This window comes from Eumetopias jubatus, unplaced genomic scaffold, assembly GCF_037043125.1.
Source record: "Eumetopias jubatus isolate StellerSeaLion01/CBP00866 unplaced genomic scaffold, mEumJub1_p1.0 scaffold_16, whole genome shotgun sequence".
In the NCBI taxonomy this organism is placed as follows: domain Eukaryota; kingdom Metazoa; phylum Chordata; class Mammalia; order Carnivora; family Otariidae; genus Eumetopias; species Eumetopias jubatus.
The window spans coordinates 84,614,651-84,686,093 of NW_028274822.1; the positions used below are offsets into that span (position 1 = coordinate 84,614,651).

General features: G+C 43.5%; 2 protein-coding genes across 3 annotated transcripts; one reads left to right on the forward strand and one right to left on the reverse strand.

The window, feature by feature from the left end:
• Window positions 1-229: 229 nt before the first annotated feature.
• Window positions 230-34,436, reverse strand: ACAD10 (acyl-CoA dehydrogenase family member 10). The gene is given in 13 exon segments (XM_028116510.2): window positions 230-775; window positions 778-926; window positions 7,086-7,259; window positions 8,752-8,903; window positions 9,951-10,101; window positions 14,982-15,163; window positions 16,761-16,829; window positions 20,618-20,759; window positions 21,959-22,118; window positions 22,834-22,992; window positions 27,061-27,255; window positions 29,602-29,750; window positions 33,701-34,436. Coding segments are annotated over 13 exon segments (2,010 nt in total). The 5' UTR covers window positions 33,888-34,436; the 3' UTR covers window positions 230-634.
• Window positions 34,437-38,566: 4,130 nt separating this feature from the next.
• Window positions 38,567-68,400, forward strand: BRAP (BRCA1 associated protein). Of its 2 annotated transcripts, XM_028116561.2 has the most exons (13): window positions 38,567-38,805; window positions 41,000-41,161; window positions 41,869-42,067; window positions 42,616-42,672; window positions 43,353-43,542; window positions 48,767-48,880; window positions 50,555-50,703; window positions 54,808-54,883; window positions 55,348-55,486; window positions 55,857-55,966; window positions 58,309-58,398; window positions 63,322-63,425; window positions 65,985-68,400. In XM_028116561.2, exons 1-13 carry the CDS (start codon window positions 38,724-38,726, stop codon window positions 66,346-66,348), a joined length of 1,836 nt encoding a protein of 611 aa, XP_027972362.1. In that variant the 5' UTR covers window positions 38,567-38,723; the 3' UTR covers window positions 66,349-68,400. The 2 variants fall into 2 exon arrangements, with proteins under 2 accessions (XP_027972362.1, XP_027972363.1); XM_028116562.2 differs by lacking the exon at window positions 42,616-42,672 and having other exon boundaries at window positions 38,568-38,805.
• The last annotated feature ends 3,043 nt before the right edge of the window (window positions 68,401-71,443 follow it).

A 71,443-nucleotide genomic window follows, 5' to 3' on the forward strand; every position in this document is an offset into this window, starting at 1 on the left:
ATGCCATTTTATTAAAAAGCAGGTGGTGGCTGCATCATAGGCAAAATGTGTGCGCCTCCTGAGGATCTCAAATAACTTAACTCACACAAGCCAAGACTCCTCCTGACAAAGAACAGAAGGAATTTCCATTATCAGCTAACGTGGTGTCCCTGTCTGTCAACAGTTGGCAGTGGGCTCTAGCCCTCTGGCTTTGACATTACGGATTCTTCAAAGAGAGACTTTATGAACCGATGCGTTTTATTTCACACACTTCAAATTTACATAACACAAATATGCATAAAATAATGAGCCCACGTGTCCCAGGGGCATGAACCACAGACGTGGCGGGTCCTCGGCCGGGGCTGAATTACCTGGCAAGGACACGGTCTCACAGAAAGAGCCATGAAGTGAAAACTGAGGCATCTTAGAGCTGGCTCTTCCCGATGATGATGGAAAGCAAAGATAATTCACCTCAGCCCTCCCATCTCTTCCCTGCCTCTGAGGGGAACAGATGTGTCCAGTCAGTGCACTGAGGTTCTGCCGTGTTGATGACATCTTACCACCTCTCTGTTGAGGTGTTCCATCGGCAGGGAAGGGGTGCCTCCCCCACTGAGGCTTGGTGAGTCCATAGCTCTGACTCAGCGGGCTGCTGCAGTCACAGGTACAGCCCCCTGAGCGGTGGGGAAAGGCCCTCTGGACAGATAACCAGAGCTCCCTTTGAGGCCTGAGCTGGGGAAGAGTCTGTGAAGATGATGTAACTGCTCGTGCCGGGGGTGCTCAGCAGGGGCTGTGACCAGCCTGAGTGTGGTAGGACCTCACTAGTGGTTTTGTGACTGGCATCTCTTTGAAAACCCGGAACCCTTCTTTGACTGCAAAATCCCAGGCCAGGTTAGACATATATTCAGTCAGCTTTGTATTTTGTTCAGCGGCTGCCAAGCTTGCTTGCCCTAAGCAGAAACAAAGAAAAACAGTGATTACTCCCCAGCGACCCTTCACAATAATGCTATTAGCAGCGACTAGCATTTGCTAAGCACTTGCCATGTTCCAGACTCAGTGCTAAGTGCTCTGCGTGTATGATTATAGCTCACTGAATTCCTGAAGCATGATGATGGTTTTATTTCCCACTTTACGGACAAGGATCTGGGTCTTAGAGCGGAGGCATGCCCACGCTTCTGGGAGCCAGGAATCAAGCTCAGCTGGACTGCTCCCTGCTCCTTCCCTCTAAAGAAACTAATGAAATCAGGAAGACCCCCGGTCGCTTCTGCTGTCACCAGTGGGCTATTCAGAGTCCTGCACTACCCTAAACTGTCCCTGATGCAAAACTGTTACAGGGTCACTGGGGACCAGATTAGTGGCTGGTCTCTGGACCCCGCTCTGCACAGATCACTGCTCTCTTCTTTTTTAAATACGTGCATCAAGACAATTTTTGAGAAGGATTTTTTTAATGTAAAAATTTTTTAAGATTTATTTATTTCAGAGAAAAAGAGCAAGTGTGCGCATATTCTAGCACATGCATGCGTGCAAGGAGAGGGGAGACAGAGGGAGAGGGGAAGCAGACTCCCCGCTGAGCAGGGAGTCCACACGGGGCTCCCTCCCACAACCCTGAGATCATGACCTGAGCTGAAACCAAGAGTCGGGCACCTAACCGACTGAGCCACCTAGGCGCCCCTTAATGTACATTTTTTAAAAATTGAGGTATAGTGTATATACACCCTCTTTATAAAAGTGTACAATTCTGAGTTTTGTCAGGTAACCAGCACTGTCATCAAGATACAGAATATGCCCATCATCCCCAAATTTCCATGGTGTCCCTTTGTACTCAATCCTTTGCCCCAGCCCCTGGCAACACTAATCTCTTTTTTTTTTTAAATATTTTTTCTGAATCTCTATTTCTGTAGTTGGTCTTTCCTGGAATGTCACAGAAGTATATACATCATAGGGTGCGTAGTCTTTCAGTGCAGCTTTTGGCATTCGGTGGACCGCATCTGGCATCCAACCATGAGTGTGTGCATTGAGTCCTTATCATGAGCTTCTTTACAACCAGCTCTCCTAGGTTATTTTTAGCCTTTCCACATTCTAAATACTTTTTAAAAAAGATTTTGTTTATTTATTTGACAGAGAGACAGTGAGAAAGGGAACATAAGCAGGGGCAGTGGGAGAGGGAGAAGCAAGCTTCACGCCGAGCAGGGAGCCCGATGCAGGCTTGATCCCAGGACCCCGATGCGGGGGGCTTGATCCCAGGACCCTGGGATCATGACCTGAGCCCAAGGCAGACGCTTAACGACTGAGCCATCCAGGCGCCCCACCTTCCCACATTATAAAGAGACTGTGTTTTCCTCGTTCTCTTTGTATCAATAAATGGATCTTTGCAGAGGCCTGCTTTTCTCCTGGCCCCTGCTGTGGTCAGTTTCCCACGAGAGCCATTTTCACGCAGGTTTGGTGTTAAAGATACTATGCTATTCCTTACAAATGAGGAACCAGATCCATCTGCTACATAGCAGGGAATGCAGGCCACTGGACAAGTCTTTACTCAGCACCTGCTCCGTGCTAGGTATGGAGCTGGGGCCCAGGGATGGGGGGGGCAGTCGGGAACCAGACAGCCCCCTTCCTGGAGGCACACGCGCAGTGAGGATGGAGGACAAGAGGAGCATGAAGCCACTCGCGTGGCACACAGGATCTCGAAACTGTCAAGTGGTGTCTTGATAGCCAATCGGGGACAATCCAATGCAGTTTATGGGTGTAGAGATTCCAGAATGGATAATTCAGAATCCACTCAGCCTATTCCAAGGCACGGGAGCAGGATCCAGTGAGAACACAGTGGTCCCCTAGAAAATGTCTACAGATAGTCAGGCCTGTTTGGCACCTCATGCACCCAGCAGCCCTCTGCTTAATTAAATATTTCTGGTTAGCTTTCATTGCAAAGCCGTAACACAAATTAGGAAAGGGTGGTTAGAGTTAAAGCTGCCTAGGGGAAGGGAAAATATGGTTTCCAAGAATTCCTGCTTATTGAGACCTCTATTATCAGATCAGGGAGGGTTAAACTGGAAATCCTCTGGATGCTGATTTTTCTCTGGACACTGTTTTGCTCACAACTTTGTATTTTGCTAGTATCACCCAGCACAGTACCTGGCTTAGTAGAGGTTCAGATACTTGTGAATGAATGATCAATTCCCCAACTGCAAATGCCTTTCTCGTTAGAATATGGGAACCTGGCTGAGGTCCACATGCTGCCACCAGGCTTGGGGTGTTGACGACCTCAAAGCTAAGACGTTCCTGCAGTACTAGCAAACCTACTGCTGGGCTTCATTTTATTCACATTTCATTTTGGAGAATTTCAAAGATACACACAAATGGAGCAAAGAGTATAATGAATCTGCAAGTGTCTATCACTGAGCTTCAACCATCATTAGAGCCTGGCCAATCTTGTTTCATTCTCTGTCATCCCCACCCTCACTGCCCTGGGTTTTTCTGAAGTAAATCCCAAACATTGCATCATTCCATCTATGAATACTTCATTTATGTCTAATAACAGACTTAAAAACACACAATACCATCATCATGCTTAAAAAAGTTAACTATGCCTCCTTGAAGGGCGCCTGCGTGGCTCAGTCGTTAAGCGTCTGCCTTTGGCTCAGGTCATGATCCCAGGGTCCTGGGATCGAGCCCCGCGTCGGGCTCCCTCTCCCACTCCCCCTGCTTGTGTTCCCTCTCTCGCTGTGTCTCTCTCTGTCAAATAAATAAACAAAATCTTAAAAAAAAAAAAAAACTATGCCTCCTTGATGTCATCAACTGTCTAGTTAGAATTCAAATTTCACTATCTCATAAAAAAATTTTTTTAAAGATTTTATTTATTTGACAGAGAGCAAGAGAGCACAAGCAGGGGGAACAGTAGACACTTAACCATCTGAGCCACCCAGGCGCCTCTCATAAAAAAATTTTTATAATTTGTTTTTTCAAATAGGGATCTAAAGATTCAAATGCTATAATGGCTGACGTGTCTTTTAAATCCACCCCCTTTTTAAAGATTTTATTTATTTATTTATTTATTTATTTATTTAACGGGGGGGGGGGGGGGGAGAGAGAGAGAGAGAGAGCGCACCAGAAAGGAGGAAGGAGGAGCAGAGGGCGAGGGAGAGGAAGAAAGAGAATCTGAGGCAGACTTCCCCCTGAGCATGGAGCCCTTTGCGCGGTACTTGGTACTAGATCTCACGACCCTGAGATCATGACCTGAGCTGAAACCAAGAGTCAGATGCTGGACACTCAACCGACTGAGCCACCCAGGTGCCCCTTAAGTCCCTTTTGATCTGTAGATTCCATTTTCATCTTTTCTCTTCCCCCTTGACGTTCATTTGTTGAAGAATCTGTGAAGTGTCCCCAAATTTGGACTTGGTGAGAGGCTGTGCCCCAGGGGTCCTATTTAACATGCTCCTCTGAACCCTGTTTCCTGTGAGGTGGTAGTTAGCACTACAGACTCGGTCAGATCCAGGTCTGACTTTTGGGAGAAGCACCAGGAGGCACATAATGTCTGGCCGTCTCTCTCTTGCTGATGTTAGCACCATTGATGCTTATTTTCCAGATCCATTAATGTATTAGGGGTGGAAATTTGGTGATCTGTTAATTCTGTGATTTCGTCTGGGATGCTTTCCTAGAGAGAAGCTTTCTCTCATCAGTTACTTGGTTAGCCTGACCTAGAACTTGTATACGAAAGGCAGGATAAATCCTTCATTTTTTTTTTCCCTTTATTTGTCAATTTTTAGAATAATGGGTTGGTTTTCTGGTGTCTTCCAAAGCCACCAATGAGATTTTGACTCTGTTTTAGTGTTGTTCTTTACTCATGGATGTAAACACACTTGATGGGTTCCCATCCATTTCAGCTTCATCCTTACTGGTGCTCAATGTATCCTGTCATTAGCAAGTGGGGGCCTATTCAGGCTGGCTCCTGGGTGCTGTAGATATGACCCCAGTTGTCTTCAACAGCTCCCTCACTTACTGGTATGACAGGGTGCTCCAGGCTCACCTGTAGACATCCTGCCCTTGAGCTGAACACAGCTACTTCTCTAAGCAGTCCCAGTTCCTTTTGGTGGGAATGGAATTTAGAGATTATGACATGGGGAAAACTGGGAGTATATAATGCTACTAGGATAGCCACCATTTTTAGGACTTTCTGGCAGGTTGTATGTGCTTTCTTTCTGCCCGTCTTCCTTTCCACATAGGAAGCAAACTGTAATCTGCCTTCTATCTTCTTAACTGATTTAGGAGAGAGATTATTTCATTTGCTATAAGACCTAGAATTAAAACCAATAAGATTGTGCCATACTGTCATATATATACACATATACATATACGTATATACATGTAAAGACTCTATAGGTGATATGTTCTTTTATATATACATATCCAACTCAACTGTTAGCACTTAACTTTTCTCCCCAGAAGTTCAGATGAACAAGATATAATGTAGAACTAACTCCAGCTAGTTAAATAAAGCATTTTCCCATGTATGGAGAAGCACCATCTAAGAAAACACATAATCTTTTTTCTCCTTCAGCAATCCTCTTACTGGGCAATTTGGCAACATCTACAAAATTTTAAAATGCACATACTTTAACTTAGCAATTCAAATTCTGGGAATTTATCCTTCAGGTATATTCACACGTGTGAAAAGGATGTTCACCAACCACCATTTGTGATTGCAAAAATGTGCAAACAATCCAAAAATACATCAGTAGGAGAATGGGTTAAATAAATTAGGCTACATTCATACAATGGAACGTACTATAGAAATCAAAAAGAATGATGTATATCTGCACATACTCATGTGGAAAGGTATCTATGAAATATTGTTAAGTGCAAAAAGAAAAGCAAGGAATGTATCTTATGTTGTTGTAAAGTATATATATGATAATCATATATATGTGTATATCCTATACATACACACAGCATATCCTACACGCACATTCACACACGGCATATCCTACACGCGCACGCACACACGGCATATCCTACATGTACACATACACAAATATTTCATAGGAATTCTTAAGCATAAAAAATTTTAAAATCAAGGTACAAAAAATGCATGTAGGCTGATCACATTTTTGTAAAACTTAGAGCGAGAGACGCCTGGGTGCCTCAGTTGGTTAAGTGTCTGCCTTTGGCTCAGGTCATGATCCCACGGTCCTGAGATGGAGCCCAGCATCAGGCTCCTTGCTCTGCGGGGAGCCTGCTTCTCCCTCTACCTCTCCTGCTCCCCCTGCTGTGCTCTCTCCCTGGCAATAAATAAATAAATAAATAAATAAATAAATAAATAAATAAAATCTTAAAAAAAACCCTTAGAGATAAGATAGATGTACAGAAAAAAATGGGGAGCCCATTAAGGGTGATATTTATCTTTGAGAAATGATACTGAGAAGAAAGGAAAATAATTTTGTATTCTTATGATTTAATTCTTATCATGTAGGTTTTTACTTTAATTTTTTTGTATGTTATGTTAATACTTTTTAAAAAGTTTGGGCATGTGGGTGGCTCCGTTGGTTGAGCTTCCGACTTGTGATTTAGGTTCAGGTCATGATCTCATGGGTCGGAGCTCGAGCCTCAAGTCGGGCTCTGTGCTCAGTGGAGAGTCTGCTTGAGATTCTCTCTCCCTCTGCCCTTCCCTCCACTTGCACATGCTCGCTTGCTCTCTCTCTAATGAATAAATAACTTTTTTTTAAAAGATTTTATTTATTTATTTGAGAGAGAGAGAATGAGAGATAGAAAGCACGAGAGGGAAGAGGGTCAGAGGGAGAAGCAGACTCCCTGCTGAGCAGGGAGCCTGATGTGGGACTCGATCCCGGGACTCCAGGATCATGACCTGAGCCGAAGGCAGTCGCTTAACCAACTGAGCCACCCAGGCGCCCTGAATAAATAACTCTTAAAAAATAATTTTTAAAAGTTTAAATGTTTTAAAGAATATATATATATATATGCCATTAATGACAGATGGTTGAATTAACTGAATCTTGTAGAATTCTGGCAAACTGGTCCCTCCAAAGCCTCTGTGGCCACAGGGGATTCCTAGGGGGAGAAGCTGTGTGGCTGTGACTCCAACCCTGAGGCAGCATTACCTGGGAGTGAGCGCTTGTAGACTCCTTGCAGGGTTGCAGCCATGCGGAAAAAGGAGAAAGCCATGTAAAAGTTCCAGTTCTCAGGGGGAGGGATCTCCGAGTGATGGCAGTACATCATGAAATACTCCTCTGCGGTAGGGATGCCCAGCTGAGTGAAATCACAGTCACGCAAACCTGAGGCGACAGACAGAGCCATCTCTGGGCGGGCAGTCAGTGACCCCCCCACCCCCCTGTGGCCGCAGGGATCTAAATTATGAAAATCATTTCCTCCCTTGGCAGTGAGCTTCACAGCTAGTTCACAGGCTCAACTCCTTATTTCAGCAGCTCTTCTGCCCTCACAAGGCTGGGATCCCGGCTTGAAGCTATTCACAAATTGGCCCTCAAAAGTTTCAGACTAAATTGGCAGTAAAGGCAGGCAGCCTGGGTGGCTCCGTTGGCTAAGCGTCTGCCTTAGGCTCAGGTCATGATCCCAGCATCCTGGGACTGAGTCCTGCATGGGCTCCCTGCTCAGCAGAGCATCTGCTTCTCCCTCTCCCTCTGCCCCTCCCCCCTCGCTCATGCTCTCTTGCTCTCTCTCTCGCTCTCATGAATAAATAAAATCTTTAAAAAAAATAAATTGGCAGTAAAGGAAGGAATAAGAGGCCTCCACTTCCATCTGGACCATAGTTCAGGGTGGATGCATATTATTTTCCATCAGCCATTTGATAAAAAATGGTACTGAAAGAAAAATCCTGATCCTGGGGCACCTGGATGGCTCAGTTGGTTAAGCATCCAACTCTTGATCTCAGCTCAGGTCTTGACCTCAGGGTTGTGAGTTCAAGACCCACACTGGGCTCCATGCTGGGCATGGAGCCTACTTAAAAAAAAAAAAGATCCTGCCAAATTATGAAAAAATAATTACAACAAATAAACAGTTTTACTGATTTGCTTCATTTGTAACCTTCTCATGGCCTAAAGAAGCATGTAACACATTTTGTTCCCAGGACTTTGTCCAGGAGTATACCTTATAATATAGGCGAAGTTATTCCTACAAAGATGTTCACTGCCTTTTTTGTGAGGGTTGGGGGGAAGTAATATAAAAGAAATCAGAAACAAATTAAATATCCAAATATAATCAAATGTCTTTATAAAAAAGGAATCAAATGTCTTAAGTTAATTCTATTCGATAAAATCCTGTTCCATGATTAAAAATGATGCTGTAGAAAGAATACTTAATGGCATGAAAACATGTCCAAAATACATAATTGAGAAAAGGCAGGCCATAAAATCATAGAATCGCATTTTCATTTAAACAAACGTATGTATGTATGCAGAAAGATGAAAATGTTGGCAATGGTCATTTCTGGGTCTAGCCATGACTTTAACTTTTCCTTTTGTTATCTGTTGGCTCCAACATTTTAAAATAAACTTGTATTTTTAATTTAGAAAATTAAATAGAAATTAGTTGTGTAAAAACATAAGAGGGGTCTGTGCACACATCCTTCTCACTTAAAATACACCCTACCATCTCCCCGCACTGACAGGAATGCATTCCAAGTACATTTTCCACCCAAACCACCAGGACCTCAGTTTCATATGCCCACACCATCAGCCATCACCTGTGCCTCGGGTGTTTTGAGAATGGAGCTGCCTCATTTCCTCTTCCTTGCCCCTGAGCAGTTCCTACCTCGCAGCAGAGAACCAGGAAAACTGGATGGCAGGTAGTGAGCCAGGCAGCTGAAGGCCACGTCTGCAAGGGGGTCGCCTAAGGTAGAGAGCTCCCAGTCAAGGACAGCAAGCACCTCAGCCTTCTCTGGATGGAACAGCAGGTTGTCCAACCTGAATAAGCCACAGAAGGAATGGAGAGACAGCTCTAAGGAAAACTGAGCACTGGGGTGTGTTCTGTGCTGGGTGTCTTCCATTTGCCCCTCCAAATGCACTCCGCACCCTCTCAGCCCCTCGGTGCCCCTGTCCACGAGCTCCCCTGCCCTCTGGCTCCGGTGGGCTCAGCCGATGAGGACACCAGCAGGAGACGGGGAAGGGGGCAGATGGCTGAGGGACGCTGTATTCCTCTCCCAGGGGCCAGTTTTGGTCAGGTAGCCCTCTCCACATAGCAGTCCTCTCTGGGATCCCTCCTTCCCTGTGATGGGTTTAAAACAGGTCTGCAAGTTCTTGGATACTCCTTCCACAAAAGGAAGAGTCTAAGTCTTTGCTGCTTGAAGCATTTGGCTTCTAACAATTATAACACAGGTGGAAGTGATGCTAAGTGACTCCAGAGCCTCGCTCAGAAAAGGGCATCAGCTCCCAAACAGCGCTGTCTTGAAACATACACCTTTGCAGCCCTGAGCCCCCAGGGAAGCAGTCCAGATACCCAGAAGCTGCTATGCTGGAGACACCATGTGGGGACCACAAAGAGACAGAGAGAGGCCCAAGGAGCCCAGCTGTTCAGTCTTCTCTGCCTCAGGGCCAGGCATGGGAGCAACCCCCTACGAGATCCCAGCGCCCAGCCTGACAGCCACGCCAGCTGAAACAAGTGATCCTTTCCCCAAACTGCAGATTCGTGAGCAGAACAACTTCTGTCGTTGTTTGAAGCCGTGCGATTTGGAAGATTTTTATGTGGTCACAGTAACTGGAGCACCTGTGTGCACTTTCAAACCTGGGGGCAATACGACAGCCCCCAGTCATAACGAATTATCTGGCCCCAAATGTCAACAGGCAAGGTGGAGAGACCCTGCCCTAGAAGGTCATGCACACGTAGATCCTTTGTAAAGGGAGTCCTCCTCAACTGTAAATTGGGCTCAGGCCAGCTGCTTAATTTCCCCTTCAACTGCCCTGGCCATCATTTTTCACATCTAGATATTCACCCCTCCTCATAGTCGTGCCTACCTGAAGTCCCCATGCACCACTGTCGTGTTCTGTCGCCTGGGAAGATGGTGGGGCAGCCATTGGATGAGCCTCTCCATCGCGGGGATGGTGCTGGTTTCTGAGGCTCGATACTGCTGAATCCAGGTTTGTACCTGCCGTGGAATATAGTCCCCTGAGGGAAAGAGAATTGGAACAGGTATGCCACTCTAACATCCTCCAAAGGTTTCAGAAAGTAACCAAAACAGTGAAAGCCCTGATAATGCTCTTCTGATGACCTATGAGTTTCTCACAGAATGCTCCCACCACCGTGGCTGGATCAATGTGATGTGGATGTTGTTCCCAGCCACAAGGCCCAAAAACCTAATCCCTGGCCCTCTCAGACTTCCTACAAGCTTCCTAGGAGCCTTTAAGAAATCCCTTTTTGGGGCGCCTGGGTGGCTCAGTTGGTTAAGTGACTGCCTTCGGCTCAGGTCATGATCCTGGAGTCCTGGGATCGAGTCCCACATCGGGCTCCCGGCTCAGCGGGGAGCCTGCTTCTCCCTCTGACCCTCTCCCCTCTCATGCTGTTTCTCTCTCTCTCTCTCTCTCAAATAAATACATAAAATCTTAAAAAAAAAAAAAAAAGAAATCCCTTTTTGGCTGAACAACAGTGGTTGGCTAAACGCATGGACTCTGGGACCAGACTGCCTGGGTGTGATTCCCAGTTCTGCCATTCTCTATCTTTGTGATCTCTGACAGGTCACTTGACATCTCTGTACCTCGGTTTTTCTTCATCAATGAGATGCTCCTCAGAGAGTTGTTGGGAGGATAAAATTATGTAAAGTCCCTGGAGATGTTCCTGGCATGTAGTAAGTACTACATGAGCATTTGTATCATTATTCAGCTGTTTGCTAAGAAACCCAAGAGATACCACCATTGAGAAACTTTTGAGTTATATCTGGGACTGGACACTGGAAGAAGTTCTGAAGTCAACTCGGCTCAGTCAAGGTCTTCAGGTGATTTAACCTCTCGAGCCTCCCTTGCTGCTTCTGTATGAATATACTGACACCTAAATTCCAAAGGACTGTTGTGAAGGCTAACCAAAATCCATATGTAACAGGCCAAATACTGAGCTGCACAGATGGCAGCTCAATGAATGGTGGCCATATTATTGTCCTGATTATTGTCAACTGGACAATTATTAATTGTCACTGTTAATATAATTAATAAACGTGTCAGCTCCCTGGCTCTAAGCCAAGCCTTCATCCCTCAGCTGAGAGAAAAATGTGTCCCAGAGGCTGAAGGGTTTGAAGACAAGGTTAGAGAGATCAAGCTCCTTCTGTGGAGTTCACTGCACAGCTGGAGCATCTAGACACCTGCCCTTTGCAAGATCTAGTTGGGCCATGAGAAGTGGAGGTCAAAGTCCACAGGAATGTAATCCAAAACAAATCAAGCCTTTAGACATAACTTCTAGTTTTCAGAATTATAGGAAACAGAAGACAGAAGTAAATGAAACCATAGGACATAATCAAGACAAATATATAAACAACTGACTTAGTCTGTTAAAAAATTCATTGAAAAAAACAGGTGGTGGAGGGACTGTTCTAGATTCCTTGATCAGATCCCGATTTAGCAGGGGGAAAAATTCATTTATAAAAGATATAAGAGGAGGGGCACCTGGGTGGCTCAGTCAGTTAAGCATCTGACTCTTGATTTTGGCTCAGGTCATGATCTCAGGATCCTGCGATTAAGCCCCACATCGGGCTCCACGCTCATCGTGGAGTCTACTTGAGATTCTCTCCCTCTGCCCCTCCCCACCACTCTCTCTCACTCTCTCTCTCTAAAATAAATAAATAAATCTTTAAAAAAAAAGATATAATGGGATAACTGATGAAATGGATCTGAATATGGACTGGGTTTTAAATATTCAGGGAAAATTGTAAATTTTCTTGGATGTGATAATGGTATGGGAGAATGTCCTTCTTTTTAGGAAATGCCTACTGAAGTATTTAGGAGTCAAGTGTTAGGGTTAAATATATATTATTGTTAAATACATATATATATTATTATATATTTAAACACATATATATATTTAAAGAGAGAGAAACAGAGGGAGAGGGAAAGAGAGAAGCAAATATGGCAAAAGTTAACCATATAGTAGTGGGCAGATACAGTTATTCATTGTACTATTTCACATTTCTGTAAGTTTGAAAATTATTATAATAATAAGTCAAATCCAAAAACCACAGGAGCTGAGCCAGGGAGCCTGCGTGGCTCAGTTGGTTAAGCGTATGACTCCTGGTTTTGACTTAGGTCATGATCTCAGGGTCGTGGGATTGAGCCTTGCCTAGAGATCCACGGTCAGTGAGGAGTCTGCTTAAGGATTCTCTCTGTCTCCCTCTACCCCTCCCCCAGCTCACATACACATATGCACACTCTCTCTCTCTTTCTGTCAAAGAAATCTTTAAAAAAAAAAAAAACAACCAGGGGCGCCTGGTTGGCTCACTCGTTAAGCGTCTGCCTTTAGCTCAGGTCATGATCTAAGGGTCCTGGGATCAAGCCCCGCATTGGGCTCTCTGCTCCGCCGGAGACCTGCTTCTCCCTCTCCCATTCCCCCTGCTTGTGTTCCCTCTCTTGCTGTGTCTCTCTCTGTCAAATAAATAAATAAAACCTTATAAAAAAAAACCCAACAACCATAGACAGGAGTTGAGCCTTTGTGAAAGGAGCCTTTCAGGAAAATCTATATGGATTTGGGACCTTCCACCCCAAACACACCAACCAGCGCTGCACACATTCCTTTCTCAGGGGAAACAGACACAGCTGCCCCCTGTGTCTCTGGCTCTGTTGGCCACTGGTCTCTATCAGGCCCGCCAAGTCACGGAAACATCCTTCCTCAAGCAGACTGCCCCTCTGGGATACGAAAAGAGGATTATGTGCTCCCTGCAGGTCATTGGTGGTAGAAATGTTCTTTATGGTAACTGGACTGTACCTAAAGGATCTTTGTCAAAAGTCCCTCTTAATTAGAAATCATGTTTGTGTGCAATCTCTCTTTTTTTTTAATAAATGTAAATGTGCACTCTTGAATAGATAATACATTCCCATGGCTTGGAATAAAGTGATAGAAGGATGTACAGTAGTCTTTCTCCCATCCTCTGCCCAGCCACTCAGCTCTTCTTCCCCAGAGGCAACCCATGTGACCAGTTTCTTGGAGATATTCACTTGTGCAAGCAAATATTTAAATGTATCTGAATATGTAAATTTATTTAAATATGCCACCCTTTGCACAAAGGTAGTAGCTATTTATAGCCAATGCCCTGCCCAGCAGCAGGATTCCTGACACCACCAGAGAAATTGCAGGTTTCTTGAAAAGGAAGATCTGATGCCTCTGTAGCTGGATCAGTGAACCTGAAGCATGATGAAGCTGCTGTATGCTGTCAGGCTCAAAACACAGCCAGTGGCCCTTGGGTCACATGAAATTACATCAGATTTCTGCTCTGCCTCTTTGTGCTAAGAGGTCGGTGGAAGGAGCATCAAAACAGTCTACTTTAAAAATAAAAGGCAAAGGATCCACTCAGACAGCACATGGGAGGGACTTCCATAAGCTGTTGTCTCTCCAGGACAGGATGTCACACTGCCCATCACTGCATCTGCCTGAGGCTTCATCTTCATTCAAAGCACTGGGGTAGCCATGGCAGCAAAAGACGGTTTTTTTTAACCCAACGTTTACTATTGAGAAAACGATGACAAAGTAAGGTGACTTGCCCAAGGTCCCTGACAAATTAGCATCCAACTTCTGCTCCAGTGCTCTTTCCATCTTGAAACAATGGCTCAATATGGACAACATGTGTTGTCTTTGCCTACTGGCCTTTTTACTGGTGACTAGGTCTGCCAGATAAAATACAGGATACCCAGTTAAATGTGAATTTCAGATAAACAACAAATTTTTATTTCCAAATGAGGTAGAGGTTACCACTAGAGTTGGTATCTCTAGTCAACAGGTTAGAATATGGGGGGGGATGGCATGGATCTGGCTGTACTTAAAGGGACGGGGAGAACCCCCTCAGTTTGAGCTGGAAAGTCAGCAAGCTTTCTCTGTGGTAGCAAAGTGTTTCAAACTGATTACTTGTGGGGACTCAGCTCATGTGCCTGTGGAGAGGTGGGGCTTTAGGTGACTTGGCAGAAATGGCAGGAAGGTGATGTACACAGGAGACATACTACAGCCTTTGATGTGGTCCTACGGAAAACACGTAGGTTTTGGTTAAAAGCAGAGAAAGAAGAAAACATAGCTGGGGGATTCTTTTTGACTATAGCCAAGAATACATACTGGTCAAAAGTCAAATACTCTTGAACTTTGCAGGGCAGAAAAAGTGAAATTCTTTGGCTCGTGCTAAAGTTTGTGCATGGAGACAGTTGGTGATGGTGGTTTTAAAATAGTGTGTGTCTGTCACATTTATAGACTGCTACACTTCAATACACCTGACAAGAAAGAAAAAGAAAAAAGAAAGAAAGAAAGAAAGAAAGAAAGAAAGAAAGAAAGAAAGAAAGAGAAAGAAAGGAAGAAAGAAAGAGAAAGAAAGAAAAGAAAGAAAGAAAGAAAGAAAGAAAGAAAGAAAGAAAGAAAGAAAGAGAAAGAAAGGAAGAAAGAAACGAACGAACTGACACTAACAATGAGGATGAAGAACTGGAACTCTCAGACAGTAAAAAAACAAGCAGAAACAAACTCTACAAACAAAATACCGTGGCATAATGGCATTTTAAAAGTCTATCCCCTGTTGAAAGAATATTTAGGGAAAGAGTAAAAAACAGAAGATACTGATGCTGAAATGGTCCAGCAAGATCAAAGTTGCAGGGAAGAGAGATTCTGTAGGCCGTGAAGGGACGTATCCAAGGATAATATATCTAGGTAAATGACACCTCCATTAAAATGAAACTGGATTTCCAGGTAGGGGGCTAAGAAGCCCACCTCACATTTAGCAAACACTAGGTGCATTAACACCCTGACATGATGCAAATCCTGAAACGGGCACCAATGAGGAACCCGTCAGCACAAAAGACAAATGACCTCTTGCTCACCATGTTTCCCATAGTCTTCTAGGCCTGCAGCCTTGAGGTCCACACTGTGAATTTTGCACAAGACTCTGTTCATGGCAGTGTATATGGCCCGCCTCTGGCTGGGCTCCAAGCCTGGCAGAGAGGGGTGTCTGTAGATGAGGCCTGGGCAGTATTCCATCACATAGAAAGGAGTGCCAATGACCCTGGGAAGGACACAGACAGGGGGTTTCAGTGGTCCAGCTCATAATATGGCAGGCTGTTAGTCATGGCATTGCTTTTTTTTTTTTTTTTAAGATTATTTATTTTAGAGAACATGTGCACATGAGAGAGAAGGGGGAGGGGCAGAGGGAGAGAGAGAGAGAATCCTCAGGCAGACTCCCCACTGAGTGTGGAGCCCAACGTGGGGCTCAATCCCAGGACCCTGAGATCATGACCTGAGCCAAAAAGAGCCAGCCGCTCAACAGACTGGGCCACTCAGGTGCCCCAGCATTGCTCTATGTGTTTGCTCCAAGTGCTGGGGAAGGAGTTCAGACCCAGAGTGCTGGACATTTCCTTTCCTTCATACATCAGCACAGAGGGTTAGAAGTACCCCATCCCCAAACCATCCACACACACAGCCCTGTCTATACGTTTCTGCCAGCATGTCTCTCTTCTGTTTGCTTCACTCATGGAAGTGACGGGAATGGAGATTAAGTGTGATAATGAAGGAAAGCAGCATGTTGAGAGGGGGACTTCAGAGCCATACAGAACCAGGTTTATTTATTTATTTTTTTCAAAGATTTTATTTTATTATTTATTTGAGAGAGAGAGAATGAGAGATAGAGAGCACGAGAGGGAAGAGGGTCAGAGGGAGAAGCAGACTCCCCACAGAGCAGGGAGCCTGATGTGGGACTCGATCCCGGGACTCAAGGATCATGACCTGAGCTGAAGGCAGTTGCTTAACCAACTGAGCCACCCAGGCGCCCCAGAACCAGGTTTAAATCCCACCTCTGCCCCTTCCTAGCAGTGTGATCATGAGAGACTTACTAACCCTCTCTGGGCTTTGTTGTTTTAATCTGTAGAACTTCAAAGGGTTGTTGTAAGAATTAGGGGAGCAAATATACATGGACTGCCTGGTTCCAATGAGGCTTCAATAAATATCCCTTCTTCTTAGTGATGTTATTTCTATCATTATCTGGTAGTGTGAGTGACACATATACCACCCATAATATTAAGGTGACACAACAAAATGTCATTAATCCATTCTTTAGTCGTTACTAGAAATCAGTTTCCTATTCTAAAAAGTTGTTTTGAAAAGGCTACCATTAAAACTGTTTATCCTGGGTCACCTGGGTGGCTCAGTCGTTAAGCGTCTGTCTTCGGCTCAGGTCATGATCTCAGGGTCCTGGGATTGAGCCCCGCATTGGGCTCCCTGCCCGGCGGGAAGTCTGCTTCTCCCTCTCCCACTCCCCCTGCTTGTGTTCCCTCTCTCGCTGTCTCTCTCTGTCAAATAAATAAAATCTTAAAAAAAAAAAAAAGGACCACAATAAAAAATTAACAAAAACAAGCAACATGAAACTAGATGGATATAAATTTTTTAAAAGATAAAAAAATGTTTTCTACCAATTTTCACAAAAGCAGGCATTTCTTTATCTTTCAGGATAACTTAAAGATCTGTGAACTTCCAGGGGAGGTTGCTATAAAGTCTCTGTTCTCTCTCACCCAAATTTTGTCTTCAACAAACTGGGATTTGAGCTACTATATGGGCTTTTCTCTTCTGTAGTTTGAATATGTAATGAAAGAAATAAATCTGAACATTACCCTGAATCTTCACAGAGGCCAAGAACTCTGGGGACAGGCACTCCAGCATTGCCAAGGGCTTTCATTATCCTGCCGGAACAAAGAGAAATGAGCAACAATGCTGGCTGAATTGATGAGATTTTCTTGAAACTATTTTTCTGAATTAAAATCAGTACACGCAGAAATTAAAACAGAATTCTAAAAAATATTCAACTGACCCCAAAATAGGCAAGAAAAACAAAAAACAGATGGGAAAAACAAAAAACAAGTAGCAAAATTATAGAACTAATTCAAATATCAATAGTTACATTACATTAATTAGACTAAACATTTTAATTGAGATAGAGATTGTCATACTGCATAGAAAAGCAAGACCTAACTATATGCTGTCCACAGGAGACATTCTTTTTTTTTTCTTTTTAAAAATTTTATTTTTTTAATTTGAGAGAGAGCATGTGTGAGAGAGAGCAGGGAAAGGGGCAGAGGGAGAGAGAGAGAGAGAATCCCAAGCAGATTCCGTGCTGAACGTGGAGCCTGACTTGGGGCTCCATCTCATGACCCTGAGATCACGGCCTGAGCATTAATCAAGAGTTAGATGCTTAACTGACTGAGTCACCCAAGGCGCCCCCAAGGAGGAAATTTTTAAATGTTTTAAATAGAAAAATAACTACTCAGTCATATCAACCAGTATTTGGCTCCTGCTTTTGCCTGCCTGGTGTCCCTTTCCTTACTTCATGTTCTGATAATTCCTGGGCTTTCCTTTGGGAAATGGCTCTCTGTAGCTACTGTCAGTCCACATGGTTTGGGTGGGACTGACCCAATCCCTGGTTCCAAGGATGGGCACAAGACCCAGATTCGGCCAGTCTGAACAATGCATCCTCCTGACCCCAGACGATTGTTCACATTGGCCCACTTAGTCAATCTCAGGAGGTATGCTGGAACATTCACTAAGGTTATAGAGGAAAAAGGAGTGGAAAGATGGAGGGAGAGAGAGAATGAATGGGTCCTGATGATATTATTTGGGCCCCTGGATCTAGTCATGCCTGAAAGATTTAAATTATGAAGCCAATACATTTTACCTCTCCTTTTAAAAAACAAAACACTTCAGTCAGTCTACATGGGTTTCTGTCACTTGCAGCTGAAGAACAGTAATATGCTACCCCAACATGGTAAATATTTTGGTGTGTTCCTTTCTAATATTTTTGTTTTGGTACAGAAGTCTTTTCAAAAAAAATAGTTAAGGGGGGAGCCTGGGTGGCTCATTTGGTTGGACGTCTGCCTTTGGCTCAGGTCATGATCCCAGGGTTCTGGGATCGAGTCCCACATCGGGATCCCTGCTCAGCCAGGAGCCTGCTTCTCCCTCTGCCTGCCACTCCCCGTGCTTGTGCTCTGTCTCTCTGTCAAATAAATAAATAAAATCCTAAAAAACAAAACAAAACATAGGGGAGCCTGCTAGATCAGTCGGTGGAGTGTGCAACTTGTGATCTTGGGGTTGTGGATCTGAGTCCCATGTTGGCTGTAGAGAGTACTAAAAGTACTAAAAAAAACACAAAATGTAGTTAGGATAGTACTCTATGTGGTCTGTATCTGTTTTTATTACAATTTTAACATTTTTGTGTTATTTAAGTGTACTTTTGTTGGCTGCAGTAACAGCACAATTAAGGCTGGGCTGTGGAATCCTGCTGCTCAAGGGTATGAGGCCAAACTCTGCCACTCACACGCTAGTTGTGTATCCCGGGGAATGTTGCTTAATGTCTTTAAGCCTCGATTCCCTCGCCAGTAAAATGGGGATCGTAACAGTAACATATCATGAGTTGTTCTGAGAATGCTTTGGGTTTATTACATCCAAAGCATTTATTATAGTGCCTGGCACATACTATACACTCAGCAAATGTCAGCTGTTACTTTCGTTGTTGTTGTTGCAACAAGTAGATATGCTAAGATTTAATCATTTCCTGATTACTGTACCATTACGGTGTTTCCACTTTTTTACTATAAATAACATTGTGGTGGCCGTATGAATGCATAAAGCTGTTTTCCCTTTTGAGAATTTTTTTTAAAGATTATTTATTTATTTGACAGAGAGAGAGACAGCAAGAGAGGGAACACAAGCAGGGAGAGTGGCAGAGGGAGAAGTAGGCTTCCTGCTGAGCAGGGAGCCCGATGCGGGGCTCAATCCCAGGACCCCGGGATCATGACCTGAGCCGAAGGCAGACGCTTAACAACTGAGCCACCCAGGAGCCCAGAGAATTATTTTTTATTTTATTTCTTTAAAAAGATTTTTACTTACTTATTTGAGAGAGAGAGACACAGCGAGAGAGGGAACACAAGCAGGGGGAGTGGGAGAGGGAGAAGCAGGCCTCCTGCTCAGCAGGGAGCCCAATGCAGGGCTCGATCCCAGGACCCCGGGATCATGACCCGAGCCGAAGGCAGACGCCTAATGGCTGAGCCATCCAGGTGCCCCGAGAATTATTTTTTAAACAGAGATTCCTCTAACTGGAATTATTAGATCTAAAAGTGTGACTACTCTGAGGTTTTTAATAAAGTGTGTCATGCTATTTTCCAAAATTCCCCAAATTGTTCAAATTTACATTTGGCATTTTACAAGCAGATACCATATTAGATTTCATCTTCAAATGCACATTTTATTTCTTTACTAAATGGAAATTCTCGGGGCGCCTGGGTGGCTCAGTTGGTTAAGCGACTGCCTTCGGCTCAGATCATGATCCTGGAGTCCCGGGATCGAGTCTCACATCGGGCTCCCTGCTCAGCAGGGAGTCTGCTTCTCCCTCTGACCCTCCTCCCTCTCGTGCTCTCTCTCTCAAATAAATAAATAAAATCTTTAAAAATAAATAAATAAATAAATAAATGGAAATTCTCTGCATTGCTGGATTTTTGGAGTGTCACTGTAGCACTCCAGAATTCCATAATGCCTCTGGGAATGGTCAGAGAGCGTTCACAAGCAGGATGCATAAGAACAGAGTGGGGGGCTTAACACTTTTAGGGTTTTCTTCCTGTAAATACAGACCTGTTCCTGTGTGGGCACAGATAAAAATGCTCGGAAATAGCTACAGGTTTTCTCCTCTGATGACCCCCTAAGGCTTCATAATCATCAGTCACCAGTGCCTACAACACTTGGAGAAGTCAGATTCCAGGAACTAAAAAGTCCAAAGGACAGAGAGTAAATAGTGAGAACAAGAAGGGGCCAAGAGACGACATCACATTTCCCTTACTACTCTGCAACACTCCTTCTGCAGGGGATCCGGGGCTGGAAGGGAGAAGGGAGCAGAGGAAGAGAAAGGCTTCCAGGATGGTAGGCGCCCCCACTGGAGCCCATCCAGTTTTCATCTCACTCTCAAAGAGTTTGGAGCTAGGTTTTTTTCAACCTACTATGTTTAAATTTTCCTATTTGCAAAGGGGTCGGGAGGGGTTGTAATACATTTATTCTTGTACACATTTTATTATGGAAAATTTCAAACATACCTCCATAGAGAGGTTCATATGACAAACCCCCACATGCCCACCGCCCAGTTTCAACAATTATCACCTCATGGCCATACTCGTTTTGGCCTCAGCCCCACGGAATATAAGAGTTAAGATCTTAAAGTCTTTAAGACTCAAGGGTAAGACTAATGAGTATTTCAGAAATGCCTTTTTTCACCCAGAGGTTCCCAAAAAAGGCTGGTTTTCTAGAGGTTTAGGTATAGAAAAGAGAAAACAAACTTCTGAATAAAACTAGGTTACATGTTCTTATTGGAAATAATTTTGGAAATTCACACTTGCAGATTTAAATGTGTCAGGCTCTCTGACAGGGTGCGGACTTGTCAGTTCGGGGCTGAGGGCTGGGGGTTGAGGACGCCCCAGCTCTGAGAAGTTACCTGAACTCCCTCTCCACTGCATGGGTGGATGGAACAAGTGTCCCCGGGGGTTTCCTCCTCAGAACCAGCTGGTGGTTACCGAGCCTGATGTAGTAGGTTGGATTGGACTGCCCATGATCAAACTGAAGGAGTTCCAATGGGCCTGCGAGTTTGAAAACCGAGAAAACAAAAGCAGTTCTGAAGGACAGAGCTGGGCATTCCTGCTTTCTAACGAGTACCACACTTGGGGTGCAGAACATTCTGATTTGGGATGCACCTCCTCCTCAGGCACCACAAGTGACTGAGTGCCAGGCATACCCCCCAGCTCAGGTCCACTACCGTGTGGCAAAGGCCACTCCGTTTCTACCACAGTCATTCTCACTTTGTACAGGTGTGCAATTTTGTCCCTCTTGCCAACTCCTGTTCTGCAAAGAAAAGCTTTTTGGTTCTGTTTATCAGGCAGAAGCACAGTCGTGGCAACTCCTCAGGCAAAACAGAAGGCTTTAAGCCTGAGGATGGAAAGTGCCCCTGTGTGTCCCTCAGCCCATACTTGGCCCAAGGATGCCCGACACTGGCGTGATGGCTGAAAGGAGCTTCTGCAGAGGCCAACAGCCTGAGCCAAAGTGCTTTCCCAAGATGTGCTCTCCCACCCCAGTGGGCTGAAGTCTATGGCTCCCGCCCAGGAACATTCTAATTAACCCTCAGCTTCACAACAAGACTGAACTACGGACATAGGTTTGTCTCACACGGTCAGAGAGCAGACAATGGGAGTCGGCCTGAGTTCGCTGGCCTGCTCCAAAAGGGCCCCTCAACGGTACAAGAGGCCCTAAGAACAATCCAATCTCTGGAGAGCAGAGCTGTGAAGCTTCACACAAAAAGTCTTTTGCAAAGATTTAATGGGTGGAGGCAAGACTTTACCACCAGGTGGAAATGTCTTCAAAAGCCCCCGAGGCAGCTGTTTTTCTGAGGCTGAAATTCAAAGAATGAAAGAGGGACCTTTGAAGAGGTGGAGACAACTTGTCCCATTGTCAACTCAGGCAGCCTAAGTCACCTTCACAAACCAGGCTGTCATCTCAAAACAATTAGACACAGTCCAGCGTCCCTGGGCCCACACCACCGGCTCCAGGTCCCAGGGGATCCCTGCGACACCACACTCTCGGGTGGAAGAGGGGGCGCGTGACCTTTTGGAGTTAATGCTTTTTCCCAGGCAAGACTGAAAGCTGCATTAGGATCCACTGAGCCCAATGGCTGTTTTCCTCACCACACTGCCTGTCTCCAGCATATTCCACCGGGGTTTGAAAGGGAGAACCAGGCTGAAAGCCGAGCCTTTAGAGAGTCAGCAAAATACAAACATGTAAATACCTGTGCTTTGGGTCCCCAGTAAGTCTTTGAGGTACTTCTCCAAGGAATCTCGTGGAATCTCCACTGTCTTTCTCACAGGGCCAGTGTTTGGAATAACCATTCTCAACGTAAAGCCCAAAAGGGTTTCTAATTCCTTTACGGCAGTCTCTGGGTCATCAACCTTGTTTCAAAGAGAATATTGAACATCAATCACCAGTCAACCCTGACCTGGCCTCCTGTCTGTTCTCTAAAAGGGTAGTTCTTTAGGGGGAGATAACCAAGAAGCCAGGTCTCTGAGCAAGGGCTTTGGAGGCCAGGATGTTCAGCTAACGAGGAAGCTGTAGGATGAACTTCCTCTTCCCATTTAATTCCTAACCACATTAAACGCTCTCTGCTGGAAGTGTCAGTTAAGAGTCCATGATGCTCCTTCACGCCAGGAGGGCAGAATGCTGTGCCACCCTGTCCCGGTGGCCCATCAGCCGCCTCATCATGAAAACACCAACATGGGAAGCCAGTCGGAGGTCTCCTTTCATGTGGCTTCTCACGCTTCAAAGCCATGCACAACCTGGGTGGTCCGTGTGGCTGCTAGCTGCTGGCTCCCCACCCAGAACAGCGTCTCTAGAACAGCCTAACTGCCCTCCCGAATGTCTTAAGCCTGCCAGCCACCCTCCTTGTGTAATTCTGTCTCAAACTGCCTTCTTAGTATGTGTTTGTCCTACTTCCCTTTGAAAATGTGAGTGGCTCGTCACATAGATTTCCTAATTAATAAAAAAATGAGACTACAGCAGCATGGGGGGAAACCTCTAAACACAACTATGATTGTGAGCAGGACTACACAGAAATGCTTAGGCCAGTGCCTGGTGCACAGCCGGGGTTCAAAAAATTGTGACCGTTACCTGAATGGTGTGAATGCCAAGGCTGGTGGCTGCTTTTATATTCAGTTCAAGATCGTCCAGAAAGATGGACTCAGAAGGCTGCAGGCCGAGCCGCTCTAAGCACAGCTTGTAGATCCTGGGGTCTGGCTTACAGAGACCTTCTAGGCAGGATTCCACAACCTGACCGAGGGACAGGAATGAGAGGTGAGTGTCTCTAAAAGGTGGTGCTCCCACATGCGTACTGTCATAGGTTTTGAAAAGAATAATATAAGGACAGTTGAGATTTGTTGTAACAAGTAACTTAAGAGTGTTATGATGTAAAATGTTGCTGCTTTTTCAAGTCGGATATGGAAATACTGGATTACTACCTAGGGGCAAGCTCAGAAAACCAGAGTTCTGGTTCAGACACGGTGTCCTCGTCAGTAACGTGGGGATACTAGCTGTCCCACCTACTGCTGAGAGCTTTAAATGGAAGTTGAGTGAGCTCCAAAATGACAAAGCATTTTGCTAATGTTACATATTGTGGCTACAGAGAAGAGCTGCACATTTCAGCTTTAGGAAAAGTACTTTACCATTTTTTCGAAAGAAGGCACTGGTTACTACTACAAAAGACGCATGACCTTAACGTTTACATTTCAGAAGTTAAAACACAAAACAGCCATCCTCAACTTAGATAAATCCCATCGTAGGATGGATGCCAAAGAGACTGTTCGTGGCAAAGATACTATTCCTTTCATGCGAAGAGCTCCCTCGTGTCCTGACAACCTTGTTTCAACCATGTATGTGATCCGGAACTAGGGGGAGTGGGGGTGTTGCCGGGGGTGCAGGAGCACCCTGCAAAAGCTGTTCCGGTGCCAGGCAGCCCTGCAGGTCCTCACACTATCCCCGGGGCTTAATCTCCTAGAAAGTGGGCCTAAAATGGCCAGGGAGGCTTAGAGCCGCTACCCTCTGGTCTACCCTGAGAATAGATCTCAATCCCTGCTCCCTCCTGGAAAGACTCACACTCTCCAAGACCGAGGACAAACCTGAGGGCCCCCCCTCTACTCCAGACTGTATTATTCAAGGTTGGGTGAGAGCTGCCCTTTCAGGTAAATAAATGTCCTGAATACATTGGACTCTCTACTTAAGCACTTGAATGAGCTAAAAAAGACAAGCTCCCTATAAGGAAGACATCACTAGTACGTAGCAAAGGGTGTTTCAGACACAGACCAGGGTCCATGCTGCAGGGGAGGCTGTGCTGGCTGAGACAGATGAGAGGGGGCAGCGAACCAAGGGGACAGGGCCAAGTTCTCATGAACAGACATCTCTCAGGAGCCACTACGCTGAGAGTCACTGCGTTGGGAAAGTGAAAAAATTCTTCAGACTTAAGTTTGATAAGATCCCTGGTCTTTTCTTTCTGTTCTATTTTGCAACTTGAAAAAGTTCTGGAGATTATTACATAACAACGTGAATATACTTAATGCTACTGAACTGAACACTTAAAAATAGTTATGATGGCGCCTGGGTGGCTCAATCAGTTAAGCGTCTGCCTTCGGCTTGGGTCGTCATGATCCCAGGGTCCTAGGATCGAGCCCCACATGGGGCTCCCTGCTCAGCAGGGAGTCTGCTTCTTCCTCTCCTCCCTACTCGTGCTCCCTCACTATCTCTGTCTCTCTCTCAAATAAATAAATAAAATCTTTAAAAAAATAGTTATGATGGTAAGTTTTATGTTATGTGGGTTTTTACAATAAAAACAATATAGTAATTTTTTAATTAAAAAATTAGATGAAAAAAATTTTAAAGCTGAGACAGATTCCTATAATACTCAAGAGTTCAGCCTCTGATGTTGACAGAGATTATAGGGTTGCTTACACTATTCCATCAAACGTGTGTGTGCGCACGCACATATATCCGTATATAGCCTTAGAACTTTAGAGAACAAAAACCTAAACCGTTGCCCTTGAAGAAATATTTTTAAAACTCCAGGTCTCCTGCAGACCTAAAACATGAAAACCCACCAGAAAACCTGCTGGAAAGCCCATGCCAGAAAGCCTGTGAAGTCTAAATAAACATGTCCATTTTTTTCAAGAAGCTCATAGGTCTTTCCAATTGTAGCCTCATTTGGAGGGCTCAGTGTGAGCCTGACCAGCTTCAGTTGTCCAGATGAAGATATCATTCCTATAGCTGCACTGGATGGAAGGAATCTCTGAAAATAACTGCCATGTGACAGGACCATGCAGGGAGCTTTGCATGCATTACTCTGTGGGGTGCACACAGCTACCCTATAACAAAGAAATTGCTATTCCTGAATTGGAGATGAGGAAACCGAGGTTCAAGGCAGCAAAGCACGGTCCACGGTTTGCAAGTTGCAGAGACAGGACTGAATCTGGCTGAGGTTCCAAACGCTTGTGGAGAAGGAGCTTGGAAGATGTCTGTGTGTGTACTGCAGGGAAACCAACAATCAAAGCAGGTGGGGGCCAGGCAAGGTGTCCAGAGGGGAAAAGACTCTATCTCTGATGGGCTTTCTACAAAAAGGAAGAAGGATGTGGAAGGTGAAAACAGAACTAGGTTGGGAGGTTAATTTCCAACCTTTGTGCTCTGAATTTCTGCCTGTCAATTCTACTAGATTTTATGTTCTAAAATAGCACTATCCAATAGAACCTTCTGCAGTGATGGCAATGCTGTGTCTGCACTGTCCAATATAGTAGCCACTAGCCACATGTGGTGACTGAGCACTTGAAACGCAGCAAATGCGTAGTCCAGACGGCCAGGATTGCCTGTCACATCTGACACGGTAACCCTTCACGCCTAGCCAGCGCCCCACACACAGTAACGCTGCTCAATAAGAATTTATTTTCTAACTGAAGTTTAAGCAGGTCATCTATAACATTCCTATCTACCCCAGGATGGTAATCTATTTTCTCCTGGGGAAGGAGGGAATCCTTTATAGCTACAGTAACCTCTTGGCACAGAAGACCATCTCAGTATGTTCTCAGTATAGTTTGATAGTCTAGCACTGGGCTATCCAATACAGTAACCACCAGCCATATGTGATTATTTACATTTAAACTAATAAAAATGAAATAAAATTCAGTTCTTCAGTGATACAAGCCACACTTCAAGTGCATTATGTGACCAATAGCAACCATACTGGACATTTCCATTACTACAGTAAGTTTTGTTAGACAGCACTGGTCTCAGGATTAATGCCACAGAATAGAGGGCAACATCATTGGTCTTTTTTTCTTTTTTTGGAGGGGGGAAGGGCAAAGGGAGAGGGAGAGAGAATCCTCTTCAGCAGGGGCTCACAACCCTGAGATCATGACCTGAGCCAAAATCAAGTCAGATGCTTAGCAAACTGAGTCACCTAGGTGCCCCCCCTTTTTTTCTTTTTAAAAAATATTTATTTAGGGATGCCTGAGTGGCTAAGTCGGTTCAGTGTCTGCCTTCAGCTCAGGTCATGATCCCAGGGTCCTAGGATGGAGTCCCACACTGGACTCCTTGCTCAGCAGGGGGTCTGCTTCTCCCTCCGCCTGCTGCCCCCCCTCTTGTGCTCTCTCTTCCTCTCTCTCACAAATAAATAAAATCTTTAAAAAATCTATATATTTATTTAATCTCTACACCCAACATGGGGCTCGAACTCATGACTCTGGGAACAGTATTCGCACACCCTTCCAACTGAGCCAGCCCAGCGCCCCAACAGGGTTGGTCTTTGAAGAAAAAACGTCAACAGGCCCTTTAAGATGTGAGGGCCAATGGAAAATTTGTGTGTTATGTGAGGAATAAGGTTCAAATTCAGAATGTGAAAGAGTCTCTAAAGCTGAGGTTTCAACCAGTTATCAAGCCCCAGAAATACTGGACTTTGCTGAGAGCTCAGCGACCTTTTAAAAGTCCTCTTTTCGGGCACCTGGGGTGGCTCAGTTGTTAAGCATCTGCCTTCGGCTCAGGTCATGATCCCAGGGTCCTGGGATCGAGCCCCATATCGGGCTCCCTGCTCATTGGGAAGCCTGCTTCTCCCTCTCCCACTCCCCCTGCTTGTGTTCCTGCTCTCGCTCTCTCTCTCCCTGTGAAATAAATAAAATCTTAAAAAAATAAAAAATAAAATAAAAGTCCTCTTTTCATCCTGTTATGTCTAAACCTAATTTAGTCAAGTTCGTCTGAATAAGAAAACCCATTCACTCAAGACCTGCCAAAAGGCAGCGTTTAACAATGCATCCGGAAGCAAGGACAGAGACTCTGTTTTGATTGTTTGAATTAGTTTAAGCTTACCACATCAAACTGTTTCCGGTCCAGGGGCAAAAAGCTTTTCCCGTTGGCGAGATAAAAATTATTGCTCAAGACTGCAGTCCGAAAGCCTTTTGCCCGAATTTGAGTTATGGCCTCAGTCATCACTGGGAACTGCTGTGCCACTTGCTCACTGGTCAGCAGAGAGAAAAAGGAGGCCACAGGTACAGAGGTCTTCGCCTAGAAGTGGGGAGGGGAGAAGGAGAACCAACAATAATTAAGAGGAGGAGGAACCGCTTATCACCAACAGAGAAAATACTGCTACCCAAAGGAATTCTCCTTCGGCCCTTGTGCAGAATTTTGCGTACAAGTTTGTAAGGACTGACTTCGAGTGCCTCTGGTAAGGGAATGGAGCTATTTATATCAATAATCCAGTTAAATGAATTCCTTATTTCACTCATGGATTGGCAATCTTCAAAAGTATCAACCTCAAAAGTACATGAAGCAGATCTAATTTAATTCTTAATGATCCAGAAGACATGTAATGATTTTCTATTGCCTGAGCATCACCACTATGAACTTCAGTTTTGGACCCATTTTTCGTTTTTAAATTCAATCTACGCAGGTTTTGAAAACTCATCATATTTCAAGATCTGCAAAGGCAAGTCTGCGATTTTACACAATCACACACATACACTGTAGAACAGCTTCATTGAAATACAATTCACATACCACACAGTTCACCCATAAATTGTATGATTCAGTTTTTAATATGTTCACAAAGTTGTGTGACCATCACCACAATCAATTTTAGACCATTTTCATCACCCTGAAAAGAGACCCCATTATATATTGGCAGTCATTCCCCATTCCACCCCCCACTTCCCAGTACTCTCAGTACTAGAAAATCAGTAATTTACTTTCTTTTCCTATAGATTTCCTTATTCTGGGCATTTCATATAAATGGAATCGTACAGTATGTGGTCTTTTTTGACCAGCTTCTTTCTTTCATTTAGCACAATGTTTTACTTTTTATTTGAAATTATAGTAAAATATACATAACATTTAATATTTTAACCACTTTAAGTGTGTAGTTTGGTGGTATTAAGTACATTTGTTATGGTGCAACCATTACCACCACTGATCCACAGAACTTTGTTTACTAGTCGGATTACTGTGAAGTCTACACTTCAGTTAATGTAAATAAAGAACTTAGAACAGGGGCGCCTGGATAGCTCAGTCAGTTAAGCAGCTGTCTTCAGCACAGGTCATGATTCCGGGGTCCTGGCATCAAGCCCCGCATTGGGCTCCCTGCTTGGTCGGGAGCCTGCTTCTCCCTCTCCTCCCCACTAGTGCTTGCTCTCGCTATCTCTGTCTCTCTCACTCAAATAAATAAAATCTTAAAAAAAAAACTTAGAACAATGCATAGTACAGAGAAAAGGTTCAATATTGTTATTGCTTTATTTTTTTAATTAAAAAAAATTTTTTTAAAGATTTAATTTATTTATTTGAGAGAGAAGAGAGACAACATGAGCGGGAGGGGCAGAGGCAGAGGGAGAGAGAGAATCTCAAGCAGACTCCACGCTGAGCACAGAGCCCGATGCAGGGCTGGACCCCAGGACCCTGAGATCATGACTTGAGCCAAAACCAAGAGTAGGACACTTAACCAACTCTGCTACCCAGGCGCCCCTTATTATTGCTTTAAATGAGCTTTCTAATCAAAGCCGTTATGCAGACAGCTCCTATTGCAGATGAACAGCAGCTGATGGAGGAGCTTAGTAAAGAATACTTTTACTTATTCATATATGTAGCTAAAGTTGAGTACCTGGGGATGGAAGAAATACATTAAAAACTTATAACATAAATGGGTGATGGGTGTTATCTGGAGGGCACTTGTGATGAGCACTGGGTGTTATATGCAAGTGATGAATCACTAAATTCTCCTGAAACTAATATTATACTGTACATTAACCAACTAAAATTTAAATAAAAACTTGAAAAAAACCAACCGACCAAACCAAATAAAAACTTGATATATTAAAAAAACTTACAATAGATTATTAGGTTTTTATTTTTCCCTTTAAATTTTTTATTGTTATGTTAATCACCTTTACATACATTACATCATTAGTTTTTGATGTAGTGTTCCATGATTGTTTGTGCATAACACCCAGTGCTCCACGCAGAACGTGCCCTCTTTAATACCCATCACCAGGCTAACCCATCCCCCCACCCTCCTCCCCTCTAGAACCCTCAGTTTGTTTTTCAGAGTCCATTGTCTCTCATGGTTCATCTCCCCCTCCGATCATTCTTCCCCTCCTGCTATCTTCTTCCTTTTTTTTTCTTAACATATATTGCATTATTTGTGTCAGAGGTACAGATCTGTGATTCAACAGTCTTGCACAGTCTTGCACAATTCACAGTGCTCACCAAAGCACATACCCTCCCCCAATGTCTATCACCCAGCCACTCCATCCCTCCCACCCCACCTGGTTTTTATTTGTAGCTTAATCAACTTAATGGGTGAGTACGCATCCACACATTTGGCAAAAAAAATATGTAAATTCAAGTGTGTTTATCACTCACAATGTCAGAGCAAAGTCTCCCAAATTCTTGCAAGAAATCCTCTGTTGTTATCTCTCCCCTCATAAGTTTCATCCAGGGCCCATTTTCGCCACCTAAGATCCAGGCCTTCCGTATAGTTCCAGGAGGGATATGATTTTGTAGCTCCCATTCTATAGGAAGTAAAATATGCAATGAGTGAAGAACATCGACAGATGGCTGGGCTTTGGGTAGCCCTGGGGAATTACTGAACCAGTCCCTGAGGCACTGCTGTGTTGGTGCCAGGTTGATTCTGCTGGGAATCTGAAGAAATTCAGGAAATGCAAAATCTCAGCCTTAAGCCTCCAAGGCAACAGTGATACCGAGGGGATGCAGCTGCTAAGTGTCAGGTCCTTACCACCTGCTTGACATGACTCTGGACACTGCGTTATGCATTTTCTTCCCGGGTCTCTCATTAGCTGGCTCACTCACATGATCCTGCCATGTGGTAAGGAAATACATGCGTAATAAGCTGGATTCTGGCAGCACTTGCAAACAAGCCTGTCATTTTGTAAACTGTAGTAATCCTGGATGGCAGTGGGGCTGGTGGTACACGGGAACGTTCGCTTGGAGGATGCCGTCTTTGTGGACTAAAGAAAACTTCTATCCACAAGAAGCTCAGTCAGTGAATGGATCAACATTCGTGTACACTGGGAACCTTTAGACAGGAGCTGCTTTTTCTTGTACAAGGTTGTTTTTTCTTTCTAAAATATAGCTGCTATGGGGCAAAAATATATAAAGCAATCATAATTATTTCTAAGACATAATCTGCTTTACACATTTTTTTTTGTTTTGATAAAGTAGGGCCTGTGCATTGAAAATATCTGACTATAGAAAGTGTAAAAAAAGAAAGTAAAATGACAAGGAATCTCACCCTTCAGGAATAATCGATGTTACTAATCTGATCTATACCTTTCGAGAATAGCAAGACTTTTTTTTTTTTCTGAGAGAGAGAGCATGAACACAGGAGAGTGGGGAGGGGCTAAGGGGGAGAGAGAAAGAATCTTAAGCTGGCTCCACGGAGCCTGATGAGGGGCTCAGTCCTACTACTGTGAGATCATGACCTGAGCCAAAACCAAGAGTCGATGCTTAACGGACTGAGCCACCCAGGTGCCCCAAGAATAGCAAGACTTTTAAAGCTCAATCCAAATAATCATACTTGTTTAATGTGAGAACTAAAGTGTATAACATTTTTTATGGTCTGAGAGTTGGCAAGCACATAAGGAAACTGGTACTCTCATATACTGTTGAGGAGAGTGGAAAAAAGTACAACCTCTATGGATAGCAAAATTTTAAATGTATATCTGATGTAGTAATTCCACTTTCTAGGAATTTCTCCCACAGATAGATCTATAAAAGTCAGCAAAGAGTATGTATAAGGCTGTGCAGAATTCCCTGTAATCAAAAGAATCAGAGGGTGCCCGGGTGGCTCAGTTGGTTAAGCGTCTGCCTTAGCCTCAGGTCATGATCTCGGGATCTCGGGATCAAGTCTTGGGATCAAGTCCTGAGTCGGGCTCCCTGTGGAGCCCTCCCTCTGCCCCTCCCCCCACTCGTTCTCTCTCTCTCTCTCTAATAAATAAAATCTTAAAAAGAACCAGAAACTTAAATGTATAATAAATGTTAAATCAACTATGGTACACCCATATAATGGAATACCACACAGATGTATAAACTAGACCAAGGAGGGGGTGCCTGGGTGGCTCAGTTATTAAGCGTCTGCCTTTGGCTCAGGTCGTGGCCCCAGGGTCCTGGGATTGAGCCCCACATCGGGCTCCCTGCTCAGCGGGAAGCCTGCTTCTCCCTCTCCCACTCCCCCTGCTTGTGTTCCCTCTCTTGCTGTCTCTCTCTCTCTGTCAAATAAATAAATAAAATCTTTAAAAAAAATAGACTAAGGATATGCAAAATATGGCCTGAGAACCAAATCTATTTTTGTAAGTAAAGTTTTATTAGAATACAATGACATCCATTCATTTACTACTGTCACTGTTTTCTTACCACAACAGCAAAACTGAACAGCTGTGACAGAGATGGTATGGCTTGCAAAGCCTACTTAGCCCTTTATAGAAAAAGTTTGCTAACTGAGACACACCTTGGCAGAAGTTAAACCAATCTGGGAACATGCCAGCCGGGGACATTCTACCCAGGGAGGAGGTCAGAGAAGCCTTCACAGAAGAGACGTCTTTAAAATCAATACTAACAACCACCACAAGATGTACTGAGTACACAAGACTCTAGGCACTGTGCTTAACTTTTTTTTTTTTAAGATTTTATTTATTTATCTGTCAGAGAGAGAGAAATAGAGAGTGAGCACAAGCAGGGTTAGCGGCAGGCAGAGGGAGAAGCAGGCTCCCCACTGAGCAAGGAGCCCGATGTAGGACTCAATTCCAGGACCCCAGGATCATGACCTGAGCCGAAGACAGACGCTTAACAGACTGAGCCACCCAGGTGTCCCTACACTGCTTAACTTACCATCAAAAGTACCAGTAGGATTTGAACAGGTAGAGGGGGCGGGGAAGGGTAGCTGCCAGCAGAGGGGAGAGAACTTGCAAAGACACAAGAGTGTAAATGTGTTTGGCAAGTTTAAAGAACATCAAGTAGTCCACGGCAGCTGAAACGTGGGCAAAGCTGCGACAAAAGGACGTGAGGGCTAATTTGCAAGAGGGCTTCGGATACCAAGCAAAAACTTCTGGACTTAATCTAAGGGACAAAGCACAGGCACTCAAGGATTTGAAGCAAGGGAGTGAGGGGATAAGATCTGTATTTCAGAAAGGTAATTCTGGGGGCTGCGTGGAAGGTGGCACAAAACCCAGAGTGCCAGGAGGCAGAGACAGAGGAGTTAGGAGGCTCCTGGGATGGTGCAGGTGGGGGAACACAGGGATCGAAATCTGGGCCGAGGCAGACAGGAGTGAGTGAAGCGAATAGGTTCTCGAGATATTCTGGAGAAAGTTGAGAAAACTCCTGTCCAGTAATCTTTGTTTTCGGTAAAAAGAGGAGTTTCAGCTGTTGGCCAAGGATGCAGGTTTGTGGCAGGCGAGTAGGATGACTGCTGGGGAGGTCGGAACAGCCCTGCAGTAAATACCAGAGGAATATGAGCAGAGGAATAGAGACGATGAGGGCCCTGCTGCAGTTGGAGGTAAAAAAAACTGCTCTCCAGGGGCGCCTGGGTGGCTCAGATGGTTAAGGGTCTGCCTTCAGCTCAGGTCATGATCCCAGGGTCCTGGGATCGAGCCCTGCATCGGGCTCCCTGCTTGGTGGGAAGTTGGCTTCTCCCTCTTCCTCTACTGTTCCCCCTGCTTGTGCTCTCTCACTCTCTCTCTCAAATAAATAAATAAAATCTTAAAAAAAAAAAAAAAACAAAACTGCTCTCCAAGTCCGCTTGCTCAGCTGGGTCAGGTGAGAAGGGACTCCTCGAGGAAATGAAGCCGGGAGGCCAGAAGGGGGAGCTCTCGCGCCCTTCCAACTCCGTCAGTTACAGAATCTCCAATGGGAAAGGATCATCACTTCCTGGCCTCAACAGGAGAAAGATGTTATGCTGAACTCACTACCCCATCAACTCCGCTGATGCGAAATCATCATCACCCTGAACTCCTGCCTTTCTGCAGGGGACTTCTGTTCAAAACAAGCCCTCCTAATTTCCTCTTCTTTCTCCATAAAATAATGTTCCTCTCCTTTGTGAGACTAGCCTATGGTATTGGCCATAGCTTGCTCGTCCCAAACTGCAGTTCTCTTGCTATTCCCAAACAAACTCATTTTTGCTCGTAAAATAACTGTTTCATGTTTAAGGTCAATAGGAAAGGTTTATTCAGGGGCATATAAAACCTGTACTTGGGTTGGCTTAGCATGGAGAACTGCCCAACCAGCCACCATAGTAGGTCAGCTCTTCGGCCTTTTTTCCTTCCTGCTGGCTTGAATGAGAATGTGATGGTAGGAGGTGAAGCTGCAAAGACAGACCATGAGGTGAAACTGGAAATGAAGGGTACTCACAGCAGAGCTGCCCAAATGTTCCTCTCAGCCTCCCCTTACACATTTCATTCCCCCTACCCTGACCCTTGTCTCCAAAAGTGAAACAGAATGTAGAGCTCACCTGCGGCCACTCTCCTTGGAGAAGGAATGAGAACTCCACCCATGTCAAAAATCACCGCTCTGTAGGTGCCGCCTCCAGAATGTGCCCATCGCCTGGCTCGCTGGTGCCTGCCCTGGATGTATTTCAGGAAGGCTACCCTCCAAGCCCACTGGAGATGTGAGGACTGGAAAAGCTGCCTTATGCACATGTTGAGGCCAACACTGCACAAGAAGAAGACACAGGGCACAGCTTGCCTTCACTGCCTCCAATCCAGACCTCCATCTGGGAGCTCAGGCATGCCAACTGGACATCTCCAATATCTCCCGCAGACCCTTCAAACCACAACCAGAATTCAACCCTCCCGGACTAGTCTGTTTTCTAAGCTCCTTAGCCTAGTAAAGGGTTCCACCATTCAGCTAGCTGCTCAAGCTAGAAATCTGGGGTTCACTCCTGACTTTTCTCAATCCCCCACCTGGCCACCGCAATTCCATGTGCTCTGTGCTGTCGTCTTCCTCCTGAAAATCGCCATCCACCTCTCTCTACTTACTACCCACAGATTATCTTGCCCACAGATCACTGCAACAAGCCTCCTAACAGATCCCCTTGCCTCTTCTCAAACTCCTTCTCATTCTTTCTCCACTCTTCAAGCAGAGTTAAGACTACTCCTTCAAAACTGCAAATTTGGCCACATCCTAACGCCATTTAAAACTTTCAATGGTGGGGCGCCTGGGTGGCTCAGTTGGTTAAGGACTGCCTTCAGCTCAGATCATGATCCCAGGGTCCTGGGATCGAGCCCCGCATCAGGCTCCCTGCTCAGCGGAAACCTGCTTCTCCCTCTCCTACTCCCCCTGCTTGTGTTCCCTCTCTCGCTGTCTCTGTCAATTAAATAAATAAAACCTTAAAAAAAAAAAAAGTAAAACTTTCAATGGCTCCCCACTGCCCTCAAGATAAACTCTCAGTTCTTTAACCTGCCTCAAAAGGCCCTCTAAGATCTGTTCCCCACTCTTGGCAGCAAATCTCCCTCTCCCACTCCCCCTGCTTGTGTTCCCTCTTTCCCCGTCTCTGTCAATTAAATAAATAAAATCTTAAAAAAAAAAAAAAATTACGGCGCCCGGGTGGCTCAGATGGTTAAGCGTCTGTCTTCGGCTCAGGTCATGATCCCAGAGTCCTGGGATCAGGTCCCGCATCGGGCTCCCTGCTCCTTGGGAGCCTGCTTCTCCCTCTGCCTCTCTCTCATGAATAAATAAATAAAATCTTAAAAAAAAAAAAAGTAAAACTTTCAACGGCTCCCCACTGCCCTCAAGATAAACTCTCAGTTCCTTAACCTGCCTCAAGAGGCCCTCTAAGATCTGCCCCCCACTCTTGGCAGCAACTCTCCCTCTTCTTTCACCTTAATCGGGATGACGTGGACACACAAATCTACATGCAGCTTCTTTAAACACATGATGTTCTCCTCCGGCTACCATGCCTTTGCCTGTGCTGTTTCCTTGCCCTGGACCGCTCCCTTCCACCTGTTATCTGGCTAATTCCAAATTGTCCTTTAGGTTGTAGTTTACCTATCACTTACTTCAGGAAACCCCCTTTGGCTACCAGAAAAGACAGATGAGAAGCCTCTCCTGTATATTCCCAGAATGCCCAGTTATGGACCTCCTCCTAGTACTGATGGGGTGCCTCCATCACACCAACAGGCTCCCAACTGTTCTCCATTTGTCTCTTTTCTAAACACTCTCAGAAAGTTAAAAAAAAAAAAACAAAAACACCCCATACACACACAACACACACTTACGTATATGGACATATACCTACATACAGGGATAGGGATAAACCAAATGTGGCAAGATGTTTAGTCAATCTAGGTGAAGGGCATCTGATGAAGAGTATATGAGAGATCATTCACTGTACTATTCTTTCAACTTTTCTGTATCTCTGAAGTAAAAAGCTGGGGTAAAAACAAATTAATGATTGCTATTTGCAGTCAGGTCTGTATGAAAATCTTTGCACTTTTTGTGTGATTTCTGTAGCTTCAAAGCTTACTAAAAATCGGGTTTGAACAACATAGTTTGGGAAAACAGCCTATAAGTTAATGAGTCACTTCAGTGCGGCCATCAGGATTCAATAAGCCATAGAAGACTCTAAAGAAAGGGTTCTCGAGCAGTAAATCTTTTGAGATGATACGATGTGTTTTTCATATAATTGGAAATTTGCAGAACTGGGGCGGGGGTTGAAATGTAAAACTTAAAGGTTGATTTGCATTTTCAGTTTTACTTATGTTCCCATGCCAAGGCCAGAGTTTATGATGCAAGGAGTTTATTTATAGGCTTCTAAACGCATCAAAAACTTTGTGCCAGGGCTTAACAGTGATGAAAAGTGTCTCTGGGGCCTGAAGGGCTGGCTTGCATCTCAACTGAGGGTACTAATGGATGAGTAGGCAATGCTCCCATGACCAGCTTGCTTATTCCTTCCAATTAGAGATGATGGTTCTGTTCTAACCACTTCCCAACACTCTCTTCAGAGTGGCAAAACACTGGTTTCTTCCACCTCCAGGCTTGGGAGCTGTGCACTGACTGTGACAGCTTTTCCCACTTCATCTGCTGTACACTTCACTCGTTTTTACAACACAGCCTCAGCTTTACCTTTACATCCTCTCGAGAGGCTTTTAACATTTTTTTTTGTTTATTTTTATTTTTTTAAGTAGGCTCCACACCCAAAATGGGGCTCAAACTCAAGAGTCTCAGGTTCTACTGACTGAGCCGGCCAGGCACCCTGAGGCTTTTTCTTTTCCAGGCAGGCTCTGGTACTTTTTTTTTTTTCTTAAACTCCTATTGCTTCTTCTCCATACCTTCACTAGAGCATTTACTCCATTACACAGTAACTGTTTTCATGCTTATCTGCTCCTATAATTGTAAGCTCCTTAAAGCAAGGCCCATCTTTTCATCTTTGTATATATTTCATCTTCGTGTATACCTGTCCCCCTGGGGCCTAGCACTGCATCAAGACACACAGCAGATGCTCAGTATAAATGAGTTGGAAGGATGAATAGATGAATCAGAAAATAGAGCAAGGCAGGGGACAGGTTTAGTTGTTGATAGCCACAGAAAACGGTAACAAGCCCTACTTGCCCGTCATTAACTATTCTCTGGAACTAGCATGTTCCTTCTGTACCATAGAGAATATTTGTCTTCTTTTAGAATAATGAGATTAGTATGATAATGTAGCCCTGCTACTTAATTTGTGCTTTCATAAATACGCACACAGTGTTGTCACATATTAAGAAGATGGTTTAGTAAAAAGGTTGAGTGTGGCTCTGGAATCAGATTGCTTGGGTTTGAATTCTAGCTCTGCCACTTACTAAGTGTGAGATCCTGAGCAAGTTTCTCTGAGACTCAGGTCCCTCTTCCCTCTGGAAATGGGAATAATTAGATACCAGTCTCATAAAGTTGTTACTATTACATGAAATAAAGTATGTAAAGCACTCAAGTTAGTACCTGGCACACTATTAAATGTTATCTACCACTGGGGCACCTGGGTGGCTTAGTTGGTTTAGCATCTGACTCGATTTCAGCTCAGGTCAGGGCTGTGAGATCAAGCCCTGCGACGCGCTCTGCTGCTGGGCATGGAGCCTGCTTAAGATTCTCTCTCTCGCTTTCCCTATGCTCTCCCCTCCTCTAAAAAAAAAAAAAAGAGAAAAGAAAAAATGTTATCTACTATTGTAGTATACTATAAAAAGTTCATGAGGTCTCATAGGTTATATGCATATACTATGTGAATATGGCATATGCATCTTTACAGCGATTCTCAACGGGGTGTGATTTTGGTCCCAAGGGGACATTTGGCAAGGTCTGGGTATATTTTTGGTTGTCACCACTTGGGAGATATAAACAGTGTATATTGAAACATATTTCATAAGATGCAGTCACAAGCTATATACACATAGAGCATGTGGTTATGTTATATGCATATGTAGTCCAGGATGTGCTGTGACACATCCTAGAAATCCTTATAGCATATGCTTGGAATAGCATCCTGGCATGTGTGGGACATTTAGGTATTGCCTGTGGCTCTCTGTATGCTAAAGGCAGTCTGACATACTGGAAAGAAAGCTGAATCTAAAAAAAAAATGATGTATGTAGAGCCACAGGCTCTATTTCATGGCCGTATACTATCCCACTTTTATGACAAAACCTAGCTCAAGGTCACACAACCGATCAAGGTCGACTCCATTAGAGCAGGAACTGTGTGCTTATCTTATTCACGAAAATATCCCCACCACCCCAACAGTGCTTAGGCTCGCAGTAAACATTTGTGAAGTTACGGAGCGGGGAGCAGGGCCCAGATCTAACTCCCAACGCCGTGCGCTTAACCAGTCCACCGCCCTACCTCGACATCGTCAGAAACACTGCAATCGAGTCCCTATTCCTCAAGGGCCTTCAGACAGGCAAATACACCTCTCTGCGCTTTGGCGTACCTGTCTTTAAAGTGTGGCTAACACAAAGCAACCCCTCCAGCGCTAGAGCGAGGGGTCAAACACAACAAAGGGGCAAAAGCTCGCCACAGGGCACGGTTCCTCGGACAATTCGGAGACCTCGCCGACCCGGAGACTGTCGCCGTCGAGAGGCAGCCTGAGGGTAAGGCCTCTCAGAGAGGTAAACTCGGGCCTGGGCGCAAACGCACCGATCCGCCTAAGAGGGTACCCAGCGCCTACAACCTCTGTAAACTTTCTCCTCCCCGACCTCTTCAAGATCCCGTCCCGGGAGCGCAGACTCACCTCGACGCCGTTACGCCAGTCACGTGGCCGCCACCCTATCCAATCGGAGCGCTAGCTCCTGCGCGCACGCGTAATCTCGCGGGTCGACGACGGCGGCCGGGAGGCGGAAGTGAGGGTTGTTGTGGCTCGCAGGGTTGCGCGCGGAGCTGCTGCTACCGAGGCAGCGGCGGCGGCGCTGAGGCGGTGGCAGCGCTGCCGACCCTGGGCCGCCCGGCCTCTCAGCTCGCCTTCCACCCTCGCCTGAGCCCGCCGGGGCCCGCGCCGGCCAGCGCCTGCCCTATGAGTGTGTCACTGGTTGTCATCCGACTGGAGCTTGCGGAACACTCGCCCGTCCCCGCCGGCTTCGGCTTCAGCGCCGCCGGTGAGTCCCGCGGCCTCGCAGCCTTGCGTCTGGCCCCGCGCCTGGGCCCGGGAGGCTCGCCCTCCCAAAGTACGGGCCCGGGGAAAGGCGGCGGCGAGGGCCTTTGTGTCAGGAAGAAGCTGAGAGGTGGTTAAGATCCGTCTCATTCCGTCCATCCTAAATAGGCCTCTCGGATGGCATTTCTGGGAAGCCCTTCCCGGTCCCTCCCTCCTTGTGCCTTCCCACGGGCACTCTGTTTATACCTGGCGCGTCGCCCTCTCCACCCTGGGTTAGAGTCACGTTGTGTAAGTTGCTCTCCTCCAGGCTTTGGGAGGGCAGCGACTGGATCCCAGAGATGCTGACGGTTCGTGGTTTAATCAAATCGTTCTTCTTTGGAAGAATTTCTGTTTAGGCGCCTGCAACTACAGTAGTAACTATAGCTAAAGTTTGTACACTTCCTGTGTCGCAGCACTGTACTAAACACTTTGTGTGTATTATCTTTTTTTTAAGATCTTATTTATTTATTTATTGACAGAGAGAGATAGCGAGAGAGGGAACACAAGCAGGGGGAGTGGGAGAGGGAGAAGCAGGCTTCCCGCGGAGCAGGGAGCCCGACGTCGGGCTCGATCCCAGGACCCTGGGATCATGACCTGAGCCGAAGGCAGATGCTTAACAACTGAGCCACCCAGGCGCCCTGTGTGTATTATCTTCTTTAATTATCTTCACAACAACCCTGTTAGGTAAATGTAGGCGCCTTTTACAGGTTAGGAAACTGAAGCCCAGTGATTAAATGACCTGCCCACGATTGTCCTGTAAGTGGTGAAAGGATTCTAACTCAGAGCTAGACTTGAGAGTCTGAGCTGTTGGATACCAGCCACACACAGCCTCCTTTCATGGGGAATGCAGCTATGACTGTGTTCCTTGGACCTTAAGCAATTTCCTAACACTAACATTTATTCAGGAAGTAATTACTGAATGCTCACTGTCTGCTGGAACTTTAGTTGTTTGCAGAATTAGACATGGTCCCTGCTTTAATGGCACCGGCAGCTCAATGAGGTAGACAGGTGAATTAAATAATTACAGAATAAATGTGGAATTACATCCATGAAAAGAGCTGTGAAGGAAAGGAAGAGTTTGGAAAGCTATCACGAGGATCTTCTTGGTTGGGGGAGGGGGCCTGGGGCAGGTAGAGGTTGTGTCCTTAGAAACTCCCCTGAGGGGCGCCTGGGTGCCTCAGTCGTTAAGCGTCTGCCTCCCGCTCAGGTCATGATCCCTGGGTCCTGGGATTAGGCCCGCATTGGGCTCCCTGCTCAGTGGGAGGCCTGCTTCTCCCTCTCCCACTCCCCCTGCTTGTGTTCCTTCTCCCGCTTTGTCTCTGTTTAATAAATGGATAAAATCTTGAAGAAGAAAAAGAAAATTAAAAAAAAAAGAAAAGAAACTCCCCTGAGTGTGTGAATTTTGGAGCTGCAGATTAAAAATTGAATATGATTTAATGGGTTATAAGCACCTTTCAAAAACTACAAGTGATCCCTAAGTTATGAAAGTCAGCTAAATTGACATTAGGCACGAATACATCTTTACACAGGTCAGTCCTTGATTTACTGAAGACTTTCCAGGGTGTGCTAGGCACTGTGGTGTAAGTGCTGGGGATACAGCGGTGGGCAAAACAGGCCTGCTTCCTGCTCTGATAGAACTTATATTAGTATTTCAATCGAGTCTCCAAGTTCCTTTTCCATTTTTGTGTGTTTCATTGATTTAAGACTGTGATCACAGATTTTCGTGGTATGATTCATGGCATGAGGCTAATCCAGGGTGTTTAAGAAGACTACTGCTAAAGGTTTTTGAATTTTTATTAATGGACCTGAGACCTTCATTTGGAGCTCAACACAGTTTCACTTTACCAGAGATTACTTAAAATGTTGGTTCAATATGGATATAATCACTGTTGAACCTTCTCTAAGCTCTTATTCTCATTGGTTTGCTTTAAAATGCATGATTTCATTAGAACAACCCTGCATTTCTGAATTTATTGCACTGGGTGTTTATTGACTGTGCTGGGCACTGAGGAGCCCCAGAGGTGAGTGAGAGATGCAGAAGCATCATATTATCTTGGAGGAGGGCAGCAGAGAGAAAAGGGAAGCTTATTGATGGATACATTGAAAGTGGAGAAGAGCTTGTTTTATTATCAGATATTAATCATTCATGTGTTCCTTAGCTGGGGAAATGTCTGATGAGGAGATCAAAAAGAAGACACTAGCTTCAGCCGTAGCCTCTTTAGAAGGGAAGTCACCAGGGGAGAAAGCAGCAATCATACATCAGCATCTTGGCCGTCGAGAAATGACAGATATGATCATTGAGACCATGAAGTCCAATCCAGGTATGCTTCTAAAACCCCAGACTCATGTAATATAAGCCCCTGGTTGCCTGTCTTATACTACATGTTATTCCATAAGCCCATGATTTTGACCTCTAACATACTTTTATCTTTCACTACCTGTGTGCCTTACATGAGGTTGTCAAGCCACACTTCAGCGTCTCCAAATATTTCTCCTAAATTAATACTAACTAGGTGGGTCGACAACTTTATTCAGTGAGGAGAGCTACTTACCATCTAGGGTAGTGGCAGATCACTAATGAATCCAGATAAGCATGTTGTGTCTCCGCCCTCCCTCCCCGCCGATACACACACTGCCAGCTCACTCCAACCCAGAGACTGGCTGTGTACTATTATCTCTAGCGTGGAGGTGATTAGAACTGGTAGATTTGGTTTTCCAAGTTAATAGCCCTGAATGTCCCATTTAAGAGTACATGATGGAAGACATCTGCTTTTATTATGGTACTGCCAAATGTAAGAGCCATCCTTAAGTTTCTGTGGGTATTATTGAAATTTTTATGAGAGAAAGAGTGCTTTCAAGTTTAGATGCCCTTGAAAACTTGGCTGTTCTGTAAATATGGTTCTTAATGCAATACATTACAATTTTTCTGTTGAAGTTTATTTTTCTGATTTAAAATTTTAACCTAATTAGAATCCTTCCACATATTTCCTATCAGTTTATAATCTGCTAATTTTTTGATTTGTGAAAGATGAGCTGAAAGCCACAATGGAAGAAAGGAAGTCTTCAGAAGCATCTCCCACTGCACAGAGAAGTAAAGATCAAAGTATAGAATGCATAAACGCTGCTCCCGATTCTCCATCCAAACAGCTTCCAGACCAGATTTCGTTCTTTAGTGGAAACCCATCAGTTGAAATAGTTCATGGTATTATGCATCTATACAAGACAAAGTAAGAAAAACCCGTTTCCTTTTGAATTGGTCTGTTTTTTTGTCTCAGGGCAGTGAAAAATTTCTTGCCCTGAGGAGCAGTGGATATTTTAAGCTTCAGAAGGTTAATACTTTTCATATATTGTATGTTAGAGAATTCTTAGATGTTTTATATTTGGTTACTCTTAGAGATTGGGTCAAAGCTTCTTAGAAAAGAAACATGTAGATACACTGAGAAAATACCTAAGAAAATTTTCCCTGAGAAGGTAGGCATGCAAGATGATTGGAGAATTAAAAGGAAGGAAAATAAAAAGGAAAAAAAAATTATAAATGATTCATAACATCATTGCAGTCTCATATCCCTTCAAATCTTTACTTAAAAAGCTGTTAAGTCTGTTGATGGACTACAATTTCATCATTTCTTCTAATCTTTTTTGTGGTCCACACAAAACTTAAAAGAAGCCAGAGGAAGGAAGCATTTGGCTGGATAATCTATAAGCTGGGTCATCAGCCCCTTGGATAATTGGTAGCTGATCTCTCTAAAGCCTATCCTCCTAACGTGTTTGCTAGGTCCCCACTGGGAAACAGTGAATACTCAGGTCGCCTTTTGGGATCACACCTGTTGAAGTAAGTTTGCAGCATTTCAAAAGCAAATTGGATTGTGGGAGGTTTTTTCTTTTTCCTCTATTCCAGCTATTCCAACCCAAAAGCACTTTCTGTAATCTTTAGAATCACATCTTCATAGTTCTGAATTCTCTTTCTTATATTTAGAACACTCCTCTTCTAGACCCCTTGAGAGAAGTGCATAGTTAGAGTTGCCCATTAACTTGTAGATTGAGTCATACTGTGGCTGCCTCTCTGCCTTTGTGGGGGCAGTTTTCTTTAACTCCCAGAATAGTGATTTTAAAACTTAAGGAAAAAAAGAAGTAAAAACAGAGTTGTGCTTCTGAGTTACCTAATGAGAATTTATTATTAAAAAGCTAATGAGAATAAAACACAAACCACTGATTTATAACCGTAGTAAGCCTTTAACTGAAGGTTAAAAATTTCAGTAAAATTTCAGTGGTGGGTGTAATCGAGACTGTTGCACAGCTTACCTTAAGCTCTGTTGCAGACTTGTTGAAGGTATTCTGCATTAATCAGGTCGCGTGTGTTTTCAGTTATTGTAACACTCTGTATAAATCAATCTGTGAAGTATAACAAGGTTTTTTTTTTCTATTTTCTTGGACATAAAAGTTGTCTAATTAGTGTTGTCTGAATTAACCATACCTCATCCATTCAAGACAGTCTAATTATTGTCTTATTAGTAAGATGACCTCCTTAAAAGAAGATGTGAGGCGCAGTGCCATGCTGTGTATTCTCACAGTCCCTGCTACAATGACCAGTCATGACCTTATGAAGTTTGTCGCCCCATTTAATGAAGTAATTGAACAAATGAAAATCATCAGAGACTCTACTCCAAATCAATATATGGTGCTGATAAAGTTTAGTGCACAGGTAAAAGTTAAGATATTAAAAATGTCTTTGCCACAGAAACTGTGTTTTTGAAACTGTGTGATGCTAGCTATGTGTGATTTACATTTTGCACTTAAGATTCTTGATATACCTGTCTTCTAGGGTATTGGAATTCTAGAAATCTTTCTAAATTCGTTAGCAGACACACAATGCTAATTCGTACCCATAATGTTTTTATAAAGTGGATTGGGTATGAAATCTAGGGTTGTGTGTATTTGGTTATCCAGTAGTAACTATTCCAGTAGAGTAGTAGTCCCCAAACTTTTTGAAATTGACACCATATTATCATCTGTCCTTATAACACTGTGCCCCTGCTGCTTTCATTCTCTCTTTAAAAGACATTCCTTGGCACATTTTAGAAAATAAGATCTGTTTAATACTTCTAATTTTGGTGATGAGGGATTTGGGGATGTTCCTTGAAGTATTAAAAATGTTTTAAGAGTTCTGATTGGAAATCACTGCAACAGAGAGACAAACAGTGAAAGGATGGTGGTATTTTCAGTTTTAAAAATTAGTTGCACGTTATTAAATACTTTTTGATTTAAGAAGGTTTTGACATTCGCTTCATTTCATTTGTCACATTAAGCAGCATTTTCCATGTGCCTCAGTTCTAAAGATGTTAGGAAGGTAGTCTCTTGGTTTTATGTATTCATTCTTAATAGTACACATATTTCTGTATGAGTGTAAGAGTGAGATAAGCTTTAGCTTTTACCCAGATTGTTAAAGAGCCATCCTATCTGTAGGTTTTGGTTTGTGATGGGTTTTTTTTTGTTGGTTTTGTGTTCTTAATGGCCTGTTTTATTTGTCATTCAGTTAGGTTTTGAAATGCAGCTTTGTCAAAAGTTACTTCTCTCTCACCTCCTTGGTAAACAGCATTCCTGAATTTGGCCCAGATAAGCAGTTCTAGCTTGCAGATTGGCAAAGAGTGGGTGCGCCTTTAGATCATTTGCCATTGCCTCTGACCTGTTACCAAAATTTGTGGGTGAAAGGGAGCCCATGACACGAGGCCCACTTGTCATCTCCTTCCTCCTTGCAGAAATCTGGAGTTGACAGCAATAGCAGTCATTCGTTGGCCAGGGGGAGGAAATTAAGAGAAGCGAGAGTTGGATTATGTTTGTGCCTATTCCATGGGCCGCAGAAAGGGAACCCTTAGTGTAGCGTTCTGTGTACAAGAGGGTACACAATTACTATCTTTAACCTTTACAAAATACCCCGCCATTGAGATGAGACATTTAAAATGTTTGAACTTTCCTGCACGCGGACTTAGACTTCACACGTTGACAATTAGAATGGAAAAGCATTTAAACAGCTGTGTTCACTAACTGTCAAGAGACCTTCCAAGGTCACTGAGGAGCTTTGTAAACAGTGGGCAAGTGGTACCTTTTAAATCTGGTAGCCCATGTAATATCAAGGATAATGATAATTTGCAATCTTACTGACTGCTTATGCTATACCACTCTGCTAAGTGCTTAATGTGCATTATCTCATGTAGTCCTCACCACAACCCTTTGAAGTAAGTACTGTTATTATCCTTGTTTTACAAATGAGGAAACTGACTGCAGAGGAGTTAGTGATTTGCCCTCAGTGACTGAGCTGGGATTTGAGCCCTCACTTTTAATCCTAGGGCATATTCTTCTTCCAGTAGGAGTGGATAAAAGTGTGGGAAATAATCACTTGGCAAGAAATTGTGTAATGGCAATATTTCAGTTATAGCTTCTACTTAACAGTTAAGGGCAGTCAGCAAGTGACACAGGAAAAGTCGTTGAAACAGTTTGGAGATAATCATTGAACATTACCTCAAAAACTAATGATGTATTATAAGTTCGCTAATTGAATTTAAATAAAAAAACAGATTGGGGAAAAATGTTTAGACTTTTTAAACAGTCTAAAGTCTGCTAAACCCACAAACTGTACCAAGGGCCACCCTTCGTAGTGTGCAGGTAATGCTGCGGAACTTTTCTGTTACTGTTAATGGCTTTTTCTACAGTCTCTCCACCTCCTGTCTTTTGACCAAATGCAGGTTGTACAAGTTCATGGGTGTTAGTTTTGAGACTATGAAACAGTGTGCTAGCTCTTCCCCATGGGGATAGAACCCTTGACCTGGGAATCATGAATTGTCTTATTTATTGCTAATGCTGGATCTTAGGGTCTGAGGCTTATCCTATCCGATTTTCTAAGGTCCAAAAACACCCTCCTAGTATAAGAATTGAAGTTGTTAATACTGGGCCCTCATGAAAAAAAATAGGCCCAAATAGGTACCAACTATTGAGCACTTACTAGATGCCAGGCCTGTTAAGTGCTTTCCATGCATTGGCTCCTTGAGTCCTCTCAACAATGCCACGAGATAGGTGTTGTTACTTTCACTTTTATAATTGAGGAAACAAGCATGGATAAATCACTTGCCCAAAGCCACACAACTAATAAGTGTTTGAGTTAAATTTCTTTTTTTTTTTTTTTAAAGATTTTATTTATTTATTCATGAGAGACAGAGAGAGAGAAGCAGAGGGAGAAGCAGGCTCCCAAGGAGCAAGGAGCCCGAATTGGGACTCGATCCCAGGACCCTGGGATCATGACCTGAGCCGAAGGCAGACGCTTAACCATCTGAGCCACCCAGGCGCCCTTGAGTTAAATTTCAAACCCATGCAGCCTGACTCCATAGCCTTGGCAGCTGACCATATTCTTTTTCCTTTCTTTTTTTCACCAGAGAATTTTTATAAGGAGTAATCCTTCTGTTGGCCTCAGCTTTATGGTGTAGGTGGGTTTTCGTTTTTGTTTTTTTTTTTTTTTTTTAAGATTTTATTTATTTGACAGAGAGAGCGAGAGAGGGAACACAAGCAGGGGAAGTGGGAGAGGGAGAAGCAGGCTTCCTGCGGAGCAGGGAGCCTGATGCGGGGCTCGATCCCAGGACCCTGGGATCGTGACCTGAGCCGAAGGCAGACGCTTAAAGACTGAGCCACCCAGGCGCCCCAGTGCTGTAGGTGTTCTAATGCGATACTACACAGTTGTATTGTGACCCTTAGACTTAGTCTTCAGGTAAGGAATTATAATTCATTGGGACACAGGAAGGGAGGAGGGGGTTCAGTGACTCAAGTAGTTCTTGAGTCACTTGCATGCTTAGGACAGGCCAGGAGACCCTCTTTCGAGAAGTAAAAACATGTTCTCGACACTACAGTTGATCACTGTGACAGTAAAGGAACATTGATCATAATGGATTTTTCTTTTCTGAGTTTATCCTGGGAAGAGGACAATTAGAACAAAAGACTCAAAAAAAACCAAAACCAAAACAAAAGCAGTGTTTCTTAAAATGTTAGGCTCTATACAATGCAAGCATTTTAAATAAAAGAGCTGTTCTATGCTTTTTGCAGTTAGCTTCAGGCTTTTGTTTTGTGCATTTCAGTAGTGGGTTGAAGTAGGAACCATGTGCATTTTGTTCTGCCCTCTAGTCCTAGCGCGTAGCACAGTGCCTGGCAGATGCTGGGTGCTCAGTAAATATTCAGACAAGCTACATTTCCAATACCGAGATTTTAAAGACAGAGATCCATGTGTTCAAAAAATACATTTCTTTGTCATAGATAAACAACTCCCCCAAGAAAAGAGCCATTTGTCTGGTGTTGAGTAGATTTTGTCATCTGCTCAGTATCACAGACTTTGTCCCTTCCTCTGAGGAAGTGTGCTTGCTTATTAGCAAGTATTTACAGAGCTGGAGGTCTGAGGAGGGGTCGGCCTCTCCTCAGCTGGCACAGGTGCAGCCAGCTCCTGGTGGCCTTCCGGTGGTCACTTCCTCAGTACACAGATCCATTTGCTCACTGTGCTGCTTACTCACCGAAAGCATTTCAAGAAAAAGACATTGCTCTTGAAGATTGGGGGAAGCCAATTTAGTTTGCCTCCTCTTAGTATTAAAGAGATTTATTAACTGGCTCTTAACAATTTGAAGTTAAAATACACTATACCCAATACAGGTTGTTTCCTGAAAAGGAATCTCCCGCCCCCACCCTCCAAAACAAAACAAAATTGGGTTCAGAATTGATCATCTTTCCTCAGCTGCTTAGCTCATTTGGTCATATTGAGAAAATATAAATAATCAAGAATCCACACTTGAATTATATCACTGGAGTGAAATTCAAAGCTCCTGAGAAGCTCACAAGATTTTGCTGTAAGATTCAGAATCCTGTGAGGGTAGACAAGCAAGACTATTTTTTTAACCTGGTACGGACTTGAAAGTCTTCCTAGAGGTTGACAATGTGGCATTTCCTTTTGCAGAACACCCTTCCTCCCCCTATGCGGCTTGTCTATGTTGGTAGGGCCAAAGCACACAACTTCCTGTGTTTGGGTTAATGTCCATGTGGGAGTGAAATCTAGACAAATCTTGGCCTCCCAGCTGCCTCTCAAAATTGCTGAGTTTAAAAACTGGAATCATCTCTTTGTTAACACTTTCTACTAAGGCTGTACTAGAAGGTTGGATTTACTTGTGTTCGTATTCACAAATGGACAGGTGCCTTTTCAGTTTTATCTACAGGGGACTGTTTCCCCTGACTCTAATTTTCCACTCCAAGGAACAAGACCATTAGTATTTTAGAGGCTGGTTCATCTTGGACCTCTTGATCTTGGCCAAGGGTTTTGCTTTCAATATTACACACTAGGTTGTTTAAAACCTCCTTATCTGTGATGTATTGTTATTATTTGGCTCATTGAAGAAAAGGAGTAGGTTTTTCACTCCATACCAGTACCTCTAGTCCTTTATTCTCTCTAACATAGATGCTGATGTTTTTTAAAAAGAAAGCATCTCTAACAATCGTCTGTTACGATTGAGTTCTAAGCTTTGCAAAAATAAGTGTTTGCTTTCAGCTGCTGAGAAAGTGCTGATTTGAGGAAAAAAATATTGATATCAAGGGAACTGATGACCATTGCTGGTTGAATACTAAAGTCATATTGGCTGTCAGCTTATTGCAGTTGGGCAGCTTCTGCTGGTTTAAGTGAGACTGTCGTGGATCAGGGAACATTGTAGAGATGCAGGATTTGACTTGCAGAGTTTGACACCTAATGAACCTGCTTCCCTAGATGGTACTTTTGGCAGTTGCTTTCTCTCCTCTAAGTATACATTTTAAACGCTGATGAAGAGAATAATTGAAGCTATGCATCTTGAATAAAAAGCATATTTTCAGGATATTTCTCTCAATTTTTTCCTTTTCTCCATTGGTATACCTAGGCTGATGCAGATAGTTTTTATATGGCGTGCAATGGCCGCCAGTTCAACTCCATAGAAGATGATGTTTGCCAGCTGGTGTATGTGGAAAGGGCTGAAGTACTGAAATCTGAAGATGTAAGTGTGCATCATTCTTGTGTTTGTGTGTGTGTGACACACACACAGACACACGTGAATGTCATAAGGTTGAATGTGAAGATTTATCTGTGGAAATGTCCAGAGTATGCCAATCCATCGTGACAGAAGGCAGATTAGTGGTTGCCAGGGGCTGGGGGACGAGAGGAATGAGGAGTGACTGCAGTGAGATGAAGACTTTTTGGGGTGATAGGGATGGTCTAGACTTAGTGGTGAGGGTTGTACAACCCTGTGAATATATTAAAACCCACTGAATTGTATAGTTAAACATGGCAGATTTTATATTAAATGAATTTTATCTCAATTTTTGAAAAGTATCCCAAAATATTAAAAAAAAATTTTCTGTTATCGAAATTGAGTGTTCATCTATTCCAGGTCCATGAAACATGGCCTGGAACTTAAAAGAAGCATTTTTACTTTAAATATCAACCCTTAATCTCTGTCCTAATTTTTAATTGTGTTTGGATAACAATCTGTAATTGCTCTGATTTGCCACCTTCCGTGGGACCTTTTCCCAGAAAATGTGTTCAGTTAAATCATTTTATAAAGTAGGAGATTCAGCTCTGTTATATTTTTAAGATTTTCTTTCTTTTAAAGTAGACCTAAAGGTCTTTTTACTTTGAAATCAGTTTGATGGAAATAAGTTCTCATTTGATTGTTCTATCATTAGATTAGGTAAAATAAAAATTGACAAATGATAAAATCAGGCTTCCTTTGTGCCAGTTTTAGAGATTCTTTTCTCTAAATGAACATGGCTTCTTGAAAGAGTGCCTGTGAAAAGCTACTTTTCGGGGACCATAGATAAATGTGATTTTTCTCAGCATGTCCTTGTGTGCGTACCTCCCCACCTTCACGTCAGTAATTCCTGCTCATTTTACAGCTGGCAGGGCTCAAGTCAGACGTCACTGTCCGGGGGGTGGTGCAGGGGGTGCCTTTCTTGACCACCCTGTTTTGGCTTCCTATACTTTTCTTTAATAGCACTTATGACCACTGGTAATTTAAAAAATTTGACTTTCGTCTCTCTCTAGCAGATTATAAGCTTGTGAGGACAAGGCCCTAAGTTGTTTTGGACTTAGCGCATCTTCTTTGCTCACCATTGTGCTACACCTAGAACTGTCTGGCATACATAGGAAGGACTCAATAAGTGTGTGTTAAATGAATGAATAAATCAGTGTTGTTGATACTATTATCACTTAGTAGGAGGTGTTAAGTTTTAACTTACTCTGTGGAAAAATCATTCTGTTCCATTCCTGTTCTGCTTTTATTCATTTGTGTTCTGTTATAGTTACAGAGCCTTAAAAGTAGAGCCAGGAGTCTGGTAACACTTTAGATTCTCTGGGTTTTTTTTTTTTATTCTCTGTTAAGCTTTTGGTAGCAGTCTCCCTTTCCAGAGTATCAGCTCCGTGAGGGCAAGTATCTTTGTTGGCTTATTCGCCAGCCTATCCCTAGTGCCTTGCACAGCGCTAGGAATATAGAAGGTGCTCAGTCAATATTTGTTGTATGGATGAACATCTTACCAATTTAAATTATTTGCACAGAGCAAAAATGTTGAGAGCATCCTGCCAAGAGTCAAAAAGCAGCAGGAAAACTGGTGTTAAAAACATATATTAGAACCGTGGATGAAGAGTGAGGCTTATGTGAGGTGTTTCCCTGTAGGGCGCCAGCCTCCCCGTGATGGACCTGACGGAGCTCCCCAAGTGCACGGTGTGTCTGGAGCGCATGGACGAGTCTGTGAATGGCATCCTCACCACATTATGTAACCACAGCTTCCACAGCCAATGCCTGCAGCGCTGGGACGACACCACGTGAGTGTAGGAGCTAATCCCCCACCCTGTCAAAGCCCGTTATTACCCTTTCCTAGAATTAAAAATAGCCACTACCAAAAATGAACCATTCCAAGTGCTTGACTTTATACACCTGGGCACCATGACAGTGAAGAGGTCGCATGGAAGGGCCTTCCATTTTTCTTCACTAGTTCATGTGGGAATCAATTAGCATTCTTAGACCATGTCCTTCTTAGTATGCTGATTCAGAATCTATGTGGGATTTCCAAAAGCAGCATGAATTGTTGCTTCCAAGAACCAGAGAATGAGAGAAAAAAAAAAAAAGGTAAAGCTGAGCTTTGAGGCTCTTCTACCCAAAGGAAATTTAGGTCTAAAATCTCATTTATCACCTGCACTTGATGTTTACCATTTACTTTGGCTTTCTTATCATGTGGGCTATGGTAGTCTAACATTTCAGACTTAGCATGTTGTTGATGACTCAGTGGCCAGTCGTAATAGCAGCCACTAGGTATGAAGCACCCGTATGCCTACACTGTCCTATTTCCCACTGCAGTAGAGGCCTTATTTGTAGGGTGGCGTTGCACAGGCAAAGGACTGAGGTGTAAGCTGTACCTTGGTTTTTGTTTTTTAAATCAAGGGTTGTTCCTCCCTTTGTAAACTGTGCTGTAGGATTTAGCTAGAAAAGTAAATCAAGACGCTGACCTGGGTCTCCCACTACAGAGAGGAAGACAGAATCAAATAATCACACAAATAAATACACAGCCGTGGCCATAACAGGGGTTACAAAGGAGCAGTGTGCAGCATTACGACTGGAGAACAAGGGCCCTCAGATCGCCAGGGCCGCCTGAGAGGTGCAGTCTCCAGGAGGATGAGGAGGCATTAGCCAGGGAAAGGGGGACCTGAGAGAAGGCAGTGTGAAGGCAGGGGTGTGCATGGGAAGGGGAAGATCACATGCCAAAGCCCAGAAATGAGGAAGGAAGGTGAACATCCATAGGAATCTGTTGTCTACCCCCAAGTGACCAGAAGAATGCCAGCTTTCACAGAGCAGGGACCTTGTCTGGCTTGCTCACTGCTGTGCCCTCATCCTTAGCAGGAGACCTGGCACATAGTAGGAGCTCAGAAAATACTCTTGAGCAGATGAGTAAACCCTGGGTTTTTCTAGCCTGTTTAGCTTGACAAGAATCTTGCCGCAATTCTAGAGGGTCCTCAGTTCTGGGGTATCATGTGGGGGCTCTTCAAAGAATTGTCCAGGTTTAAATTCACCTTGAAGAAAGCCACACTAAAGTATATGCATTCCATAAAGTGTTTATCTGTATCTTGTGTCCATCTGCTACACCACTTAAGTTTTGGACACTTCTTTGTTCCCTACCACCCCAGTTTTACTCTCAGGGCAAATTAACTGCCCCAGAAGCATAGCATTTTAAAGTTAGAAGTTTAGGGGACCATGTTGTCCAGCCTTCTCATTTTACAGAGGAGGTAACTGAGACCCAGAAATGAAAAAATAGCTGTCCTACAGAGAAAGCCAGCACTGGGACTAGAATTCAACCGTCTAAATGGACAAACCTGGTGGTGGCTAGCCTCAAAAACATAGTTTCTTCAGCGAATATGTTTTGAGCCTCAGTACACGCACCGTGTAGTGCTGGTGCTGATGGGAGAGAATCAAACATAGATCCTCCTCAGGGAAGTTCAGTCAGCTAAGGGAGCTTACATAAGTGCATACAATTCAAGGTAGAAACTGGAGGGAAATAGAGACGGCTTCCCCAGTAGAGGCAGTCAAGAAGGGCTGCATGGCGGAGGCAACATTGGTATGCAGTCCTGAAGGGTGGTTTTTCGACACATGGAGATGTCAGAGAAGGACATTTTGGGAAGTTTTCCCCAAATACCTCCTCAAGAAAATAAGATGACAATTCAAACTTTATTTTTAAGGAGAAGGAAGCATTTAATAAACTGTTAATTATCTTTTAATCAATGAGATGGTATGTCATAGCATACTATGTGTATACTATAAATAAGGTGATTTTTGTAATTTTTTTTCCTTTTTTTATTCTCAGGATCATACTTATATTTCAGAAAGATCATTCTGGCATAATGTAGGAAATAAGATTTCAGAATTCATGAATTTTTATCCCACCACTACCACAGCTGCCACACAGACCAAAGGAATGACACAGCTAGTTTGTACCTTCGATGAGACAGCTTGCTGCTCATTACAGCTGCCATTCCTATTGTTTCTTCAAGTTTGTCTTCCAGCTTCTTTTTTTTAAAGTTTTTATTTAAATTCCAGTTAGTTAACATACAGTGTTACATTAGTTTCAGGTATGCAATATAATGATTCAACACTTCCATACATCACCCTGTGCTCATCACAGGTGTCCTCCTTCATCCCGCCACCTCATTCACCCATCCCCCTACACCCCTCCTCTCTGTTACCATCAGTGTGTTCTCTGTGGTTAGGAGTCTGTTTCTTGGTTCATCTCTCACTCTCTTGTCTTTTCCCTTTGCTTGTTTTCTTAAATTTCACATGTGAGTGAAATCATATGGTATTTGTCTTTCTCTAACTGACTTATTTTGCTTAGCATTATACTCACTAGCTTCATCCACATTGTTGCACATGGCAAGATTTCATTCTTTTCAATGGCTGAGTAATATTCCATTGTGTATATATATGTATATGCCCCATCTTCTTTATCCATGCATCTGTTAATGGACACTGCTTCCGTAATTTGGCTGTTGTTGATAATGCTGCTGTCAACACTGAGGTGCATGTCTGGCTTCTCTTTGATATTACCTGTGATAAGAAATTCATGTTCTTCCTGCTGATTTTCTTTTCTTGGTTTTATTTACTCAGTTGGGTAACAAATGGATATTAGTTATGTCTTAAGCATTCTTTCTTCTTGGTGCCAGGTCATAATTAGCTTCAGTTATAACCTACTTTCTATCATTTTTGCCCACCTGACAGAAATATTCATGACTGGTACTTAGTGTTATTTTGTCTTGAGTATAACAGAAAGGCATTAATGGATGTTTTAATGGACTTTTCCCCCCAGGTTTATTGAAGTACAATTGATCACCAAAAAATTGTATATATTTAGGGGTGCCTGGCTGGCTTATTCTGTAGAGTGTGCGACTCTTGATCTCGGGGTCATGAGTTCGAGACCCACATTGGGGGTAGAGATTACTTAAAAATAAAATCTTAAAAAAACTGTATATATTTAAAATATACAACCTGATGCCTCATTATACAGACACATTATGAAATGTTCACAACCAAGTCAACATATCTTACCTCACACCTTTACCATTTTCGTGTGTGTGTGTGTGTGTGTGTGTGTGTGTGTGTGTGGTCAGAACACCCAAAGTCTCTCTTCTTAGCAAATTTCAAAAACAATATAATATTGTCAACTATAGTCACACTGATGAGCACCAATTCTCCAGAATTGATTCCTCTTGCATAATCGAAACCTTGTAACCTTTGACCAACATCTCCCAATTGCTGCCTCCCCCGAGACCCTGGTATCCCATCTGCCTTTCTACTCTGTTTCTGTGAGTTTGCCTTCAGTGCCATTTTAACCGACTTTTTGTAAATTGACACTTGAGTACTTGGCACTGGTAGCCTCTTCCACATGTTCATTGTATAGTAACAGGCCCTGTGCGTTCCAATAGTAACTTCTTTTTGGTGAAATTTATTACAGATTTTAGTTTTAACTCTTGGGAGCAACCCAGAGAAGACAGTACATTTTGAGTGATTTAGATCTTTGGGAAATAAGGTAGATTTTTTGAAGTAAAAATACTTTATGGATAACTGGACATAAAATTAATAACTTATCTCAAGTCCCTAATTCTAACTTGTACATATTTAGTTCTTTGATTAAGCTTTAGACAGAAGAATGGAAGAAGACATGAAGCGGATCAAGACTCCTTCCTTTTCTTCTTCCTTTTATCAAGATTTTGTATTTTTTTCATTTGAGAATAACTTGCAAGTGTTCTTCGCATGTTATCATTAGCTATGATAAACACATAGCATGTAAGAGACTGAAGATTTAAAATGCAGTTTTTGACTTTTGGTTCTGTAACAGCTATCTCTTGTATTTCATCTGCACCGTTCTCACTTGGGGTCCTGGACAGGTGTCCTGTGTGCCGGTACTGCCAAACGCCAGAGCCAGTGGAAGAGAATAAGTGCTTCGAGTGTGGCGTGCAGGAAGTAAGTGCCGGCGGCTGCTGGGAAAGAATAGTGAGGTCAGCTTTCGTGGTCTGGGGTTTGCTTCTGCCCCGTGTGGCTTAAATTCTTTTCGATTCTTTTCAGGCTGATTCTTTTTTTTTTTTTTTTCTTCTTGTCTAGGGTTGGGCAAGAAGTATAAATTATTTTACATTCCTCAGCAAAATACTCTTTGCTTTCTGTTCTTTGTTTTTTTGAAAAGGACTAGACTTTTGCTGATAAATTGTGAATATTTGTCTTACTGTTTACCTAGAGTTCCTTAAAACCCAGAACGAGAAAATGATTGACCCATAAAAGCATCCTTGCTTTTGGGGTTTTAAATATACGTTTATTCAAAACTCCTGTAGAAACATCTCAGCTTCATTCCGTGTCAGGCCCCTTCCCACTCTGAGCCAGCCAGATCATATGTTTTTGTATAACTAATGAAGATCTTACCTTCTCTGTGGCAGAACCTGTGGATTTGTTTAATATGTGGCCACATAGGATGTGGACGGTATGTAAGTCGACATGCTTATAAGCACTTCGAGGAAACGCAGCACACGTACGCCATGCAGCTCACCAACCATCGAGTCTGGGACTATGCCGGAGGTGAACACTGTTCTCGTGTTCTAATTTGGATTCATTCTGCGTGAACATCTCTCCTTAGGAACCTCTCCGCTTTCTCTCCCAGCTTGAAATCTTCCTGACAGCTGTGGCAAACTCAAATTCTCACGGTGCCCCGTAGGGCACTATTTTCTACAAATGGCCTGAATTGCACATTATAAAGAGAGTTAACACTTCCATACTTGCCCGCTCACTCTTGCTTAAATTCAAATGATTTAGCCCACTTGTACAGAAGTATTGCCAAGCATTTAATTTAGAACACGTAAAAACAATTTTGTCAAAGTTAAAAGTGTATGCAGACCCTTTTCATTGTGAAGAAACAAGCCTTGATTGATGCGTTCATTCTTTTCTTCAGATAACTATGTTCATCGACTGGTTGCAAGTAAAACAGATGGAAAAATAGTACAGTATGAATGTGAGGGTGATACTTGCCAGGAAGAGAAAATAGATGCCTTACAGTTAGAGGTAAGATACTTTATTAGTAATTACTAAGTACCTTTTTTTACTGCTTTTTATTGTCCTAACTTAAAAAGTGGCTTGGGCTTTTAATTTTGCCATTTACTCTGTATGTCAACTATGTAAAGTTCTATCATTGCTGCAAAGAATTATTAAAATATTTTTATTCTGTCTGATTATCTTCTTTGAAAGTCTAAGTCTCACCGTGCCTCATTATTTTGAATGTGTGATGTTCCTCATTGTCTCAAGCTCAATACTAAGGTGATCCTCTAGCTGCAGTAAAACTGGAAGTTAAGAATCTGCCTGATGGCATTCCAGTAGCATTTGGAAACTGAGCAGTTCAGAATGAGGAAACCCCAGTAGCATCCTTCCATGTCCGGGAAGCTTTCTTGTATCTTAGACATTTTATAAATTAGACACTTACATAATCAAAGTATGTATTTTATGAATTTGATGCTTATATACATAAAGCCATTTGGGGGTATGCATATAGTTGAAGAAACAACAAAAGTAGCACAATCTGATTTTTCACTGTAGCAATAAATCCCATCTACTATAAAATTATTGTACTGTAAATTTTACATTAATGAAGTTTAACACAAGTCTTGTTTTTTTCACTTATTTTTTTTCAAGATTTTTAAAAATTTATTTGACAGCAAGCGAGCACAAGCAGGGGGAGAGGCAGAGGGAGAGGGAGAAGCAGACTCCCTGCTGAGCAAGGAGTCCAATGCGGTACTCAATCCCAGGACCCTGGGATCATGACCTGAGCCAAAGGCAGTCGGTTGAGTGAGATTGAGCCCCAGGTCAGGCTCTGCGCTCAGCATGGAGTCTCCTTGCCCCCTCTCCCTCTACTCCTCCCCCTGCTTGTGCTCTCTCTCTCCTTGTCTCAAATAAATAAATAAGTAAAATCTTAAAAAAAAAAAAACCCTTAACCTTGAAAGGAAATTTGAAAACTTGCTCATCTCTAGACTTCTATGGTCTAATAGACTCAGTAGAAGGACCTAAAATAAAGCTGATGTTCTTACTATTAATTGTATTAATATGAAAAAAAAGTTTAAACCTTCTACATTGTTATTAGAATAAGCAATCCTTCCACATTAACTCTAAATATATTCATTCAACAAATGTTTATCGAGAGCTGCTGCTGTCTGTCAGCCAGTTTTCGTGGTGCTAGGAGTGCAGCATTGATCAGCCCCCGTGCCCATTCCAGTGGCACACACATGTTCCCCCATCTGGCCTTTCTCTCTCTTGCACCTTCATTCTCTTCTCTAGTTTACAAACACATTCAGGTCTCTTTTAGTCTCTTAGAATGGTCTTTCTGAAATGCAGATGTGATATTGCCACTCCATGGCCCACATTTCTCAATATAATACCCCAGAGCCTTCCATAAGACTCCATCTGTCCATACCTTGCACCCTCGCCTCATTGATGTGACTCCTTCATATTGAAGAGATCCTGAATGTCCACAGCTCACATCTGGGTCCAGTAGTTCTCTGGAATCAGATCTCTGTCTTTACCTGTCCCCTCCTATCTGTTGAAAGCCCTCCCAAATCTCTCCTTCTCTCAGAAGTCCTGCCAGACCCTACTGTTGTAAGCCATCTATCCTTTCTCTGTAGTTACAAGGCACCGTTCCTTCATTCATGCAGTCAGGTAGCAAACATTTCTTGATATCCAGCATGTGCCAGGCACTGTGGCCACAGAAATAAAGGTAGAACCCTCACTTTCAACGAGTTGGTAGTCTAGTCAGGGAGACCCGGTGATTAAGTGCTCTTAATGAGCTGAGAGGACCACTTAATCCAAGGCTGGGAGGGACAGGGACAGCTTACTGGAGGGGGGTGAGCTGATTTGAGTTATACTTTGATTTAAAAACCTGTGGTTCTTAAAGGTAGCTTGAACAGAAACTTACTTGTTTTTTTATTTGTTTGTTTTTGAAGATTTTATTTATTTGACAGAGAGACAGGAGAGAGGGAACATAAGCAGGGGGAGTGGGAGAGGGAGAAGCAGGCTTCCCGCTGAGCAGGGAGCCTGACGCGGGGCTCGATCCCAGGACCCTGGGATCATGACCTGAGCCGAAGGCAGACACCTAACGACTGAGCCACCCAGCCGCCCCCAGAAACTTATTTGTTAATGTACATTTCTCTGCTTGCTTATCCAGACTAGATGGTAAGCCCCAGGATAGGAGTGTAATTGACATCTCTGTATTCTCCTGGTCTGTTGAGAGTGTAACCAAGATATAATACACATTCTGATGGTGACGCCTACTCTTCTGTAGGTGATTAAAAGTTGGGTTTTAATTGAATTTAAGAAACTACAGTTATTTATGTTTTGGTGTCTATTCTCTATGTTTCTAGTATTCGTATTTACTAACAAGCCAGCTGGAATCTCAGCGAATCTACTGGGAAAACAAGATAGTTCGGATAGAGAAGGACACAGCAGAGGAAGTAAGTTTTTGGTTTGGTGCTGCTGACGTGCCACATGGCAGGGCTATCTGATGTTGGGGTGGGAGAAGGCAGGATACAAGAAAAGAGGAATGCTGGAATCTTCCTTAGTCTGATACAGAGATAGAGAATTGTTTTGCCTCTAAAAAGAAATCTTTGTCATACGTCAGTTATATCTCAGTAAAGCCGGGGCGGGGGGCGTGCGGTGTGCAGAGAGAAGAAAGAAAACAAGAATTTGGAATCAGTTGGCTCACCCCAGTAATCTAACTTTAGATCAGAATTCCAGAGAGAAGTGGTTAAAAACATGAATCATCATTATATTACAGACTTAGCCCCTGAAGGCAGTATCAGGCAACAAGAAATTCTAGACCACAATAAGAATGAAATTAGTCAAAAAGAGGAGAAGGAAGAGACTAAAATATGCTGTTGCAAATGCAGGCAACTGAGCATTATTTAAGAAGGGGAGGGAAACCAACATATATTCTCACCTAGGGTCAGTAAATCAAGATGAGTGGATTAAAATTGTATGCTGAGCTTAATATTACACTAAATATATGAGGAAGAAATGAAATATCTGCTATATACCCTAAAAAAAGAAAACTTGGATTTAAAGACTTGAGTATTTTGGTATTTTTGATTGGGGGGAGATTTGTTTGTTAACTTCGATCAGGTTTTTTAGTGCCTTGTGCAATTCCATTAAAAAAATAGAAGTATGTACAGGAGGGCCTGTAATTTGAGTCAGCCAGTTGGTTTGTCAGCTTGGGAACAGCTGCTTTGAGGAGCTACGTGTGGGCTTCTGCAGCAGCAAGATGGTGCCGAGCTCTTCGAAATCGCAGAAAAGAAACGAAGGCAGAAGTGCTAGAGCTTCAGTGATTCCCGTGGTTCCTTATTTATCTAGAGCAGAGGTTTTTGGATTTTTTTTTTTAAGATTTTATTTATTTATCTGGCAGAGAGAGACACAGTGAGAGAGGGAACACAAGCAGGGGAGTAGGAGAGGGAGAAGCAGGCTTCCTGCCGAGCAGGGAGCGTGATGCGGGGCTAGATCCTAGGACCCTGGGATCATGACCTGAGCCGAAGGCAGACGCTTAACAACTGAGCCACCCAGGCGCCCCGAGGTTTTTGGATTTTAACAAAATACTTTAAAGAAGATGCCAATTCACTACTCCAACAGGTGAAAGAGAAAAGTGTTGTGATTTTGGTGGAAACCCAGATAGAGGGCACAGAGCTTCATTTGCTTGCTTTTCCCATTATCTCCAGCACTTGCAAGGAACCCTGCCAGTTCCAAAGTAGAGAGTCTGGAAACTAGTGAGCTTCCGAGGGTTCGTGTATAATGGGAGCTCCAAGAACCGTTCTCAGGTTCTAGGGACAGTATTCATAATTCACTGATCCTCTTAGTATTAAATACAGGCTTTAAAATTTTTGTTAATGATTATTTTAGTAACTTTGTGAGTCCCCGGCAATAACTAGACCTTCAGATAAGGACTGCAGAGCCAGGCTTGGGTCTCATCTGTGCAGTAGCTAGGATTACCCTGGAATTAAGCAGGGTCAGGCTTACACATTGGCCAGGCCCTTTGGCCCCAGTTTCTGGATATGCCTACAAATGAGGAGAAATCAGGCCTCTAAAATTAAGGCTTAACACCAGCTTTAACATGATCTTTAGTTAAAAGTTCTTGATGTAGTTGATACAAGAATGTTCCAAGTGATGAAAGTGCCTTTCCAGAGACACTCAGGGTCACTTGGTGGACTAGTTCTGCATAGGGCTTGATTGGAGTACATATGGGAAGGACGTGCCTCCGACAGCACTCAGGAGGCAGAGCACGAGTCGCTGCCGCTTGGTGTCAAGTTATGAAGTCCCAGGGAGGAACATTGGCAACTCTGCGCAGCCTCAGTAATGGGCTTTTGCACAGGGGTTATACCTAAAGTGCTTCATGCAGACCCTTGAGAGCTAAGCTTAGGGTCCTCTCCGCCTTTTAAGATTCTTTAGGATTAACTGCATTCCCTAACAAATACCCATGAAAAGTAAGTCAAGGGGCAGGAAAGCTAAACACTGAAATTTGTGTTTCCTTTTACGTAGGGGTAAGATGGAGGCAAGCGCAGCCCTGCATAAAAGCTGGAAGGGCTTGAAAAGGATGTTTTGTTTTCTAATATCAAATGTTGCTTTTCCATAAGTTAATGGATGATGCAGGCTTTTTGTTCCTGCCACTGTCCTCCTTTTGATCAGTCCTCTGTCCATTGGCACCGCCAGCAGGAGACCATGTGCAGGGAGAAACAGTAATAGACCATGGGTTTCACTGACAGAGATTCTTGGTCATGGGCCTCATTGTGGACTTGTTACAATACCATTCCTGCCACTACCCACCACCATGCCTTAGGTAGTGCGATTACTATAGCATGTGAGAGTCTGTTCTAGAAGCTCATGCCCACTCGAAGGTTCTTGTTTTAGTGGGGCTTTGTAGAAAGAACATAGAGCAGGCAGTCAGGACAAGTGAATTCCCCTAAAGATCCGTCTTTTCTCATTGGACCTGGAGCTCCATGTAAATCAGTATTTTTCTAGCTGTGGATCGTGAAATGAGTTTGATAGAGTGCAGCTGACATTTTTATGAAACAGGATAGGATGGGTATAAAATATCAGCACATTGCCATATTTAATATTGTTTTGTGAAGCTCTTGGCGTCAGTTGTGTGTGTATACTTATATTGAATGTTTCTTATTGTGGGCTCATAGAAGGGTTTTAAAAAGCACTGATTTAAACCATTGTAACATTTGTGTATAGCAATTGTAAAGAGCTTTTTGGGGTTACTTGGTTTTCATCTTGATTTAAGTGCATTTGGCCTAAGTATCTTCAGTGAGCAAAACATATACAGTTTGGTTCCTTTTGATAGTCATTTTTGTCTTTTCCAATTTCCCTAAACTAACAGAAGTCAGTTTAGGAGAAAACGTACAAAGGAACTAATGGTCTTTTATTTTATTTTATTTTTATTTATTTATTTAAAGATTTTATTTGACAGAGAGAGACACAGTGAGAGAGGGAACACAAGCAGGGGGAGTGGGAGAGGGAGAAGCAGGCTTCCCACGGAGCAGGGAGCCCGATGCAGGGCTCGATCCCAGGACTCTGGGATCATGACCTGAGCTGAAGGCAGACGCTTAATGACTGAGCCACCCTGGCGCCCCTGGTCTTTTATTTTAAAACAGTATTGGGGAGGAAATTAATACCAGAGCAATTTTTAAAAAATTTTTAAAGAATTTATTTATTTATTTGACAGTGAGAGAAAGCAAGCACAGACAGGGGGAGGGGCAGAGAGAGAGGGAGAAGCAGGCTTCTCACTGAGCAGGGAGCCCAATACAGGGCTGGATCCCAGGACACTGGAATCATGACCTGAGCCGAAGGCAGACGCCCAACTGACGGAGCCACCTCAGGCACCCCAAATTAGAGCGGTTTTTAAGCTATTTTTATTTTCATGACATAGAGGAATCTTCTTCCAATTGCGTGTTCTTCCAACTTAAGAGAAGTTGGCTATAAAGTTAATTTCTACAGTTATTTTCTTATTATTAAAAAACAAAACAAAACAGTGCTGTTAGAAATCTGTTAGGTAGGCCATGTGGCAAGTTTTTAAAAGAAAGTATGAAAAGCAGTGGCCCTTTTTCTAACATGATGGACAATGCTGAGAGTTTATATGTGCCAAGGGTCATTTTTCCTTTGCTGTACAGCTGTGACCTGCAGTGTAGTACAAGGAGGTTTAGAACTTGGCTCTGCATCCAGATTTGGTGTCCAGTCCTGGACCCACCATGCTCTAGTTGGGTGACCTTGGGCAGATTGCCTCACCTTTCTATAAGCCTGTTTCTGTAAAAGGTTGCCACATCGAAGTCTCCGGCTTCTTATAAGATACAAAGGAGATACTGCTTACAAAACACCTGGCTGGTATGTGGGCCATAGAATTTAAATTCTCAGTCCCTTTCAGTTCGTGTTATTACTGCCTCATGATCCACCCAGCCTCACTACTTCTCCTTCCCATCTAATCTTCGCCCTGTGTCCTTACCCCAGTAGGGCTGAGGCATTTCTCAGTTGTGTAGATTGTCACACCTGGGTGAATCCAGCATCTACTTAGCTAGACTTCAAAAGTCTCTTGGTTTCTGACACAGAATACACCAGAATTTTAAAATTCTCTTCAGTTGCTAAGACAATGTGACATGAACTTGTTCTCTCTATATTGCACTTACAAATTAACTCGAAACAAGAACGGCTTATGTTCCATGTGGCTTTGTGGTACATGAGAAAATTAATAAAGAGCTGCGGGGGGGCACCCGAACAGTTAAAATCAGTTATCACCATTTTCTTGGATTAAATTAGTTTGTTAGATTATTTGTTTTTTTTAAAGGTTTTATTTATTCATTTGAGACAGAGAGATAGCATGAGCAGGGAAGAGGGAGAAGCAGGCTCCCAGGCAAGCCAGGAGCCAGACGTGGGACTTGATCCCAGGACCCTGGGATCGTGACCTGAGCCGAAGGCAGATGCTTAACAATCTGAGTCACCCAGGCGCCCCTGTTAGATTATTTGGATAGTAATTTTTGGAATGTGATCTCAGGAGGAAAAAAAAATGATGAATTAAGAAGAGGAGGCTCTGGTCTGGACTCTGACAGACTGTCTCCTGCTCGGCTGCCTGAAGCTCTTCCTTCACTTTTGAGTCTTTCGCTTGACATTCAGCTGCTCCTGATCACTCTGGTATAGATAAACAGTAAGGGGGGGAGAAAGGATTTCTCAGGATGTTTATTTCCGTTATAGAAATTCTTTCAAATGATCGTCTCACCTTTTCTTAGTTTGGTTTGTCAAAAGTTATAGACAGGTGACAAGAAACTGTTCAAGTTAGCCCCAGAGAACACACAACTATGCCTCTGTGAAGTGAAACTGACCTCTGTTTGCTCTTCTAGATTAACAACATGAAGACCAAATTTAAAGAAACAATTGAGAAATGTGATAATCTGGAGCACAGATTAAATGATCTCCTAAAAGAAAAGCAGTCTGTGGAAAGAAAGTAGGTGTAATTCGTCTCATTATAATTAGCTTTTTCATTGTAACAGGCTCATAAACAGGTAATCTCCTCCACTCCGGTGGAAACACTTTCCAAATGTGTCTTATTACTGGGTTTTCAGGGGTCTCCCTATATATGGAGCAAACTTATTGTGACTTTCCGTTTATTAAAAACTGTAGCGTTTCATGCCAGGTGGATGCCATGTGGAATGCAGCACTCTCCCCTGACGTCTTTGATTATTGTATGTGCAAGTATCTTTTATTTTTGCCTCTAGAAAGCAACTGCCTTGTGCTCAGAGCTGCAGCTTCTCTGAGCCATGTGGCTGAGAACTCTCAGCAGAGCAACTGTCTAAGGCGGAGATGGTGTGTACTCTGGCCTTAGACAGGAATTAAAGGCCAAACTTGTTGAATATGGTGCGAAAAGCTCAAAAACAGCGTGGCAAGGACGTACTCTACTACTGTTAGGGGAAGGTAGTTGCTGCTGATTGAAATTACTTTCTAGTTTAAGTATACTCACAAAAATAACTGATTTTTTTACTTCCGGACAAACAGATAAAAAATAAATTTAAGGAGGATAGCTTTAAAAGTTGTTTTGTTTTTTAATAAACCTTTTTTTTTTTTTAAAGATTTTATTTATTTATTTGACAGAGAGTGAGACACAGTGAGAGAGGGAACACAAGCAGGGGGAGTGGGAGAGGGAGAAGCAGGCTTCCCGCGGAGCAGGGAGCCCGATGTGGGGCTCGATCCCAGGACCCTGGGATCACGACCTGAGCCGAAGGCAGTCGCTTAACGACTGAGCCACCCAGGCACCCCTTTAATAAACCTTTATTCTGGTAGAAATTCAGATTTACAGAGGCTACCAAGATAGTGCAGAGAGTTCCCATTTACCCTTCACCTGTTTTCCCCTTATTCAAAAGTAGGGTTTTTTTTTTTTAATATTTTATTTATTTATTTGAGAGAGAGAGCATGAGAGGAGAGAGGGTCAGAGGGAGAGGCAGACTCCCTGCCGAGCAGGGAGCCCGATGCGGGACTCGATCCTGGGACTCTAGGATCATGACCTGAGCCGAAGGCAGTAGCTTAACCAACTGAGCCACCCAGGTGCCCTAAAAGTAGGGGTTATTTTAATAGTTTTTTTTTTTTTTTTTGTATTGTGGCAAAATCTATGTAACATAAAATATGTCAGTGACGTTAAGTGGCATTCACAACATCCTGCTACTGTCACCACTATCTGTTTCAAAATTTTTTCTTCACCCACAACACTCTTCACCAAAGTTTTTTTGTTTTGTTTGTTTTCTTTTAAACATTTTATTTGTAAGTAATCTCTGCACCCAGCATGGGGGCTCAAACTCACAACCCTGAGATCAAGAGTTACGTGCCCTTGAGGCAGCCGGCATCCAAGGGTTTTTGTTTGTTTGTTTTAAACTTCTGTAAAAACAACACTACAGCATTAAGAGAAATTAAAATATTCTTCTATACTTCCGCTCCCTAACAAACTATATGAAAGAATTAAAACTGGAAGGTTTTTTCCACCCTGTAGATCATGCTATCTATCTAGAGGTTACCATTATTAATTAATGGTACCAGTGAATATTTACTCTTCCAAATCTTTTGCTCACATCTCACATACATAATCTTTCTTCTAAAAAAAAAAAGAATAATATTAGGTATTCTGTTTGGTAAATATTCTGTTTTGGAGATTTTTTTTTTTTCCTATTGGTACATCTAGATCTATCTTGATCTTCATAAAGGCTGCACAGTATTCCATTGTCTGGAGGTCCCATAATAATTTTAACCAGTTCCCTGTTGATGGATGTTTAAGTTGTCTCAAGTCTTGGACTACTATAAACTCTGTTGCAATGAGCGTTTTGCTCCATGTTTCTTTCAGTATAGTCTGAAATATATTCTGTAGGATAAATTCCTAGAATAGGTGTGGCAGAGGGCACATAAAATTCTGATTTTTATAGGTATTGCCAAGTTGACTTCCAAAGAGTTGGTAGCAGTTCATGTTCCAGTGCCAATGCCTGGAAGCTCCTCTTTCCCCACGTCTGAGCCCTTTGGCATTCTGATACAGAAAAATGATATCCCAAATGGTGTTTTAATTTGTAATTCTTTACTTATGAGTGAGATTGAGCATCGAGAACAGGGCACCCCCTGTCCTTGGGAGCTGTCCCCCAGGGAATGCGCGTGGCTCTCCGAGAGCGTCACTTTTCCTCAGAACTTCTTTATCGTGGCTGTTGTCTCCGAGCCACCTACCTGACCACAGACTGCAAAGCAGAGAAGCAGTAGGAGTTTTACCAGGAATCGCAGAATCGTTTCTGCAATTGAAAAATGCCTGATGCCTAGAAAAATTGTCCTGAAGCCATGCTGTTAACTCGAGCAAAATCCTTGCTTTATAAAGCTGTTGCAGTGGCAGCCAACCAGTCTCCTTCCGCCGCAGGGGGGAGGAGTCCAGTCCCTCAATGGATTCTGAGATCACAGTGCCTCTGTTCAGTCCCAGGGCAGAAAGGGGACCGTGTCAGCAAGTGAAAAACATGCTTTTTTTTCTTCCTTTGTTTTGCAAAAGGTGCACCCAACTAAACACGAAAGTGGCCAAACTCACCACAGAGCTCAAAGAGGAGCAGGAAATGAACAAGTGTTTGCGAGCCAACCAAGTCCTCCTGCAGAACAAACTGAAGGAGGAGGAGAGGGTGTTGAAGGAGACCTGCGACCAGAAGGATCTGCAGATCACCGAAATCCAGGAGCAGCTGCGTGACGTCATGTTCTACCTGGAGACACAGCAGAAGATCAACCACCTGCCTGCTGAGACCCGGCAGGAAATCCAGGAGGGACAGATCAACATCGCTGTGGCCTCAGCCTCCAGCCCCCCCTCTTCGGGTGGCAGTGGGAAGCTGCCCTCCAGGAAAGGCCGCAGCAAGAGGGGCAAGTGACCTCTAGGAAACAGGTGTCCCTGAGACTGTTCTCCCTGGCGCGGCAAGGGTGTGCTGGGGCTTCAGCTACGTGTGAGGGTGGACCTTGATTAAGTACAAGTGAGGACGGAGCCGCCGTTGTTTGGATCTTTTCTTGGCTGGCGTGCGCTGTAGTAACTGGAGGGCCGGTGGCCGTGGCGAGGAGAGCTGATGGGAACGGGCCGGGGCTTAAGAGGTGGCCGCTGTTTCCCACCATAGGAGTTCACTAACCTCAGACGTTCTGATGACCATTTTGCCTTGCTACTTGACAGAAGCCCCAGCTCTGCTGTGCAGTTTTCCATTGTATTTATTGAGTCAGTGGATTTGACATTCAGTTCTGGGGTCGGTTCAAGACGTCAAATTTTTTTTTTTTTTTGGCAACCTCAGAGGTCACATTACCTGAGGTCATAGCAGCTGCTTTAAAGAGAGGTTTGCATTGGCCACTGAGGATTTATGAAAATTCCCTAGCGTTAGTCTCCTGTCATTGTCCTCCCTCCCTGCAGTCTGGGAATTGAAGAATTGGTTGAAGGTCACAGGAAAAGAGGCTGGGCCAGTAAACCTTTAGTCACTAGCCTGTCACCAGCAGCCATCTCTTGCTCCGGGGCTAGCCAGGAAAAACAAACAACCCGCCCAGGCTGAGCGGACCCAGTGTAGGAAAAATGGTGGCGCTTCTACTTTGTTTTCAATGACTCCATACCACATTATGAACCTCAAGTAAGGAGGAGGCTGAAGGGTTACTCTAAGACCCAACTCTCAGAGTGGATTTCCTAGCATCTAGCAAGAATCAGCAGGCAGATTTATCATCCATGTGAAAATGCAGAGTGAGGCCTTTGACTAGCTGATTGTGTATTTTGCTGGGATCAGTGTTTTCTGAATGTTTACAAAAGATCGGGCTGCATGTTCAGGTTGCGGCTAGAGGGAGCTTGGGCAGATTTTCAATGATGCTTTCAAGATACAACCAAAGGCTGTTTCTAAATCCGAAAATTAGAATTTTAACAGAGCCCCTTTAAAAGAGTCATGCAATGCTTGTTGTGAGCCAACAGAGGGGCTGTGTACTTTTTCTAGAAACCTTAACATCAAGTAATTCATCCCACGCAGTAATTGAGCAAACTTAAAGTAAGACCCGTGTTGGAATTTAAGCTTCCAAAAGAGGTAGCTGGATGGGTTAATAAGACATGCCGTTAAATGATGGGGTTTGTTTTCTGCTTTAGAATTAGAGTTTTCAAATGATCACATTTTAGAATTGTTTTTTAGCCTATGGTTAGACCTCATCCCCTGTGGCCTAAATGTCTTATATGTTATGTGTTAGCACACAAGCTGTATTGTTAATCACCCCTCCATTTTTGTGGGATGTGCTGTAGCATTTCCCAAAAAACCTCACCTGTAACTTTGCAAAATGAATGTACTCAGACATTCTCAATTTTTACTTAGGGCAGACCAACAAGTCCCCCTTGGACTTATATATACAGGTATCTTAAAGCAAGAATGGGAATGTAAAGCATAACCTAATTCTCTTTCCTATAGAGATTCTATTTTATTTAAAATCTATTTTTACACTAGTTAGAATCCTGCTTTTTTGGCCAAGTACTTGTCTTGCATGTCTGACCTTGCAGAAGCTGGGGTGGATCGTAGCATACTAATTAAGAGAATTAGAAGTAGTTGACAAAGCTTGCTCGCTCCTCATTTTCCCATGATCACCTCCATCAAACAGCCCTACCACTAGCTGGGAGAACAGAGAGCTTCAGTACAGGTGGGCTAAGTGCTCTGAAAGGCTGTGCCCAGAGGAATGAGCAAATAGGCAAATGTTTCCAAACTACTTGAAGGTTTAAACATTTTTTTCCAGAAATAAAGAATCTTATCAAGATACATTAAGAAACTGTCTTTGAAAAAGGTCAAAGAGTCATGTTTGAATTTGACAAAATTACATAAGGTAGAAACTGTTCGTGTTTTCTTCAGGATGGAAATGAACCACTTAATATATCCATACTACCTTGAACAATGAAATTGCATTAAAACAACCAAACTTTGACATGATTCTGACCTGTGTGAAATTTGTGCCTCTCTGATTGACATTTGCTCGGGAGCTTGTATCTAAATAACCTAAGAAAGTGTCAATGACCTAGATTTTAAAAAAAGCATTAAAAATCATCCCCTCAACAATAGAGTGAGCAGCTAGATTATTCATCTCTCCACCCCTTTGCTCCAATTTCCCAAACTAATAAAAAGTAAAATAAGGAAAATTATCTCAATTTGGAGGCTCGGGATAGGCTGAGACTCAGCCCACAACTCTTTTGCAAACGGAAAGCAATCAGTTTACACACCAGAGACTTTTCCCAGGCCCTATCGCAAGCTGAGATCGTTTTCCTTTTTGAAACCGTCCCAGATGGGACTGGTTAGGATACACGGGTCAGACAAAGCCCTGAACCAACTCCCAACTCCCAGCTCCAGGCTTGCTGAGGGAGGTTGTCCTCAGCGAGAGGGTAGGAAACCAGTCAGCCAGTAGAGTGTGGAGAGCTTGGCAAATCACAAATGAACAACCTTCTGTCATCACTTGGAAACCCCTCTCCTGGTACAGTCGGAATACACAAGTTACAAATACTATCCTTAAGATTTGGCTGCTGCGCACTCTGCCACGTTGCTTGGGCTGGTGGCCGACGGGCTCACGTGATGAAGTCAATGAGCTTTAGCTAAAAAAGGAAAGTCGCTCTCACATTTGAGGAAAGTGATTTCGTCTTCTCCAGGAAAAAGCTGAATTAACTGTCGCAGTGAATTCTGCTGCGTTAATTTCTTTCTTGGCAGCGGAAGGGAAATTTTTCAGGAGTCTCTCACGACCCAGTTCCTGCTCCTTCATTGTGCTGGGGGATGTCTCCACTGCTCAGAGACCTGGCTCTCACCTTAAATGAGTTTAGGAAGCCACCAAGTGTTCTCCGACAGGCTTCTGCTTCGAACCAGCCCTTTTCATTCTTGTCTGTGAAGGTTCTTGAAGTGGGAGTCCTAGAATATCTGCATAGTGCCTACACCAACAGATGTAGCTTTTTTTTTTTTAAGGTTTATTTGCGAGAGAGCATGCGTGTGGGGGGATGGGGGCTTGTTGGGAGAGAACCCTCAAGCAGACTCCTTGCTGAGCACGGAGCCTGACTGGGGCTGGATCCCAGGGCCCTGAGATCATGACCTGAGCTAAAACCAAGAGCCAGACACCACCTACTGAACCATCCAGGCGCCCCCAGATGTAGCTTTTAAAGTTAAAAATTTTAAATGCCAGGAAAGAGTAAAGTAGTAATGGGAGGAAAAGCCTTTCCCTTCAGGGACCTCCCCGCCCCGTTTTGCCCCAGAGCCAAAGCCCAGCGTCTCATCCTGTGCAGCCCGAAATTCATTCCCCACTCCCACCCCCACAAACACTGCACTGCCCTCACCCCAGAGCAAACAAGTATTTTTGCACTGGTGCATTGGGAGACCTCAAGGAAGTTTATATATAAAACTTATTTCATTTTTTACCCTCTTTGGTGGGGGTGTGGGGAGGGCTTGTGGCCTCTTTATCCTGATTAATGTTATAATCAACTCCTTTATGCCTTCTTTTCGTCATTTAAAGGTAATGGTAACCATTTACCACTTCCTGGTAACCCTTTTTACCCTGTCTCCCTGGGACTCATGCCCTCCCCAGAATGCTCAGGCACTTAACAATATTAGGTTCTGCTAGACATTCATTTTTGAAAGCTGCACTCCCAGAAGCCAAAACTATCTCAGCATCATTTTAGCTAGTATACTTTTCACGAACATGGAGCAATCTCTTACTGTAATTCTGGAAGCTTAGGCGAGTGCGAAGGGGGCTCTGCAGTTGGTTCTTAATCTGGATTTTGCATTCTTGCTCACTAAAGAAGGCCAGGGAGAGATGAACAATCTGTTGTTTTATACAAGATGATTGTGGTCTTTGGGGCCCAATGTTGAATTGCTTCGGGTCAGAAACTTCTCACTGGAATCATCTGGAAAATGTGGTTTTGGTACTTGGCACGGAGCAGTGCTGGTGCAGATAACGTTTGTTACTCCAAGGCTAATTACCAAGTGCTCTAAGTGAACTAAAGCTGCTTTGCCTTTTTTCAGACCGTGTTCTAAATCCCCTGACCCAAAACTCCTTTCAGATCCAGCCTCGATATAAATGCAAAGAGGTTGGTATCCTAGTATAATACGACTGATGGTGAAATCCTTCTCAAAAGATAAAAGCAGAGCTATATAGCACCGGTCGTAAATGCTGAATAGGAGAAGCAGTACTGACCTGGCCTCTGTGGAGATGTCTTTCGCCATCTTTTGTCTGGAAGGAGCAGAAGGTCCCAGACCAAATCTGCCTGTATGTCCATTTCCTTATTTAAAAGGGAAGGGTGGGGCGCCTGGGTGGCTCAGTTAGTTGGGCGACTGCCTTCGGCTCAGGTCATGATCCTGGAGTCCCGGGATCGAGTCCCGCATCGGGCTCCCTGCTCGGCGGGGAGTCTGCTTCTCCCTCTGACCCTCTTCCCTCTCGTGCTCTCTATCTCTCAGTCTCTCTCAAATAAATAAATAAAATCTTTAAAAAAAAAATAAATAAAAGGGAAGGGTGCCCTGAGACCCCTCCAGCCGAATTGATTTGTGATTATAGGTCTCAATCCCTTGGGTATGGCCCAATGGGCCAAGAGTCCAGACTTTCCCTAGAGGGCTGGGCACAGTCGAGTGCCATTAAAAGAATGATGTGTCCCCACCACTTGAGAAACTAGACGGTGTCACTTTGCATCACTAACATAATAGCCCCAAAAGACTGGTGCTAACTGAAAAGAAGGAACACAAACTAATTTCAGGGGCAGAAGAACAAGATCACAGAGAAAGACCGAGAAGTGAAGGAGAGTCCATGGAAAATTTTAGGAGGAACAAGAGAGCCGCTCTCCTGGAAACACTCCAGCGGAGAGCAAACAAATTGTGACTTATCACACACAGCCAGAGGGTCCTCCAGCAGCATTTTCCAGGAATTCTCTTTTGTGAAAGACTTCGCCTTAAATCATGGCCATACCCATTCACACATCCTAACTGATTCGTTTGTGCTCACACGGAAACT

Bases quoted from the DNA above. Each gene is read 5' to 3' on its own strand.
- BRAP (XM_028116561.2), top strand. From the start codon at position 38,724: ATGAGTGTGTCACTGGTTGTCATCCGACTGGAGCTTGCGGAACACTCG. The intron at 42,068-42,615 runs GTAAGAAAAACC...CGTGTTTGCTAG, and splicing joins ATGCATCTATACAAGACAAA to GTCCCCACTGGGAAACAGTG. The intron at 50,704-54,807 runs GTGAGTGTAGGA...GGTCCTGGACAG, and splicing joins CAGCGCTGGGACGACACCAC to GTGTCCTGTGTGCCGGTACT.